General features: G+C 35.5%; 6 protein-coding genes and 1 pseudogene across 11 annotated transcripts; 4 read left to right on the plus strand and 3 right to left on the minus strand.

The window, feature by feature from the left end:
• LOC111378317 overlaps window positions 1-1,757 on the plus strand; it is a 4,921-nt pseudogene extending 3,164 nt beyond the window's left edge.
• Window positions 1,758-6,171: 4,414 nt separating this feature from the next.
• LOC111378316 (C-terminal binding protein AN-like) lies at window positions 6,172-11,280 on the plus strand. Its single transcript, XM_023001486.1, has 7 exons — window positions 6,172-6,998; window positions 7,269-7,437; window positions 7,524-7,654; window positions 8,539-9,339; window positions 9,528-9,575; window positions 10,282-10,395; window positions 10,968-11,280. The coding sequence occupies exons 1-7, from the start codon at window positions 6,426-6,428 to the stop codon at window positions 11,037-11,039; spliced, it is 1,908 nt and encodes a 635-aa protein (XP_022857254.1). The 5' UTR covers window positions 6,172-6,425; the 3' UTR covers window positions 11,040-11,280.
• Window positions 11,281-14,522: 3,242 nt separating this feature from the next.
• Window positions 14,523-24,923, plus strand: LOC111378319 (protein REVEILLE 6-like). 4 transcript variants are annotated; one of them, XM_023001491.1, is made up of 8 exons: window positions 14,523-14,911; window positions 15,619-15,676; window positions 20,047-20,170; window positions 20,238-20,408; window positions 20,505-20,636; window positions 21,933-22,042; window positions 22,995-23,054; window positions 24,404-24,923. In XM_023001491.1, the coding sequence occupies exons 1-8, from the start codon at window positions 14,655-14,657 to the stop codon at window positions 24,503-24,505; spliced, it is 1,014 nt and encodes a 337-aa protein (XP_022857259.1). In that variant the 5' UTR covers window positions 14,523-14,654; the 3' UTR covers window positions 24,506-24,923. The 4 variants fall into 4 exon arrangements, with proteins under 4 accessions (XP_022857259.1, XP_022857258.1, XP_022857261.1 ...); XM_023001490.1 differs by having other exon boundaries at window positions 14,524-14,911; window positions 24,398-24,923; XM_023001493.1 differs by having other exon boundaries at window positions 14,524-14,911; window positions 20,250-20,408.
• Window positions 24,924-25,388: 465 nt separating this feature from the next.
• LOC111378318 lies at window positions 25,389-33,513 on the minus strand. 2 transcript variants are annotated; one of them, XM_023001489.1, is made up of 11 exons: window positions 33,325-33,513; window positions 32,888-32,955; window positions 32,693-32,791; window positions 32,335-32,546; window positions 30,581-30,774; window positions 30,249-30,354; window positions 29,813-30,129; window positions 28,671-29,084; window positions 27,948-28,023; window positions 26,290-27,852; window positions 25,389-25,748 (listed from the first exon to the last, which is right to left on the minus strand). In XM_023001489.1, the coding sequence occupies exons 2-11, from the start codon at window positions 32,953-32,955 to the stop codon at window positions 25,594-25,596; spliced, it is 3,204 nt and encodes a 1,067-aa protein (XP_022857257.1). In that variant the 5' UTR covers window positions 33,325-33,513; the 3' UTR covers window positions 25,389-25,593. The 2 variants fall into 2 exon arrangements, with proteins under 2 accessions (XP_022857257.1, XP_022857256.1); XM_023001488.1 differs by having other exon boundaries at window positions 32,888-33,513.
• A 6,597-nt stretch (window positions 33,514-40,110) lies between these two features.
• Window positions 40,111-42,739, plus strand: LOC111378321 (50S ribosomal protein L5, chloroplastic-like). The gene is made up of 3 exons (XM_023001495.1): window positions 40,111-40,420; window positions 40,767-40,967; window positions 42,225-42,739. The coding sequence occupies exons 1-3, from the start codon at window positions 40,172-40,174 to the stop codon at window positions 42,579-42,581; spliced, it is 807 nt and encodes a 268-aa protein (XP_022857263.1). The 5' UTR covers window positions 40,111-40,171; the 3' UTR covers window positions 42,582-42,739.
• A 495-nt stretch (window positions 42,740-43,234) lies between these two features.
• LOC111378320 (mitogen-activated protein kinase homolog MMK2-like) lies at window positions 43,235-48,775 on the minus strand. The gene is made up of 6 exons (XM_023001494.1): window positions 48,299-48,775; window positions 46,969-47,098; window positions 46,008-46,145; window positions 44,876-45,208; window positions 44,072-44,255; window positions 43,235-43,700 (listed from the first exon to the last, which is right to left on the minus strand). The coding sequence occupies exons 1-6, from the start codon at window positions 48,475-48,477 to the stop codon at window positions 43,528-43,530; spliced, it is 1,137 nt and encodes a 378-aa protein (XP_022857262.1). The 5' UTR covers window positions 48,478-48,775; the 3' UTR covers window positions 43,235-43,527.
• Window positions 48,776-50,644: 1,869 nt separating this feature from the next.
• On the minus strand, window positions 50,645-53,373 carry LOC111378322 (protein BPS1, chloroplastic-like). Of its 2 annotated transcripts, none has more exons than XM_023001496.1 (2): window positions 53,233-53,373; window positions 50,645-51,934 (listed from the first exon to the last, which is right to left on the minus strand). In XM_023001496.1, exon 2 carries the CDS (start codon window positions 51,920-51,922, stop codon window positions 50,867-50,869), a length of 1,056 nt encoding a protein of 351 aa, XP_022857264.1. In that variant the 5' UTR covers window positions 51,923-51,934; window positions 53,233-53,373; the 3' UTR covers window positions 50,645-50,866. The 2 variants fall into 2 exon arrangements, with proteins under 2 accessions (XP_022857264.1, XP_022857265.1); XM_023001497.1 differs by lacking the exon at window positions 53,233-53,373 and adding an exon at window positions 53,029-53,226.
• Between the last annotated feature and the right edge of the window lie 3,890 nt (window positions 53,374-57,263).

A 57,263-nucleotide genomic window follows, 5' to 3' on the forward strand; every position in this document is an offset into this window, starting at 1 on the left:
TTCAGAGGTTTGGGTGGTTTTAGGCGACGTAGTGGCCAATCCATTCTCCTTCCTTTCCGGATCATGTCCCTCCATTTTTTTTTATCATGAAAACCAATTTCTCCATCATCCTAGCCATCGCCCTCTTCATTTCAGATTGCAGCATGTCCAGGCCTTTCTGTACTTCCATCTGTACTCCATCAGTTCTCATCTCCAAGGCTACAACTCGATCTGTAAGAAACATTTTCCTGGATCTCAACGGCTCTGATACCATTTCGATAGGATCCCCAGTTTCTGCTGCTCAATTGGTGGCTACTTCTGTTGAAAATCTGCAAACCAGCTACATAGAAGAGATGTTATTGCTGATGTGGTGAACTTCTGCTATAAATGCGTGGCTGTGGAACTAGGATTTGATGTGTTAGCGAAGTTGTGTGATGTGTAATAATTGTTGAAGTGATATGTAATATAAATGGATTGATGCAATTATTTGTTCACAAAGAACAATTGCATTAAAATTTGTATTGATATTTTCACTGAATGTAAATGAATAATTTCCAGCATACGAGAGGCCGGATTCTCTTATGAATGGCTCAACCAATTACTCAATATTTGCCTAACCATTCTACTTGCCTAACCTTCTGCTCACTCTCCTATTGCATTTATACTACTACTTCTCCCCTTATTTTCCAAACTACCCCTGATAACTAATTGGAATTGGTACGCTCTAGAATATGGCATAACAAATTTAAATAAATAACTTGAGGGTCTGTTAGATATTTACAAATAGCAGAAGAGCTTGACTGGTCCTGTGGAAACAGACTTCTTCATCCATTTAGCTATTAAAATCAGCTATTGAAATCTCATTCTAAAGGTATGCTTGGAGCAAATTTCCAACCCCTTCTTTTTGGTGTTCACTAAGGATATGGAATCTTTTTCGTACAGTGGTTACTTTCTTGAATCTACTCATTTTGCTGCATCAATGTTTTTTTTCTTTAATAAATGCACATTGAATAATTTTGTCACCCGTCTGCCACGTGTTACTCATTGATTCCTTAGTTTTTATCTGCAGTTTATCGAGGCAGATGTGGATGAGTATGAAACGGATGGAAATGCTGAATGCAGCTATTACTCGGAAGACATGTACCCCAGAGAAGATGGGCAACTTAGATGGTTCAATGCTGGTGTAAGGGTTGGCGTAGGAATAGGCCTCGGAATGGGTCTTGGAGTGGGAATTGGTGTTGGCCTGCTCATGCGTTCATATCAAGCTACGACTAGGAATTTCCGGAGGAGTTTCTTTTAGTTCTCGTATTTTTAATGATATGGATTAATGATTGAAATGGCAATATGTTTTTTCCTTTGGGAATATTAATTGAGCATAATCATTCGAGATTGCAACCGAGGAAGCGGGTAGAACATAATGCAGCTAGTTAATTTCGATACACCTGGTGGATGTTGATTGCATTCTTGGATCCTTGCAGTTTTAGCCTGAGAATGTGTTCTGTGAAATTGCTTTGGCTTCTGTCCTAAAGTGTCACTAGGGAATACTGCATCTTGTGTGAATCTGCATGTAGTCCTTAGTTGCACGTAGATATTTTCTCTTTGTATGAAGTTCACGAAAGGTTTTTTCAATCGAGTAAACTTGCCTTTTGTACTTTTCCCGAGTTTTTTTATTCAAATTTGATTGTCGAAATAAGTAGTTTCGGATGACTACATGAAATGCAGCCACCACCAATTATGTTTCTATAGAGTCAATTGGATAATGGAAGATTGTTGTTTGAGAAACTGAGATTTTGTCTAGTTCTGCATCAATTCAGTTCTATTCTTGAATTTATAATTAGGGGCTGTCTGGTAGAGATTATCCCAAAATTTTCATTATAATTCCGAACGTTATACAGGAAAAGGGGCCCCATTGTAGCAGCATTTTTTGACTGCCTTTGTATCATTCAATTAAATTATTTGGTGAAAAGACGAGAGTGCCCCTCAATAAATGCATTAAATATTATTAAATGAGTGCATTTTTGGCAATTGAAATAATGAGATGATGGCTGCCAGTACTTATTGTCAATTATTGTGGTTGAAATCTGTGTAGCAGACCTTTACAACGGTAGGATTTTCGATAATAATTTTGAGAGAATTTCTACCAGACAGCCCCTTAATTTATTGATATTTGCTATCGTTTAACTATATCTTCTTTAGATTTTATTTCAGAGTTCTATTAGGATAAAAGTTAACTTTTAGGAAAAATAAGTAACTAAAAAGTAATTTGAACAATGGGTATACCATTACCTTATATCTGCTATCCAAACGTATTGCGGCTATTCATTCAATTTACGAGTACAACTCATTTAAGAAACCATGCATCAAGAAGTTATTGTTATCTTTTCACAGTTCTTATATTTAAGAAACAATGCAGGAGCTCACACCTATGCAAAGCCGAGTCATTTATCTATGTATAGCTCATTCGAGATCTCGTCATCATTTGGCACAATGAAATCTTGACAACGAATCAATCAAATGCTGGACTTGTGTGTAATATATATGCATGTTTGACAAGGCTTACATTATAATATAAGCTAGTCAATATATAATTTTTATTCATAATTTTATAAGATACACAATTATATTCTTGGGAAGTTAGCATAAAACATCCCTATCATTTACATTCATTGTGCAAATCATCCCTATCATTTTAAATTTGGCATTTGCAACCTTATTTCAACCTTTTTTTTGCAGAGTTTGCCCTTTCCGTCTATCTCGCCAGTTCATTCCATTAAATATACATGTGGATTGCATTTAGATCATATTAATTTCGTCAAGCCATTACTTTTAGAAAAAGTGAATGAAGTCTTATTCAGCCAAACAATTAGTTCTCTCAAATAACCATTATGAATTGTACTATTTTCACTATGTATTGATCATTTCCATTGTTATTCAGCCAAAAGATTAGTTCTCTCTAATAACCATTATGAATTGTACTATTTTCACTATGTATTGATCATTTCCATTGCACATATTTAACTATCACATAATCCAAAATCATTCATTTAAAAATTCATAGACGTTCCCAAGCAAACACATGACAAAAATACATATTGAAAATGTCCTTTTGCATAATCAATGTCCAAGTAAATAGCATCGAAAGCCTTCTTCAAATCCCGCCAGCTCTTTTCACCAAATCAATCAATAACTTTGTAAAATATCACAAATATTTAACTGTTGTTGATGTACATTGCATTGAGCTTCTACACATTAAAAGGATAAGTTTTCCACAAAATAGATTGTAGCAATTTCAATTTTAAAAAGTTATTAACTCAAACATCTTCAAGTAGCATTAGGTGGTGGCAAGCCACTGTAAGGTTCTCTTGTTGTAGCCTGCTTATCCACACTTCTTACACTTCATCTTCAACCCTACACTGTTTGCATTCCCTACTGATGCCCTCGCACTGCTTGAAGATGCCTCTACATTTCTTGATGAACCCTTGCCTTCACATTCATTAACTTCCTTTCGTCTACCCTTCTCTTGTCTTCCCACCTTTATGGAGTAGAAAGGTGGTTTCAAGGGGTCGAGACCTGGGTTAGGCCATAAATCTAGACTTGTCGGAGGTGAGATAGACGGTGTATATGTTCTAATGTATGTCTCTTACATAGTCAATAACACCCATTCCCCTTAAAGTTAGATATGCAATAACATGGCAACAAGAGATTCCAATCAATTTCCAATATTGTGCCTAACTTGAAACTTTCGATTTTCTAGAATAATCAGCATTCTCACTCTTTGAAAATCTACCATTCTTATTCAAAATCTTTTGAATTCTAGGCCTAACTTCTCCATTCCATTTTTCAGAAGGTTCTCTTCAGATCACAATCATTTTCATCAAATATACCCTAATTTATTCTAGGATTGTCAATAATGGCTGCTCTCTTACATTGAGGATTCACATAGGTTGTTCAACAACATATATCATTTATTCCTTTCCTGAAAGTGTGATTTGGACCATTGAGAAGTTGGTTTTAGCTCAAGCCACCTATATGCCGTTGGATCCAATCCAACATCTTTTGTATGTGTTTTAGCCACTTTGGAACTGTTGTTGCTCTTGCAGCACCCCATAGATAAATTTTTAAAGCTAAACTCTTATGAGTAGCACTAAAATTATTGTATAAGTGACGAACGCATATTCTATGTTCTACATGTTCGGAGTGATCTAATTGCATTCACCAGTTCTTTCTACTTGTTTGAAATAGGTGTGCATCCATAGGAGTTATGAATCCCCAACTTGTCTCGCTACAAAGCTAAAAAAACAACTCCAATTCTCTCTATTCTCGGTCTACACCATTGCATATGCAACTGGATACATTTCGTTATTGCCATCAATTCCAACCATAGTTAATAATGTCCACCTATATTCTGTTTTGAGAAACACGACCATCAACCTAATCACCTTCCTACATCCATTAAGGAAACCTTCCTTCAATCTCCCTAAACATACGTAAAGCCTCTTGAATTTATTCAAGAACAGGAACATAGCATCGTTCTTTAATTGGATCAGACCTCCCAACATGCTCATTTAGAGGTGGGTTTGAATTGTCACATGAAAGTACTTGTTTTTGTTTTGGAGGTACAAGATATCTCCACAACCCTTGCTTACCCCTCAGCATATTTTCTACATCTTGCTCATTGTTAATTCTATATAAGCCTTTTCCCAATGATACTTCTAGCTTCCTATAGAATATTTCTCCATTTGCTTATTAGATCCACATGCTTTTATAAATTTGTTCTGCATTTAACATTTAACTTGTCAAAAAAGTTGGATGAACAAAATCCATATATAGCACCAAACCATGCTTATTTGTGATATTGTTTTGGCTTATCAAAGAAACTCCTACCATGGTGGACCTCCATTGTAAAATAATATGTATTTGGACCTATATGAACATGGTAATGACATTCAGCCCTTGTTTGACCCCATTAAATTAAAATTTATTTTTTATTTCTTTTTATCAATCACACATTTTCCAATAAAATAATATTATACGTAACTCTAAAAACTTTTCCTTCCTTTTTAACCACACATATTTTACAAAATTACTATTCCTCTCATTATAATTCTAAATAATGGAGCCCCAACGAGGGCTCAATTACGAGTGCATTTTTCGCACTATAATTACGTGCATGCAGATTACAAGCTCCCTATCAAAAGGGAGAAAAAAACAACCGTATTCAGGTGTCTTTTTCTTGATAAAGTCTTAATCTTAAATGTTGCATTTCTATATGGATAAGATATTAACGAAAGGTCAATAAAGAAGTACAAAAACTTTTGAATAAACAAAAAAATGCAAAAACAATAAATGAAAGCACGAATTTTAGTTGTTGTTATTATTATTATTATTATTATTATTATGAGATGTTGAGTAGATTACATGGTCACCATAATATTAGAGAAATTCTTATTAAGTGGTAATCTTGAAACACCACAAACTAATCAACTTGAGCAAAGATCTTCAAAACCACAAGTATTCTGGTAAAATGGAATAATTTTGACTAAAATACTTATCATTCTATATGAATTCAAGCATAAATCTCAAAAAACTCCATAGAAAATATGTAAAATCACTAGTATTGCATATTTTTAACTTAATTGGAGGAGTAGAATGGAAAGCAGATAGGTAGTGGACTATGGTTATTCTTTGCTAGGAAAATGAAGAAATTCGGGATTTGTCTCAATTTACCTTTTTTTGTAGTAGGACTCGGTTTGCCAGTCATGTTTACTCAGTAGGAAAAATAGTGGTTTGACAAAATTACCATTTTGATATGATCTAAATGCAATTAATGTGTATTTTTAACGGATGGAACAAACAGAATAAATAGTAAGGTCCATCTCCACCTTAAAAAGAAAAAAAGGGGGTTGAAATAAGTTGGTAGATGCCAAATTTAAAATGATGGGGATGATTTGCACAATGAATGCAAATGATATGAACGTTTTGTACTAATTACGCATTTTATTCACTTGTTATTTATATATTCTATATACTTATAATCATTTAAAAGTACATTTCAAAACCTCTTCTAAGCTTTAGCAACACAGGAGAATGTGTGATTAAAAAGTAGAAAAAAATAATAATTTAAAACAACAAATATACATAAGTCCAATATAATGAAAAATGTTGTGAAAATCAACGCAAAAAAAATGGCGAGAATGTCAAATGTACATAGCTAGATTGAAAAGCATATTCCTACAAGATTTGGGATTTGACTGGTTAGTACAAAGCCTATGTAAAGGTCGAAAATTAGGGTTCTTTTACTCATCTCTCCAAAACCACAGGAAGTTTAATGCTTCAACTTCACTCAATTGAAATTATTCTTTTTATTATTCTGTACTTATATAACCAACCATAAGTTGTTTATGTATATATAGCGAGTGTATTGATTTTTGAGATCTGCTGCGGCAATGTCTCGAAGAAACAATTCCACAAATCAGTCGCAGTCTTTGCCGTTGGTAGTGACGCTGAATTGCATTGAGGATACGGTTTTGGAACAGCAATGCTTGACAGGAGTGGCGCGTGTGGAGCACGTCCCTCTAAGCCGATTAGCCGAGGCGAAGATTGAGTCTGCGACGGCGGTGCTGCTCCATTCGCTGTCTTTCCTCCCACGCGCAGCCCAGAGACGTCTACGCCCTGGACAGCTTATTCTTTGCCTCGGATCCTCCGACCGGGCTGTAGATTCTGCCCTCGCTACTGATCTGGGTCTTGGCGGGCTTATCCATGTTGATGTTTGCCGCGCTGAGGAGGTTGCTGATACAGTCATGGCGCTGATTCTTGGCTTACTCCGGCGTACTCACCTCCTCTCGCGGCATGCACTCTCGGCTTCAGGGTGGCTCGGCTCTGTTCAGCCACTATGCCGTGGAATGCGGCGATGCCGCGGCCTCGTGTTGGGGATTGTAGGCAGATCTGCCTCCGCAAGGTCTCTGGCTACTAGGAGCTTGGCCTTTAAAATGAGTGTGCTTTATTTTGATGTTCATGAGGTATGAATCAAAACTATGCTACTCTATTTCATTTGCATGTATCAAAGGTCAAAACATGTGTACTTCATTTGCTATTTTTATATAATTACTGTTCCAATTGGAGGTTTTTTATAGCTGCGCACGTTCAGTAGTTATTTTTTTGTGAATTTTGAATCAATTGGGAAATTTTCTTTGGCCGACTCAAAAGAAGGTTATATCATACACTTATATGACTTGCTTAGATTTTGCTGCGCTTTATTGAAGTTTTTCGTTCCTCATGCCTGTACATAGGGAAGTGGAAAAGTAAGTAGATCTTCCATTACATTCCCTCCTGCTGCCAGAAGAATGGAGACTCTGAACGACTTGCTTGCTGCAAGTGACCTTATATCTCTACACTGTGCACTTACTAATGAAACCATTCAGATTATCAATGCAGATTGTTTGCAGCATATGAAGCCTGGTAATTATACTTCGCAATTGTGTGCGATATTTCAGCATTTGATATTTATATGCTAAGTCCTCTAATGTAATAAAACTTTTATGCAGGGGCATTTCTTGTGAATACTGGTAGCTGCCAGCTATTGGATGATTGTGCTGTGAAACAACTTCTGATTGATGGCACCCTTGCAGGCTGTGCTCTGGATGGTGCTGAAGGGCCACAGTGGATGGAAGCATGGGTATGATGAGTAGTTTTAGGGTATGAGTGCATTGTAGGAATGGTTCTTACAGAGTTTGTTTGCTGCAAGACATGTTATGCGTTTTTTCTTGAAGTTGAAATGACTTTTTTGCATTTTCTTTCTTGAATCCATCATTGCCTAATGTCTAGAAGAATTGAAATAACTGTTTCAATGTCAATCAGTTGTATCAGCTCCTGCTCCCAGTTACTAATTATACATAAAGTTGCATTAATGAATCTACGCGGCTATGCCTCCCTGCTGAGACTTGTATTGGGAGATATGGAGCAGATGAGAACTGTACAGATGTGAACATAAATTTTGCTCCGATTAAACTCAATATTATTGAAAATCATTTCCTTCTAAGTGGTGTGATAACTATTATCATTTAAAAATTATCCTGATGCAAAATACAAAAGAGGAGTGAATGCTCTGATTCTTGAATAATCAAATGAATTTTCTTGACCAATTTAGTAATTCAGTTCATTTCTTTGGTTGATTTAATTATCAGACTAAGTAAAATGTGACTCATAAGAACTATTTCTTGAATGGAATTCAAGAATGGTACTTTTTAGCTTTTTTGATGTTTTTGCAACAGACTGATATATGGCTGCAATTATTGTGAAGACACTTGAAAAGACCAGATAACTTAAATATCCTGGTGTGGCTGAAGTGAAGAACTTTTACTTTTTTGCATTAATATCTAGGAAGTAAACACTCTGCAAGAAGCGTAGATCAGAAAATGGATTCTGTTGTAAACTAATTAGACATCATTGATTCTTCTGCATGTAATAAATGCACTACGTATCACATCTTTTTGGGTCTTCAGATTTTCCCTCTTTTACCTGCCGACCCTTATTATATTGTATATGATGACTTGACTTCAGGTGCGGGAGATGCCCAATGTTTTGATTCTTCCTCGGAGTGCTGACTATAGTGAAGAAGTATGGATGGAAATAAGGGAAAAGGCAATTTCCATACTTCAGACATTCTTCGTGGATAATGTGATTCCAAAGAGTGCAGTATCTGATGATGAAGAAGAAGAGGAGGAAAGTGAGGTGGGCAATGAGAATCAATTGCATCAAGATAACGAGAGTTCCTTCCAAGATACTGTTGGTGAGCGAGTACCTGGAGATATTCACTTAACTGCAGATAGTTCCCAGAAAAAGCTAGTAAATCAATCAAAAGATACTTCAACTCAAAATGAAGGTTCTGTTTTGTCTCAAAGTACTTCCAGTAGATCTGAAGTAAAGCGAAGCAGATCGAGTAAGAAGGCTAAAAAGAGGCATTCCCACCAAAAATCCAAGCACAAAGCAGATGATGCTTTTACTTTTGGAAAAGAGGGCACGTCATATCAAGAAGATGATGCTAATATGAGTGGCACAGATCAAGTTTTGAGTTCTAGTTCACGTTTTGCTTCTCCTGAAGATTCAAGAAACAGGAAGACGGCAATTGACTCAATTCAAGAATTACCTTCCGAGCAGCTTTTAAAATCAAGCATTGAAATCAGTAGAAAATCTGTTGAACTGCTGAAAGATGGTTATGTTATTGCTTTACATGCAAGAGATCGCTCTGCACTTCATGTCTCAAAACAGAGAGTTAAAGGTGGTGGTTGGTTCCTTGACACAATGTCGAATGTAACAAAAAGAGATCCAGCATCCCAATTCCTTGTTGTGTTTCAGAACAAGGTTTGTTGATAAGAACTTTAGTATTGTGTATTTGGTCTATAGGCAACATTTTTTTATTCTTGTTGGCTGTTGGATATAATTTAAAGAATTTTCCAGACATTAGACACTGACACATCGAGACTGAAAGGCAAGAAAAACGTAAAAAAGAAATTACAAAAGCTTATTCTATTTGATTTCTGTTTTTGCAGGATACAATTGGTTTGAGATCATTTACTGCTGGAGGAAAGTTATTGCAGGTACAACTTACTGTCTCAGTTTTGCAATATTAGCCCTATGCTATTGATGTGGTTATAAATTCTGGAGGGGAAGGATCAGGGGAATGTAAATAACAGTTGCTGAAAATTTAATTTTGGCTTCTGCATGGCTGCAGTCTGATCTAAGATGGTTTATTAATGAAGCCTGAACGACTTTGTCTTTTATGGCATGTTCTTATTGCTAAACCAGTAATGATGTTGGAATTTGATTGGTGGAGCATTGGAAATTTTTTCATTATTTATTGTATGATTCTTTCGAGAGTAGTGGAGAAGTGTGCCACTATGCCCTCCACTTCTTTGGTCTTCAGTGAGGATTGTGTAGATTATTATGTAGCTGAGAATAGGGTAGTTTTGTTTAACGATTCACTCTTACATAAATGATTACTCGTTTTAAAATTGTTAGTTGAAGTGGCTTTTATGAAACTGATATGTAATATTAGTTTAAATAGTAAAGAAATAAGTTGTATTTTTGAGATTTAATTTATTTTGAAGTACTTATAACAGTTTATTAAAAATTTAAGGTCACAAATTAACTTTTTCAATTGAACTAAGTCTAAACAGACATAGAATCGTGTTGAATTATTTTATCATGTTTTCTGACAAACTAAATACCATATGACATCATTCCTGAGCTATATCTTTTCGTCAAAAAATTTTGTTGTCTAAACATCTCACTTTAGCATTGCAGATAAACAGGAGGATGGAATTCGTATTTGCTAGTCATAGCTTTGATGTCTGGGAGAGCTGGACATTTGAAGGTTCTTTGGATGAGTGTAGACTGGTAAATTGCAGAAATCCTCTGGTAAGTTTCTTATTCACTCTGTAATTTGTAATTGGTTGCAAGCTTTAACGCAGACTTTTTAAGATATATTTATCAATTCTTGAAACAAAAAAATGTGAAGTTGAAATTTCAAAGGCTTGCTTGCAGCCTGACAAAATGGAGTTGTTATTTACTTGTGCCACTGCAGCCAAGGACACGCACAATCAGTTTCATTAGCCTACCTGTGTCATACTGTAAAATTTTTGGCCATTTTGTTACTTAACAAAATATTATTCATTTTCTTTGGAAGATTTTGAGTTAAAGTAGTTAACTTTTTGTTGCATCTGAAATCATTTTTTTGTTCGTAAGAATGCATCACAACCAATGTAGTATCACACATCTTTTCCTCTACTTCTGTTGAATGGAGGTTAGGGCTGGCTCTTTGCCGCTTGCTTGCTAAATATAAATGTTCCATTAGCAGATGGGAACAATACCCTCTCTCTCTCTCTCAGACATTGACACTCCTCTCTCTCTCTCTCTCTCTCTCTCTCTCTCACACACACACACACGCACACCCACTTATTATAATAATCAAAAGTCTTCCAAATTTACAGGCTGTGTTGGACGTACGTGTAGAAATTGTTGCATCTGTGGGTGAAGATGGTATTACTCGCTGGCTTGATTAAGGTGTTGAATGTTCAAAACTAATAGCTCACAACACGTCTAGCACAATTTGTTTATGCTTAAGATTTATGATTGAGGAGACATAGCGAGTCAAAAAGCATTCCATTTTTCACATTCGAATCAGGGTTGTAAGCTTGTTTTGTATTGCTTATTGATCTCTTAACATGATAAATTTGTTGTAGGTTATGGGAGATATTTGTAGTTTTATTCAAATATTTAGGTAATTTGCTTGTTTTTCACTTCCACTTCGTCGATCCCTACTCATGCAGAGGCTTTCGAGCCAAGTGAAAAATGTATGAAGTAGTTACATCTTTCTTTTAGTTTTCTCTTTGCCACAATTCTGTCATACTTGAACCAGAAACCTCGCCTATGAAGTAAAGAATGTTCCTCTGCCAATGTATTTATAAATCTCATAGCTTCTCCATATGATTGCCCCTCAAATCTCTTGATAAGGAAGTAATTACACAATCATTGCCTCGTATAGACTTCAAATATTCATGATTTTCAATCTGGAGTTCGTGGACATATCATTTTCCTTGAAGGGAGGCTCTATAATCGTTACACTGGGTGTGTAATTTGAGTAATGATGTATAGCGTCATTGATGTCAAAATACTAGTTTAGGTGACATTATTGTGACATTAAATGAGAAGCACAATTAAATGATTTACTTAATTGCATCTCTCATTGAGCTTAATGACATCATGTCATTTAGATTGGTGATGTAACATTCTAGTACTAGACAGCATTATCTGTGTAATTTTGGTTAAAATATGATATTATCTATTGGTTATTAGTTCTCATGATACGCAATAAAATGAATAATGACTAGTAACAAAGAGTGAAGTAAACTTCTGGATTTCGCTCGTTAGAAAAGAGATATATTATTCTCATTGGATATGAATTCAATAAAATGTGACTTGAGTCGAACTACTTTATGCTCTCTCTCTCTCTCTCCAAATAAAAAAAATTCGTCCCTCGAGGCATAGCCTAGTGGTGCAAAGGACAAGAGTGAGGTTATCTCACGCCTTGCTGGCAGCCGCAGTGTGAGGGTTCGATTTCTGAAATATGGAATTGGACACCTTGTAGTTGCAGTGTACAGACAGTTCTTGTTTCCTGACTTATTATGGCACATCCCGCGATTTACCTCCTTCTCAAAGCTCTAGGGCCGGGGCAGTGGGGGCCTTCAAGGTTGGGAGTTAACCTTTTTTTTTTTTTTTTTAAAAAAAAAAAAGAAGAAACAAAATCAACTTGAGAAAATTGCATAGCTATCAAAGTTGTCTTCTCAATGAGCAAATCTTAACAAAGACTTGTGTTTAGATAGTTGAATGTCTAGAACGTACGCAATGTGTTATTCTATTAGTCAAGAATAATTCATCTGGTACTGTATATTACTTTACAATCCTCCACCGCCCAAAATTAATTATAACTCCAAAATTTTATATATGAATTTTATTTTCCGTGTGAATCTAATGATTATTTTGTTAAGTTCATTTATGAAAATAAACATATACTTATTCTAAAAATCAAATAGCATAAGATGATTTGATCAAGTAAAACTAGGAAAATAAATTGCATAATCAGAATATCAAACGAAATAATATTTTAATCGTGCATTCCATTTAAAAATCTTCCCAAACACACTATTCATAGTAGATAGCTCATCAACTAGAAACATTAAAAAAGAGGTACCAAAATGAAAGATAAGTTCCAATTAGACGTTAATTAGAAATACGAAAGTAATAATATAAAAATAATTTAGCAAGAAATTATTAATAAATAATTAGGGTCCCCTCTTAAAAAAATTGGGAAATTGGTACATGGGGGTCCCTAAACATTAGCTAGAGTATCGCTTGAGTCCCTATTCTTAATTTTTGACATTCACATCCCCAAACTTACATACACTGTCACCCTTTTAAATGGTCTTGTCCAGAATTTTAAATGGAATAATTTAGTGGGGATAGCAAAAAAATTCGCCAAACTCAATATTTGCGGCCCTAGCTCGAGCTCGGCATAAATCACCCGCTTAATCGAGTATTAGGGTCGGGTATGGGTTACAAGGGCCCCGCCCCGTTTAACTTTTTTTTAAATAAAGAATTTAATACTTTAAATATAAAATTCCAAAAATTTTCATTAATTCTACTAAAAGATGACAATTGAGATTATTTAAGGAATATAATAAACAATAAAAACTTTAATTTACCAAATATAGTTGAATAATTTAACTTTTAAAAATAAATAAATCAATTTTAAAAAAATTAATAATTACATTATTGTCTCATTTTATTATTTTAATTAATGTGAGCAATAAAATGAATCATAAAAAACTTTTTTAAAAAAATTTAAAGTATTAAAGGGGACAAGGGTCCCGCCCCATCCCGCCTTACCTTAAAAGGGTAACGGGATGGGAGGCAAGAGAGGTGGCCCCAATTTGAACATGCCGTATTGCCATCCTAATAATTTTGTTTCACTTTGAGTTGCTCGTGATGAGGATTTTGGAATTAGCTTATGGCAAATCGATGAAGATGACAATTATTTTTGTTATTTTCTTTTTCATCTAAAGATAGTTGTATTGATATCACAATTTTTATTTATTGGACCACATTTAATTTAATTATATAAAAGATCTTCCACCTTTATTCCTTATCATATTTATACTTTTTTAACCTTTTTTGGTTAAACCACAGCATTATCGGGCCACCCACCAAATTGAGGGAAATCTACAATTTTAGTTAAAAGAAAAAAAAGAAAAAGCAGAAGAAAAAATATGGTGTCTTGTAAGTAGGCTCCCTTGCCCGATCAAAGGGTACGCGAACTGAGCAACTTAGCTTGACCCATTTAACAGCTCTACATCAACTTTTGATTAATTAGTATATTGTGTCCTCAATAACAATTTTTGTCCACAAAATCGGTTATGTACACATAAAAGGATTTATTTAAGAATCACATATTTAAATAAAAAAAACTAAAGACAAAGTATGACAAAATTTCTGGATATATATTGTCATGAAAGAAAATTATGTTAATTAATAAATATTTGGGAATAAGAATGTAACACAAAAAAAAATATAATAAATATAAAAAAATAAAAATTGAAACATAAGTACGACAATAATCAAAAGTTGAAAATGTTAAGTGAAATTAAATATGATGAAATAAACAAAAATTGTTGGATCAATATAATTATCATTCATTTAATTGTCTTTCTTAAATAGATCATGTGCCTTGCATAGTATTTTCAACAAATTTTTGGACGGAAATGTACTCATTATGTAAGTTTGGGATGTGATCACCAAAACATCAAGAATGGGACTACTAGAGTAAATATTTGGGGACTCCACGTAAAAATATTCCAAAGTACTGTTTCCTTGCATATCCTCCAAACAAATTATGACACACTCTAAAGGTAACTATCCACCTCTCGTCACGTGTATGGTCCAGATTTCACCCTTCCACTGCCGTACAAAGACAGTTGCGTCCCATTTAAACCTTCACGGCTCCACTCCCATTTGTCTCACAGCAAAAACCTCTGAAACGAAAAATTCATCTGAGGAAAACATATATAATTTGAGAAAGAACCTTTTATTTGGAGGATTTGAAGTTGAATTTGGTGTTATATATGGTGTCAGTGTGCCGGAATCCAGTGCCGGGTCATGATTTTTATTCCTACAATTACATGGATCGGAATTCGACGAAGATGGGTCTGACGGCGATGAATAATGCTGTTAACAATTTATCGATACCGGCGGCAAGTGGGAATGCGGGTCCGGGTGTGGAGGACCAGAATAAGAAGGTCCGGAAGCCGTATACTATAACCAAGTCTAGAGAGAGCTGGACAGAGCAGGAACATGACAAATTCCTCGAAGCCCTTCAACTGTAAGTATATGTGTGAAGAGATTTATTTATTTTATTTTTTGGTTAAATATATAAGGAATTAAGATTATTTTAGCTATTTGATATGTTTGATTTTGGAATTAAATAATGGTAAAGAAAACGTTATGAAATTTATGTAAAAAAAGGAGCGGGGGGGGGGGGGGAACGTGTGTCCACTTTATTTTATTTGAAGGATATGAGCAGTTTCTGTTTGTTAAAATCATGAGGATTTGGTATTATATGGTTAGGAGAAGTTTGCATATTATTATTGCCTCCCTCTTCCCTTAAAAGGAAAACAATATGTCTTGATTTCGTGGATATTAATTTTTCAGATTCTTTACTCAGTACGTGCAATGCTAACATAAACGAACTGGGTTACAAGTTACAACCTTGCATTGTCGAAGTCTAGGAATGTGGAATCTATCTGATTAGAAAACATTATTTACTGCAGTGGTCTAATCTTGTATATTAAGGCATTAGGTGATTGTAGAAGTTTGTATGTTCCATAATTATGGGACTTACAAGGAAGCCTGAGTTGCTAACTTAGTGGTTGCTTGAAGCCTATTTGAATATGACTTTCAGGGAAGTGATGATTTTTGTTTTTCTCATTTGAAAAGATGAACGGAAATTTAAATCTGATATCAGGTTCTTTTTATCGTGTTGGACCTGTGTTTATTTTATTTGGCTTTCTTTTACTTGTCAACTTTCAGATTTGATCGTGACTGGAAAAAGATTGAAGCATTTGTGGGGTCAAAGACAGTTATTCAGGTAATGAAGTTGTTTCACATTTTGATATAATTTTAATTTTCTTCTTTAAATGAGTCTAATAGGTAGCAAATTGTTGAAATCTTTTAGAGCTTTATGCCGTGAGGTCATGATATGTGATAATCAATATTACCCTTTTTTTGAGCTTTTTGGGAGTTTCACGGTCAAGAGTCAAAAGTCACTTTCAAGTACTATTTTGAGAGTTGCTAAATCACTCAATGGTAGATCTTTTTACCGTCTGGAAATTTTTTACTTCATTATCCATTGTTCCAATTATTCAAGTAGTTAATCTATTCGAAAATCAGGAAAATAAAATGTAAGGTGTGTGTTGAAGAAGTCAAAATGGGTTTTCTAAAAATTAAGGAGTGAAAATAGGTTTTCTAAAAATTTCCTTTCAAAATTTGAATCTGCACGAACTTTGAGGAATAGCTCAGTGGTCAGGCCTTGTGTTTGCTCCCAATGGTCATCGATTCGAGTCCCCTCAGAACCACTGAGATGAGTACCCTGCTGTAAATTTAAGGGTCTCGTGGGATTAATCGAGAGGCGCGTGAGCTAGCTCGGACACCCACAATCATTAAAAAAAAGAAATTGAATCTGCACAAAAAAGGCAAAAAATGATTTCTGAAGAGAATGTGATCTGAGTTGTTCTATTGTGCAAGAGTTGAAGGTAAAAAAATTTTTTTTTAGAAAATATGTACTCTTAAAATATAAAATAAATTCATTTGTATACTAAAATAAGTTTTAATAAAATGTAATCTACTTGCAAAAATGAATTATTTCAAATAATCCTAACTTCTTCATCTTCGTCTTGTTTTGCTAAGTAAGTTGGGTGATAGCTCATATGTAGGACTCTATAGTTTATCAAACAAACAACCATTTTCTTGCAAGCCAGCGACATGATATCTACCAAATGTAGAAAATAAAGGACCACATGATGTTTTTGTGTGAATTGTATTTTTATTCATCTCTATATTCCAATATTTATATACAAATGAATGGGAGTAAATATGGAAAAATAATCTCCTAAATTAGGAGAGCTAATAATCCTACCTAATTATGGAAATAATTAAATAAGGTACATCAATCGTTCTAAAATCATCCATAATCACCTACAATCAATCAACCGGTTTCCTACACCCCTCTCAAGTTAGATGGTAGATGTTGACCATATTACACTTGCAAATGAATTCATTAAAACTTTATCAGGGTAGTTCTTAGTTGAAGATAGCTGCTATTTGCTTCTTTTTTTTAGGGACGTAGGTCGTACAAATTACTCCATCTTCAACTTTTTCTGTAATAAAGCGTTTGTCTATTTCTACATGTTTGGATCGATCATATTACACTAGATTAAGTGAGATATTAATCATTGCCTTATTATTGCTATACAGTTTGATTGGAAGTTTTTGACTAACATGTAATTCTTCCAAAAGCTTCTTTAATCATAGTCCTTCGCAAATTCCTTGTGCCACTGCTCTAAATTTAGTTTTTGTACTGCTTCTTGCTACGACATTTTTTTACTTCTCCAAGTTACGAAGTTTTCCAATGCATGGGTACAATAACCTGGCTTTTGTAGAACTAGGCAAGTCAACATCGATGAACACTTCTATTTCCTTCCTCTAATTTTTCTTGAGGAATAATCCCTTTCCCGAGGAACCTTTTAGATAACCGAGAATTTTAAATGCTGCTTGCATATGAGCTTCCTTTGGTAAGTGCAATTGTTAACTTACCACAGATACTGCGAATGCAATATCTTGCCTAGAATGAGGCAGATAGATTAACTTCCCAACTATTCGTCGATATCTCTCTCTCAATTGACTTTCTAGTTTCTAGTATTTTTTTCATTTTTTCCTGCGTCAATTGGTGTGTCGCTTGGCAATGAAACACTGATATCCTTTCTTGACGTTGTAAATTTCATTCCCAGGAAATATCGCATCTGTTATAGGTCTTTTACCTCGAATTCAGTTGCCAGGTGTTTCTTCAATCTTTCTATTGCCATTGTGTCGTCTCCAGTTAGAATTATGTCGTCAATGTATACAAATTGTTTTAATTCTACTTTTCGATTGTTGGAAGAATATGGTGTGATCAGACTATCCTTGCTAATGTCCTTGTTCAACACTTTACCAAATCGATCAAACCATACTTTTGGTGACTGTTTAAGATCATATTGTATTTTTTGGATATATAAACTCGATTTTCTTCTTGTAAGTAGAAGCCTAGTGATGGTGTCATGAACACTTTTTCCAATTTTCCATTTAGATATGCATTTTTGATGTCAAATTGACGAATTGACCACTCCAAATTAGTTGCCAAAGATAGAAGAACATGTATTATAATAAGCTAGGCAACTAGTGCAAATGTTTTCATATAATCTATGTCGCAGGTCTGAGTGTATCCTTTTACCACCGAGCGAGCTTTGTAGCTTTTTATTGTTCTATCGACTTTATATTTTACATTGAGCACCCATTTGCATCTCACGAGTCTTTTTTTCTTTCGGTAGGTCCACCACTATTCAAGTTTCATTTTTTTGTAAGGCGTGCATTTCTTCTATAACTGTTTTTTTCCATTCAGGGATTCCCAAGGCTTCTTGAATGTTTATTGGGATTGTTGTACCATCAAGTTTAGCTGTAAAAGTACGAAATTTTGTAGGTAAAGTATTTTATGATATGAACTTTGAGATGGGGTAAGGAGTACATGATTGAGTTTGTTTTCTGAGTGCCATGGATTGGTTGATATTAGAATATTCGAGATCACGAGGGTTTGGAGCTATGATGGATTCCAACTCTCTTGGTGCTTCAGATACGGGGTTCTCCTTTGTTTTTGGCTTCCTCGAGTACATTTGTATCTCCTTGTCTTTCTGTTTTCTTGCATCTCCCCCGAGTTCAAGTTTTGTTCTGTATGTGGTATATTGAAAATTGTTGGTGTGATAGAGTTTGAATTTAAGTTCAAGGTATGTTTTGGAGGAGAGAGATCAAAATCTATGAATCGATCTTCATACAAATTATCCCCTTGAAGAGAGAGCTCTTGAAGGTAAGGTGTTTCCTTAGAATGTCACATCAAGGCTTACAAATGTCTTTTTCTGTAAATGGATCATAGCATTTGTAGCCTTTTTAAGTGGTGGAGTACCCAATGAATACACTTTTAACTGCATGAAGGTCTAGTTTATTCTGATTGTGAGCATGGCAAATGTAGTATAACCAAATACCCCGAGAGATAAGATTAGATTATAAGCATAAGGTAGGAAAGAGTTTTTGAAATTTTTGAAGGGGTGATTCAAAGTCAAGTGTGCGGCGAGGTATCCTATTGATAAGGTAGGTAGACATTAGAATGATATCTCCCCAACATATTTTTGGCATTCTTGTAGGGAACATTAAAGCACGGACAATTTCAAGGAGGTGTTTATTTTTTCGTTCGGTAATCCCATTTTGTTGGAGTGTCGGTGCAAGAGTTCTAATGGACTATCCCATGTTTTAGTAGGTAGTCTCGTAAAATGGAATTGAAGTATTCGATGACATTATTTGTGCTGAGGATTTGGTTTTTGGAACATAAAGTACCAAGTTTAGTGTTATAGATCCTGAGATTTGGGTATTCCCTTTTTCTGCAACAGTTGAGAGCGACCCATCTGCAATCTTGGCTTTAATATTAGTAACACATGATATATATGTGGAGAAAAGGTGGTAGGAGTCCATCATGTGATCGGATGCACCTGAATCAATAATAAATGGGTTTTTGTATTTTGAGGAGGTAGTCAAAGCATTTAGGTGATTACCTTTGTAAGCAAGTGAATTTAACGAACCGTATGAGGAATGATGACTCGAATTTTAATGACCGGAGAAAATTTGATACAGCTGTTCCAATTATTCAAGATTAAATGCACCTTTTGTAGTAGAAATATATTCCTTGGAATTTTCAGCAAGATCAATTGATGCGTGATAGACTCGATATTTTGGATTTTGTTTTGGCTTCCATCTGCGGGCTTCCCTTGTAAAATCTCAACATGTATCTTCCTTGTGCTCTAGTTTACGACATTGTTATCTGGTAGTTGGATTATGGCCTCTTACCATAAAAATGGCCGCATGTGCTGCAGCACCAACTATTCACACCAAGGACGCCCGCTGATGGAATAATCCTACCTAACTATGAAATAATTAAATAAGGCACATTAGTCATTCCAAAATCATCCCTAATGACATACAATCAACCAACCGGTTTTCTACACTAACGCTTTTGTACTTTTGCTGAAAAAGACTTTGAGTGCTAACTCAGGTATAACAAAAGAATATTTGCTGTAAGTTGATCAATAGGAATCATAGGTAATGAAAAAAATGCTTGCATGTTTCGTCGATTCTGCAGTTTCTGAAGAGTTTTCTTCGCAGATTCGTAGCCATGCTCAGAAATATTTTCTGAAGGTCCAGAAGAATGGAACAAGTGAACGTGTACCTCCTCCACGTCCTAAGAAAAAAGCAGCGCATCCTTATCCACAAAAAGCTCCCAAAAAAGGTTAGAACTGTAGCTATTCTTCTGTATTTCCTCCATATTTTTTTCCTGCTCTCTCTCAAATTAACAGTTGTGTCTCAAGTCACTGGAGCATTGCGGTCTTCAGCTGCTATGCTAGAAACTGGATATGTTGTGAGGCCGGATTCATTGTCAGCACCTGGAAATGCAATTAGTGGTGCAGCTTTATCGCCTTGGACTTGTAAAGTTCCTCCAGCAGGCAATGTTTCACACATGTCAAGAGGTATGTTTCTAATGTTTAGCATGCTTGTATTTAACCTTTTTTAGAGAAGTCAGTGGTGTCATCCTGCCTAAACAATGTCCTGTACCGGTGTTTCAGATGATATGAGAACAGCCAATTTTACAGTGACACATAATTATAGCAGTAGCAGTAATGAAAGCACTACTCGGCTGTGGCCCAAAAATGAATCAAATCCCCAAGTAAAGGAGAAACAAAACCCGCCAACAAAAGGTAATTTTCTTTCGTTTTCTGTTTTATAATCTGTGGATTTATTAAAGCCAGAGTAATTAGGGACTCTGTAAGCTCATTATACTCGTTATATGTTAGGGCAAAATATATCAGAGCAACTTCTGATCTACAGGTGAATTTGTGAAAGCCCTTCGATAATGTCCCATACTCCCATTTGTTACTTGCAGACTTCTAAATGGGCTGAAAGATATCTCTTCGAGGCATGATGAGCAATTTAGATTAGACAACTGAAAGACATGTTAGTTCATAGGATTTGTAGTGGGACCGAGGTATGGGAGTCAGCAAATTAGATTAAGACAACTGAAAGACGTTATTTCATAGGATTTGTGTTGGGAATTAGATGTGAAGTTGCCATTGGACTTTCTTTAGATAAATTTTTTTTTAATTGAACTTAGGCCCCTTAATTAGCAAGAGCACTCTTTAGATGATCATACGAGTGTAGGAAGTTGTTACCTTTTCAAGTTCATTTGTACCTCACTGCTAGCACAACATCTAGCTATTTGTTGATTTTCATTATTTTCAAAATAAATTTTTCTCTGTCTTCTTTTGAATCACACATTATTTAATAAAATAATATTATATGCAGTCTAAAACTTTTCCTTATTTTTTAACAACATATTCTCTATCAATCTACTATTTCAAAATGCATTCTTGGGGAAAAATGGGGCTGAAACGGACTCGTAGTATTGTTTTAGGGTGAGAAAGAGATAAGTGGATGACCCTTTCGAATGATGGGGAAAATGGTCAGAATAGATTGTTTGTCCACTTGCCCTTGTGTACTGGAAAGCTGTTGGTGATACAATCAGGATGTGTCTCATAATATGTGCAAGTAATTATGTTTATCGATAATATGTAATTACTGTTGTATATCTACTGAGTCGTGTTCATGAGTGGGTATGTTTGTATATAGTTGTACTTCAAACAGCAGTCAAAGCCATACTGAGAATCTTCAGATTAAATATGATTACAAGGCATCATTTTCATTGATATCTTACATTTATTTGTGTATGCATATGTTTACATTAGCAATGTAATTAGCTGTTTGGGTTATTTCAGGTTGATTATTTGTTTAATGACTTCATTTGTTAGATTTGTTGATTGAGCAGAACTGTGACTCTGAAAGTCAATATATTTGTATTTATTTAACTGAAGCTGTTTGGTCCATATATGATATACAACTATATATGGGAAGAGCATTGCATTCTACATTTGAAGAGTTTGTTTGGGATTAACAAGTGATGTATTTCCTATTTATGCACATATTCTTCGTTGATGCAGTTATGCCTGATTTTGCTGAAGTCTACCGCTTTATTGGTAGTGTCTTTGACCCTAATGCAAGTGATCACATGGAAAGACTGAAGAAGATGGACCGCATAAATGTTGAAACGGTAAAGTCAGAATTCATAGCATCATTATTTGGGCAAAAAAAAAAAATTTGAATAGTGATATTTCGGAGAATTTGTGGTTAAAAAGTAGGGAAAAGTTTTGGTTTACATTTGGAATATTTTAGTGTATGCATGTGTGGTTAAAAATGAGTGTGTAGAAAAAGGAGTTTCCAAATAATGGTTGTCAAACGGAGGCTAAGTTTATGTGGCAGTAGTGCTGGGGGCTGCTCAATTATACTGGATTTGGGTGTGAATAATACAAGATGATGTTAGTTTTCTTATGAAGACGATCAACTACGGCTAAATTTTGTATCCATATAACATCTTTCTCCTGTAACTGGATGTATAGTAAGCGCCAAACAGTGCCTTTGGCTTCTCCCGCAAGTGGAACTTTCTTATTCTAACCTAAGATAGAGATTGTAAAATTATTTAATTTTGTCTGCTCTTGTAATCTGCCTGACAGAAGCTAGTTATCGTGAAGTCATCCATTCATGATCTCTCACATCTGGGAGAGACTCAGATGAGAATAAAATATAAGACTACCGAATAACGATATTTCAAGTTAGAAGTGTGGGAAGCCCTTCTTGCATAGAAAGTATTGTGAACCATTTAGATCAGTCCGTCACAAGATCGGCAGGCAGAATTCATTTAGTTTTTCATGTTTGCTGAAACAAGCTTGGGACCAGCTCCTCTCACAAGACAAAATTGATCCTTTGGCTCTAAGATATTCTTCATTAAGTCACTATACTGGGAAGTCCAAACTTAATAAGAAATAAAATGCTTCTCTGAAGCCAGTATGTGCAATATAGATAATTTACCGACATTCTTACACTGTTTTTGCCTGTGTTTTAGTCGCTTCTCATAATCAATGTTGGATTCGTCAGTTATGTTTCTTGGAGTTCTCGGTCAAGCATTTGATTGATTATGAATATTATTATTGGTATTTCTTCTCCAGGCGGTGATGTTGATGAAGAATCTATCTGCAAATTTGATGAGCCCTGAATTTGAGGATCATGTAAGATTTCATTATCCCAGTTTCCCTTTCCATTGTCCTTCCACCTGTTGCCCACTGCATGCTAAGGTTAATGTTTTGTTACTCGGTGTTTGAGCTTTAGACGCTTTAAATCACTGATTTCAATGTCTTGGCCTTTTGGATATAAGATATGATTAACCTGTCCATGATTGAAGCCAATGCACAATTCATTTCTACCAATGCATAGATCCAACCTTAAGCCACAAATGTAAGGCAGGGGAGCTATTGAAAGTGACACGAATAATCAATTTCTCTTCTCGACCATGGAATGTTAAAGAAAGTGATGATCCCTGAACATTGAACTTCTAAATTATTGGATGCATTAATTCTAACACTATGATTTACTTTTCGCCTTCTTACATTCTATATGACATTGCTGCATTTTTCAATTCTCAGCCATGTTTTTGTGGCTATCGTAATTATCTTTGATCTTTAATTTTGTACCCCCACAATTATAGGATCTTGTCTCATTTTTCTGTTGCCTGCTGCCGAAGGCCTTTTCTATAGTCATCAAATCTGTGTATCCTGGAACATTGATCAACATCAAGTTTTCCTGGGTTTCGGAGTCTTTAGCCAAGACACCCAACACAATATTCAGCTGAGGTCATCTTTTGAACCCTTTGGGGTTTGAATATGAATGAAAACTGGGATATTACTGGTGGTTTCTTCAAATAAGCCTATGTTCGGAAAAGATTATTAGCAACATTTTTGGAACATTTTAGGAGGAATATTGAAGGGGACTACAAAATGTGTGGAAATAATTAGTTAGTAATTTTGAATACGTGGTTGAAATTTGATTTTGACTGGGTAGTAGAAGTAACTTTTAATTTACGAAAAATGTTCCTCAAACAGAGGCTAAAAATTGAACTTTTGACCTGTCTTGAAATTTTCGGCCGCATTTATTAAAGATATTTTTTAGGCTGCTGATAGTGATTATGTGCTGCATTTCAAGTCTTTTTATTATGCATTGCCTAGTAACTATAGGCATAATTGGGCTAAGCATCTTTTAAGCTTAAGCCAAAATGTAGTCATAGGACAATTTGGTTGAGGTATAAGGGACTTTATTCTTGATCATCCTGATATGATTTATTCCCATATAATTTTAGTTGTGTCGCTTCATAGTAGTAAAATCTCTATTTTGAGTATAAGCTGTTCATGTAACAGATTAATATCAGAAAAATTTACTTAGAATCTGTTCCTTTTTAAGGTCCTTGGTGAAGCCTAATTATGCACTTAATTTGATTGATATAAATGACTGCTTGCCTGCAAAAATATTTTATCTAATCACTTGCCTCAATCTTGTTTATTTTTTATTGTTGATACAGAGGAGGATGTTTTCATCATACGGTGTTGGCATCGAGAAAGATAACTTTGATAGCCCTTTGAAAAATCTTCAAGTTGACAAAGTTGGGAAAGCAATTCCAACCGCATAGAAAGGGAGGTGAAGGTTCATTCGCAGTTTCATAAGGTTTCCATTTTCCACTGCTTATTTCAGGTCTACTGAAGAATATGGAAGGTGAAGATCCGGGCTCGTATTGCTATGTACCTGTCATGTATATCCGCAGTTTTTCTGCTCCATGTCCTGTTGTATACATGTAAAAACAGTGAAAAGGAATGGTCTGTTCTTGTGGGTCCCCTGAGACAAATTTATAGAAACTAGTATGTACAGAAATTTTAGGCAGTTTCGATCTCGTGTGTATATGTTAGAATTCTTGTTTTGCTCACTAATAGGTGTTGTGGAGATGTACAAGGGTGTTTTCTTGAGGTTTTGTTGAACTAGTCGAGATCAACTGGCTTTTGACAGTTTTGTAAGCGTGTGAGTTACATAAGAAGTTGGTTTGTTACACGATCTCTCACGCTGTTAATTTGCAGGACTGTTACATGGGATTTTAACAAGAACTTTGTGTATGTCAATCATGCTCGCCTATAATTATCTTGGCTGGCTCGATTTGTTTCACTTCTATATATAAAATACATATCATAGCTGTACAGCCCATTTAAGCAATTTTTATCAATTTGGGAAATGGTAAGCGTGGCAAGAACGGTAACTAAATTGAAGTTTATCAACTCAGTTGAGACGAATAATGTTTTAGTGACCGAGTTCAAATTAACAGTGACTGCAGATGAAATATACCTAATCAACTTTTGAGATGCAGAAATCAGATGCCTACATGCAAGCGGGGGAGATACTATGATGATGCACCAGAACTAACCTGTACTAATAGCATATCAGTTGGCAGAATCTTCATAGCAAAGCATTTGAATTGATAATTTAAACGAAGAAAATCAGAAAGAGAACAAAAGCGTCATAATTCGTCATAATTATGCACAAACATCATCCCGTTTAGAAAGTCTTTTATTCCCCATTTTCATTAGGTTCGCAAATTCCAGTGCTACACCAGTCATTCACAGATATGTACACATACAGAAAACCCGAGAGGATTGTTTCTGGGATAAGCATGCTCGACAACTAACGACAGATAAACCTTATAGCCATGTTTTAACTCCTTATCACACTTGACTATCTATGTCGGAAACCCATGTCTAACTCATGACGATGAGTTCCTTGGTTACGACCAGCAGCGAGGGGGTGGATTTGCTTTGACCTTGCCTGAATTTCCATTTCAATTAGCCTTTGAAATGACTCGGGGTTGGCTCTGGAATTGATATCAGGAGCTGATAAAATCATGAGAATAATATTCATTAATTTTCATACGAAGACAATGAAATATTAGAATATAAGTTTTATATTCAAATCTAGATATTACAAGGCATGCCTAGAAGAATATGCTTGTCAACTGCAAGTTACTGAGAAAATAAGCAAAATTTGCACGAGATTTAGTGCATATTAGGTAAGCTTAAATGTCAAACATACATTTTATCAACCAATTTTGTATGACCCACTACTACCCACATAATAACTCATTTCATAGAACCCATAACTTATAATCACCCCCCAAGCGTGTTCTATGAACTTTAGATGATGATGTCAAACATACATTTTATCAACCAATTTTGTATGACCCACTACTACCCACATAATAACACATTTCATAGAACCCATAACTTATAATCACCCCCCAAGCGTGTTCTATGAACTTTAGATGATGTGCATATTTTTGCTCATAATTAAACTTTTCAGTTCAAAAATAAGCAAGATAAATATGCAGCTCTTAGCAATATAATTAGAGACTCTGTAAATTTGGAACTTTCTTACATGGAATGGGCATCCCAAGACTGCCAATGTTGGGTTGGTCAGGTCCAAAACGATAGCCTAGAATTGGATTCATTTCCTGAATAAAACCAGTTGGTTGATTGCCAGGACGAGACACTGGACTGCCCCTGGTGAACTCTGGTAATAGATGAGGCGGATTGCCTGACATCTGCATTTGATGTAGCATTGAAGGGTGGTGAGCAGGTATGTCAAACCCAGCAACCCCCGCATTAGAGTGATGAAAAGGCGGTTGGATCATATTTCCAAGAAACTGGTGATTGGCCGAAGATTCCTGATTAAGTACAACGCCTTGATCCATAAACTTCAACTGGGAAGTTGTGTGAGCACGATGAGAATCCATGGGATGATATAATGGTCTCTCAGGAGTCATTTGTGGAGGCTGAAACTGGGACGATGATTGCTGGGTCATAAAATGATGATAGGGAATATTGGAATCCATTTGTTCACGAGGACCATGTATAAAGGGCAGACTTTCTGAACCAAGCATAATTTGTTTGTCTTTGATGATGGCATTGGTAGCTGCCAGTTTTTCCGGTATGTCAAGAGGTGCATTTGAATTACCAGTTGGAATAAATGTTGAAATCTGATGATTCTGTTCACCTACAGAAATTAAGCTCTCCTCTTCAGGCAGCTGAAACTCAACTGCCCCGTCAAAGCCACCATGTTTAGAGACTGCTTCAGTACGATGATTTGAATCAATTTGGGAGTCGTCATATTCCACCCAGTTCTCACTCTTGCCTGTTTTGGTTTGCTTTCGCTGGTTTGAAGTTGAATTACTATTATCATGATTTGTCCTTTCAAATCCAGCTTGATCAACTCCCAAGGCAAAATTGTATTTATCCACTATTGGAAAGGACATTCCATGCGGCTCCAGGGCATCAATTCGTTTATACTCAACTGGTTCCCTTTGGACGGAAACAGGTGCATCAACTGATTGCAGCTCCTTCATGAAAGCAGAACCAAAGAGAGATTCCATCGTAAGAGACTTCCCCAAATTACCAATATTTATGGAACCCACTTCGCCTTTAGGTTCATTTACAGTATTGCCCTTATCATGTTCTTTAGAGACTAGTAGTTTGCCTGCAAAGCCCAGATCCATACTAGAGTTCGGGATCAAATTACTCGTGTCTATTTCCTTCTGTAATAATGAAAGCAGGTGTCCAGATGCATGATCATCAACATGATCTCTTGGCTGCTCAGTATTCGCACTAGTAGTGTTCCAGCCTTGTAACATTGGCTGCACATTTGATGTCTTTGCACTGTATTCCGACAAAATCGATTGTTCAAGGTCTTCGCAGGTAAGGACAGCAGGAACAATCTCATTTTTGTTACTAATGCACACCTGCTCAGAGACCTCATTAGCTGCAGAAGGCACACCAAATCTTAACTTATTACTATGCTCAGAGCTCTTGTAGGAAAAATCACGTGGAAGGTTGTCATCTGTTTTCAAGCCAGAAACTTGATATCTGCCCTTATCGCCACTGACAATTAATGATAGCAAATCATTGGGCCTTCCAGATGTGATATCATCCGTTGGCTTTGCATCTGCAGTGCGATAAAAGGAAAAATAATAAAAACATAGAGAGAAAAGCCTTTAGAATTTCTTACAACATATGATGCAAAATATTTTAGGACTGTACCTTCCTCGAAAAACGATTGGGAAAACTTCGATGACTGGACAGAGCTCCACTTATCATCGAGTTTACTATCTTGACACTAGAAGAGTTGCGCAAATAAAGAAGTATTAGTAATATAGAACCATACAGTGCATATTAAGGGAAGAATAAGTGACATGAAAAGCTTGTTAGATTGGACACAAAATATAAGGGAAGAACCTCTTTTTCACACCAGAAATCATCAATTGCCCCACAACTTAACAAACTAAATCTACCACAGGGCGTCTCAAACAAACAAATCATCAAAAAGAATGGAAAAGTGCCGCATGGTGAAATAATATTTCTCAAGTTATAGGCACAAACAAGAACATGCCAAGCACAAGTAGCCTAACTAAAAATAAATATTTCAGAGTCTACACGATAAACATTCGCATCCATGGCATCGAGTCAAGCTTTGTAAATTTTCAGGGATGATTTAAAAGGTATCCGTATCATTTTATTTATAGAAGGCATCCATATTTCTGAATGTGGTCAAGGACCAGGTAAATGAAAGCAATAAGGCCCCAGCATAATAATTGAGATTGGATTATAACTTATGAATGTTCTAATTGCTCAATTTGAGAACAGAAAAACATCCCTGACAATCTATGACATTATTACCCTGCTCATTCCCATCAGCCTTACATCTCAATTTGTTGAAGGACCTGGACAAGGAACATTTAGAAGCATATTTAGAGCAGTAATTACCTCGGCCTTACAGGATCCGCCTCCATTCATTGACAATGTACTGCTAAAATTCTTTTCCAAATTTGGCGTTGGATAACTTCCCCTGGACTCACCTACAATTTTGTCCTCCAGTACCTTGGCATCAAGTTCAAGGATTTCGGAACCACCCAAGGTTTGATGAGCATCTAAAGGTTTAGAATTCTGGTGTAACTCATTTTTCATTCCAAGTTTATTGCTTGCTGAATTTGAAGTTGAGTGAATTTTTATGTTTTCCCCTTTGTTCAAGTGCAGTGCATGGTTAGTCTTATCTTTAGGCTGTACATTAATTAAACTACTTTCCTGTGATAACTGCCTCTCTAAACTATTGCGGGTACCATTTTGGATGGGGTTGGCTCCAGCATGAAAGAGGCTTTCCCCTGTTATAGTTTTTTCAACCTGTACAAGTAAAAGATGTTATCAGCACTTATGAATGAAGATTAAATCATCAACGATGCCATCAAAAAAGGGATTCTTATGAAGAAATCAATCAGGCACAGTTTTTAAAATTGGGCTGCACAATAATGGAAATCGCGTAGAAAAAATGAACCACATAAAATTGAGAAGACTAATTAAAACAAACCCCTAGGCAAATTTATAGCACTGAGCACCAGTAAACAGGATATCACTTACACCTTGTCAATTCAGTCCTGTCCCAGAACTGGGGAAACATTCGTTAGATATAAAAGCAGATTACGAAGTCACCTGCTAGTCAACTAGACAAAAACATGCATGAAGGTGTGTCAACAACAGAAAGATACTTCAAAAGAGAATGTTTATGGCAGGCCCGGGCATACTATAGTCTATTATATGAAATCAGTTCAGACAAGATGGCCAGCCAGTAATGGGAATGCCTCTGTCAGCCATAATCGTGTTGCTAATAAGCACAGCTTAGCAAAAACTAGCAAGTCATTCATGAGAACGAAAAAGGACTTGAAAAGAAGGAAAACTCAAAATACTTTTAAAAGATGCCAGAGGTTACTCATTGCATATTATGTACCTGTCATTAGCGCCTCTGATTAACAGACATGTAAAGCTTTGAATCCCCAACCAAGGAAATTATGTGCGCGCACACACAAAAAAAAAAAAGAAAAAGAAAAAAACGAGTAAAGAGGAAAACAACATACCTCTGACGAAGGAGGATGCATCAAAGATTTCAAGCCGAAACTCTTATCCAGAATGTTGTTTGTAAAACCTGGAGGAACAAGTGGCCTAGACGCAGGTGAGTGTGAAGCAAAAGAAGGTTTTTCAGAACCATTTAAGACAGGAGATGCGGAGGAAGAGTCCAATTCATTGTTCCTGTCCAAAACCCTCGGTTTTTCTTTGCTATCCTCCAACAATTCACCAAGGTCTGAAATCCAATCAGCTTTATGCTTCTCCAGGTTTAATTTTTGCTTATCCTGAAGAGCCTTTTGTTGTTCCTTCCTCATCAACTCAAAAGAGGCTGAAAAGTACGTTTAGTAGAACCGGGAACATAACCAAAACAATGAATAATAAACTAGCAAAACCAATAAAATTATTAGAGATACCAACTACACAATTGTGAGCAGAAAGGAATGATACCTCTTCTCCTCCTCTCCTCCTCTGCTCTATCCTCATTAGTCGATTCCGTTGAACCAAATGTTTCATCATTGTAAGAGTCGGTGTCTCTCCGTGGATAAGGTACTGCCTGAAATTATTATGAATTGTACGAGATAATGTTTAGTACAGTGCTTGTACATTTCTTTGCCACATGGATTCACAAAGTTATCTAGAGGTGAATAGACAGAGCAAAAAAAAAAAGAAAAGAAAAAGAAAAAGAAAAAACAAATGAAATAACATGGTAGCTCGCTAAACCGAACTAATGAAACTGAGGTGCCAGCATTTTAAATAGAATTTACAAAGGATGACTTAACCTTGTAAGGTCGTGGAGGATGATACGGTTCATTGCTTTTCTTGAGTTGATAGTGGTCATTTCCTTGTGCCTTTGAGCTGGAGATCCCAGCTGCATATCCAGATGGTTTTGGAAATGAACCACTCCCTAGAAGCCCATCATGCTCATGAGTCTGCCAAGGCCTCCTTGACTGATGGCCATAATGCCTTCCAGAATCTATAATGGAAAGTGGTCAAGTCATCAGATCTGAAGACAACATATTATGTTTCATGATGACAACGGTAGCAGTAGATAAAAGAAGCAAGGTAGGAGAGCTCATAGTGCACAGGAAAAAGAAGTCTTATTTACATTAGAATATCAAAATTTGTGTGCATTATCTTTTTAAGCAGGCAAGTGCTAGACCAAGAAAAAGAGCCCAGGGTAAATGTGCAGGTGTGTAGTTAAGTACAAAATAAAGGACAGGTGCAAGATTTGTAAGAGTTGGTTCCCCATTTCTCAGAACCAAAGTTTCAATCTCCTAAGAAAATTTACGAGGAAAGACAGAAATGGATTTTTAATTTATTTTTTATGAACGTGGGTGTCCGGACCAATTTAGCGCACCTTAACTAATTCCACGGGACCCTGAAATTTACAGCCGGGTACTCACTTCAGTATCCCTGAGGGGACTCGAACTGGTAACCATTGGGAAGCAAACCCAAAATTTGACCACTGAATTACCCCTCAGGGTTAAAGATAGAAAAGGAATAGGGACAAGAAGTCACCATAAATACAAACTCATTTTGTTTAAAGAATAAGCTGAAATTCGGCATCTGACAAACATAAGAGAATGAGAATAAAACATTTTAAATAGGTCATGCCCTAGAATTTGTTCTACAAAATATTCTAACTAAAGCATTTATATTTACATAATCTAATATTTTAAAGCTACTCATTTAAATGTAATTTAATTTTTTTACATTTTAGTCAATGGGATAATCTCAAGATTCTTAACATTTAAAATGGAAATTTGCATAGTCATAGTATGTTAAGAAATGGCAAATCACATTCTATAAAATCAAAGATATGGTTTTCGCATGACTTGAGAAGCCAAATTAAAACTATAACGAGCACCTTCCTTTTCCTTGGAGAAATGTGAAAGAGGAAAGTGATCACAAAGATAACAATTCAAGCATTTCAAATATGCCTTGCAAACAAGCTTCCCTCTCACAGACACCAAAAAATTCTGACAGAAGCTAAGAAGCATGGACACCAACACGGATTCGTAACTTAGGTACAACATACACGGACACTCCGAAAGAGTAATTTTTCGAAAAGTAGCAAGCTGGGGACACAATGATTTTAATTTTTTGAAGTTGTACATTTTATGTAGTATATCTTTATTTTTGTACTTATTATTTGAATAAAATCAATAACTTTTTTAGTTTTAAGCGAAATTTTTTAAATCAGAGAAATAGTAAAATAATATTGAAATAAATCATACATCACAACGGCCAAAGAAAGAGAAGAAATATAGTAGTGTCCAATGAGTGTCAGTTTCTGACACAACATGACACATGTTGGACATAGACACGTCAACCTCATAAAAGTATCCGTTCTTCATAGAAGTGTGGCCATAGTATAATGTGGCTCTACCTCTCCCCTTCAACTACACATACCAGGCACGCAGCATGCTCCACAGTTACACTTGCTGATTTCCTCTATTTTAATAACCCTCACAGAACCGACATTATCAACACATAACAAGAACTGAGCATACAGGCGAATCTTAAAAGAAACCTGAATCCCTGTTGGCTTTTGTGTCGCTATCTTGATCGCCCTGCCCAGAAAGTTGGCTTCCTCGCCTTCCGTAAATGCCTCGAGAGTAATTATCAGAATCTGCTCCAGTATTCTGTGATGAGCCATGCTCGTGGTGTCTGAAACCCTGCGATGACAGGCTCCCAGGCATTCTGGGTCGATCTTGTATGCTTTGCAAGCCATCCTCAAATTCACTGCCTCAATTTCAACAAAAATATATTTTTTAAACACACCACTATGCTTTCAAGTACCAAAAAAAAATGCCAAATTAACAATTGACAGAAATTGAAGACAATAACATTCCAGTAACTAGTATTCATAATTCTCAGAGGTACTTTACCTCAGCAGTGATTCATCAAACCCACTTGGTAGCTTCTTGCAAATATCCAAATCACTGAAGGACAAGAGGAACTCTCTTGTGTATGAAATTTTCAGCTCCCTAAACAATCAAAACAACTTTGTAATTTTCACCCAAATTATGATAATCAAAATTTAAGATAAACAAACTCATTGGAACAAAAGCAAATCAAATTACTTTTCAACTTCATGAATCGTTTCAGACGCCTCGTAGGGAGACTCCTGATCTTCATTTCTCAAGCTCATCTGTTATTCCCGAATCAAATAATAAGCTAAAAATTGCTGTCTCGGTCACGAATGACACCAATTCATCAAATCTGAACCGACCATACAGAAACAAATCCTCTAAACCCAGCTACTCAATTAAAACCAACCCCGAAATTTTTCAAACTCCAAAATATTTCACCCGATTCAATAAATTCGTATTCAAGTTAATGATAATTGATCCAGAAAATGCCTGGACAATGCATCCAGCTCACTCACAATAACATCCTAATTCAATAAAATCCGTTTCTTGAACAGAATTTAATTCCCTTTTTTTGTTTTGCCCTAAGCCAGATTAACCAAACCCCAAATTCATCTATAATACCACCCTAATCTAAAACAACTTCTCGCCTATAAATTCCGCTTCCACCTGGATCAGAGAAAGAAACAAAATTAGGGTTTAAACTTCTCGGTCTAGTTTCTATTTCGGACAGAGAAATGATATAGATAGAGAAATGCACAAATACAAATATTGATTTTTGTATTTTTTGAGATTGATTGTAGAGAGAAAATGGAACAGGGTAGAGAGAGAAAGGGAGGGGTCGATTATTTTGAAAACTGACCGGAATATGACGTAATAAAAAGATTAAAATAATATGATTATTCACTACGCGCTGATTATTGTCGTTCATTACACGCTATTCTAGGAATGGTAGATGTGGAATACTTGGATTTTGTTAATTGGAAAGTGTTGATGAACTACTGTTGATGAGACTGTGGATGGGGATTGCGTATGGAACCAAGAAAAAAAATCTTCAAAACTTTTAGATAATTATCAAAATCCCCTACAAAAGTTTGATAATTTAATTTCTAGTCCAATATTTTGCAATATTTATAAACTAGGCATAAATACCACAATAGGTCCACAAAATTCTCATGTTTTGATAGATCAAGAAGGATTAGATACAAGCATTGCCATTCAAAACACCTCAAATCGTGCTCTCTATCGAGCCCCAAGCCATAATTTTTTTATAACATGTCTAGTTAGTATTATTTCATTTAAACTTGTACGATATCATTTGTGTTCTTATAAACATTTTATTATGAAGGAACAAGTCAGTTGAAGTGGAGAGACAAATGTGGGAGGAACACCAGGAAGAAGACAAGCAACCATTGATTTTTGAAATCAAGTGACAGTGTCGTGTTGAATAAAGGAAATGGTGTTGTTTTGAGTCAATAGTGCTGAATGTAATAGGAATGTGTTTTATATATTGCATTTTCATAAATGCGTTCCTTATTTCTATTTTGCTTATAACTGATGGGAAGAGGAAAAATAAGAGCGCGAAAGAGATCAGGAATAGTGTGAACTTTCCCTCTCAAGATTCTCTTCTTCTCTCTTTCACTTCTCTGTTTTGTAGTTCTCGTTCTTTCTGTGGAGCTCAATACAACTAATAGATTTCCAGCTTGGGTTGTTAATATCATCTTATTTGATTGTTTTATTGTGTTGATTGGAATTATATTTTACCTGGTTTGGTCGAAGCTGAGTCCAATCATTACATTTGGTATCAGAGTAGCTACGTGAACCAGGATGGCTGAGACTCGAAGTAAGTCGAATGAGGATCATTTGAAACATCTGGATAAGGAGGTCACTAATATGGGGACAGCCCTTAAATCCCCAAACCAGATGCTGAAGGTAGTGAGTACCAAGCATGATAGAATGGAGCAATTAATGGGTGAGATGAACCAAAAGATGAATCTATTGTCGCGATGTTAGCCCAGATGAATGGAGGTAAAACTGATCGTAAGGAGAAACAAATTGAAGGAAGTGCGGTACCATTCCAAATCATTAGTGATAGCAATAGTGAAAGTGAGTACCGTTCAGGTAACGCCGGTGGAAATAGCTAATCTAAAATGAATTTCAAATTACCCAAAATAGACTTTCCTTATTTTAGAGGAGATGGGCCTAGGGAGTGGTTGCGAAAGGCGAAGAAGTATTTCCAGATTCATCAAATAGAAGACAAGTTGAGGATAGGAATTGCTGAAATGTACCTCAAGGGGAAAGTTGACATATGGTTCCATGGATTTATTTCCAACTAACCCCGAGCTGATTGTGACGTGTTATCGAGGGAAATTTGCAAGAGGTTTGCTAAGAACACAGCAGAGGAAATAGTAGAAGTCTTCAGCAAGCTAAGACAGAAGGGTTCTATAATTGAATACCAGGAACAATTTGAAGAATTGAAATCCTAGATGATGGTTTCCTTGCCACACTTGCTAGAGTCCTACTATATTTTTGTCTTCACTAGTGGCCTGAAAGATGAGATCAAACCAATGGTTAAAATCATTCAACCCCAAACACTATCTAAAGCCTTCAAAGTTGTCCTCCTACAAGAAAATACCATTACAGCCCTCAGTAAGGGATCTAAAACCTTCAAACCTTACCCAACGAATAAATGGATCATCCTAACCTCTAAACCAAATGAAACCTATCCCAAATCCACACACTACACTGAATAAAAAAACTCCACTAATTCCCTTAAATTCAAAGATATCACCCCGTCTGACTTTCAAGCAAAAACTGGGATTATGTTATAAGTGTGATAAGAAGTACACTAGAGACCACATTTGTAAAAACAGGATGCTCAATTTCATCCTAATAGATGAAGAGAATGATGAGGTGGTAGAGGAACCGCCTAGAAATAAAGGGAAACAAATAGATAAAGGAGGCGTGGATGAACTAATGAAAATTTCGCTATATGCATTGGTAGGTAGCAACAGGGGTAAAACTATCAGGTTGCTAGGGTTGATTAAATGAAAAAAGGGTATCCATTTGATAGATAATGGAAGCACTCATAGCTTCATTGATGAGCAATTGGTCAGTAGCATTAATTGCAGCCTATAGGCAGCCAAACCTACCTCAGTGACTGTAGCAGGAAGAGGGAAACTAGTTAGCAAAGTTATTTGGAACCCCGCTAACTTAGAAGACGCAAATTTGGAGTTTCAATACAAATTGAGGGTTCTCAAATTAGGGGGCAGTGGTGTGGTACTAGGGATGGATTGGCTAAGTCAATTCGGCCCTGTATTGTTTGATTTCATAAAGGGAAGCATCACCTTCAGCTATGAAGGAATCAAAATGGAACTTCGAGATGAAACTATTAGGGAAGAATTTCAAGTGTTGATTGACAATAAAAAAAAGGTTGGTGTAGGCGTCAAACTTATGGAGTAATGGCGTAGATTGTTGCCATGACTGAAGAAGAATAGAAATCTACTCTTGCAAAATTAAAAGTTGTGGTGAAGCAGTTTCCCATGGTGTTTTTGGAGCCAAAAGGCTTACCCCCACCCAAATTCAACAATCACCATATACCTCTAAAGGAGGGGGCACAACCATTTAGGATGAGACCATACAGGTGTCCGTACATACAAAAGACAGAAATAGAGAGGATGGTTAAAGAAATGAGAGAAAATGGCATCATACAACCGAGTAACAGTCCCTTCACTTCACCTGTGTTGTTGGTAAAGAAGAAAGATGGTACTTGGCGATTCTGTGTAGATTATAGACAGCTTAAAAATCTCACAATCAAGGACAAATATCCTATGCCATTGATAGATGAATTGTTGGAGAAGATTGATTTGAGGGCTGGCTATCATCAAATTAGAGTAGCTACAGAAGATGTCCATAAAACAGCCTTAAAAACTCATAAAGGTCTTTTTGAATTCAGAGTAATGCCATTTGGATTGATAAATGTGCCAACCACATTTCAATGCCTAATGAATGAGGTATTTAAGCAACATCTCAAAAAGTTCATCTTAGGGGGCTTTTTTTTCCATTTTTGTAAAAATGAAAATGAAAAATGTAGTCATTATAGGACCTACAAAAGAGATTGAAATTCAAATTGGTGGCTTGATGTGATGGATAACAGTCATATTTTTCATTTTAATAGGGAAAGAATGGGAAACAAACAGGGGCTTAGTGTTTTTTGATGATATTTTGGTGTATAGTGTCGGCTTAAAATCTCACTGTGAGCATGTTACTATGGTATTGGAGACCCTAAAAAAGCATCAACTTTATGCTAAGGATAGAATGTGTTCCTTTGGACAATCTCAGATTGAATACTTAGGCCATATTATTTCGACAGAAGGAGTATTAGCTGACCCTTCTAAAATTATTGCAATGCAAATGTGGCCTATCCCAGTCAATGTTAAGCAACTTAGGAGGTTCCTTAGCCTAACGGGGTACTATAGAAAGTTTTTAAGAGGGCATGGAACTATTGCCAGGCCATTTACTGACCTACTTAAGAAAGATAGCTTCCATTGGAATGAAAGCGCTGAATTAGCATTCCAAAAATTGAAGAAGGCCATGAGTACTACACCAGTTCTAGCATTGTCAGATTTCTCTATACCCTTCGTCATAGAAACTGATGCTTGTTATGGTGGATTAGGGGATGTCGTGATGAAAAATCGAAGACCTATAGCCTACCCGAGTAAGGGCATTTATAGCAAGAATTTGGGATTATCAGTCATGAAAAGGAGCTCCTAGCACAAGTAACTGTCATTCGAAAGGGGAGGCACTTTCTAGAGGGTCATCACTTCATCATTAAAACTGACCATCAGTTACTTAAGTATCTGTTGGAGCAAAAAATCACAACCTTATTGCAACAAAAGTGGTTATCTAAGCTGTTGGGACTCAGCTATGAGATTCGGTACAAGAAGGGTTTAGATAATGAGGTAGCGGATGCCCTATCCAGTAGAGAGATAGAATGCCTAGTCGTTACTGTAGTGACACCCCAATGGATAGAAAAAGTGATAGCCAATTATGAAAGGGATGGAGTTGCAAAAAGATAAAATTAATGCCCTGTTACTCAATGGCCAGGCTGATCCAAATTATCAATAATTAAATGGACTACTTAAATACAAATCCAGAATCTATATTGCGACTGATGGAGGGGTGAGGAAGAAGCTGATTGCAGCCATTCATGCTTCACAAGAATGAGGGCATTCTGGTGTTTAAGCTAGCATTCACAGAGCGAAACATTACTTCTTCTAGCCAGGAATGAGTAAAGAGATTAAGCAAGAAGTTATAAAATGTGATACATGTCAAAGGTGTAAAAATGAACATGTGCTATATCCCGGGCTCTTACAACCCTTACTTGAACCACAATATGTGTGGAGTCATATCTCCATGGATTTCATTGAGGGTCTACCTACTTCTAATGCTAAAAATGTGATATTAGTGATGGCAGACAGGTTTACTAAGTATGCACATTTTATCACCCTAGCTCATCCATTCTCAGCTTCATCTATTGCGAAGTTGTTTTTGAATTACATCTACAAATTGCATGGCATGCCACAGAGCATTGTAACGAATAGAGATAGAATATTTACTAGTGGGTTTTGGCAAGAACTATTCAAGCATTTAGGGGTCAAACTACAGTTAAGTACAGCTTATCACCCAAAATCGACGGGCAAACGGAGAGGCTAAATCAGTGTTTGGAAATGTATCTTTGATGCATGGTCCATAGACAGCCTAAGCAATGGAGTAAATGGGATAGTTTAGCCGAATGGTGGTATAATACCACTTTGCACACAGCTATTAAAATGACCCCATTTGAGGCATTATATGGTCTTAAACCATCCCAATTAGCTTTGGGTCCATACCAACAGAGCAACATTACGACAGTAGAGGAAATACTTCATGAAAGACACTGAATGGATCAGCTACTGAAAGAGAATCTGGCACAAGCTAGAGCTAGGATGAAACATTATGCGGATAAACACATGAGTGAAAGAGAATTTCAAGTGGGAGATTGGGTTTATATTAAGTTACATCCCTATGCTCAACAAACAATGGCTAGAAAAACCAACAACAAACTTCCTACAAGATATTATGGTCCATATCAAATAATTCAGAGAATTGGATCAGTAGCTTACAAGCTGGAACTACTTGCTACAGCCGTAATTCATCCAGTCTTCCACATTTCATTACTTAAGAAGAAGATTAGGGAGAAAGAGTTCTTATTCATACACTTCCAAATCAGAATCAGGGATATGGAGACTATACTGAGCCTCCAAGTGTGTTGTCCACACGACAGGACAATCAAAATGGGCTAGCTATAAAACAATGGCTAGTCCATTAGAAAGGCTCCAATCTAAATGAGGCGACCTGGGAGAATGCTGAGAAAATGTAGGCATCTTTTCCATCCTTTCAACCTTAGGGACAAAGTGTAGTTGCGAGAGGATGTTATGAAGGAGCAAATCAGCTGAAGTGGAGAGATAAAGGTAGGAGAAACACCAAGAAGAAGAGAAGCAACCGCTGATTTTTGAAATCAAGTGGCGACATCGTTTTGAATAAAAGAAACGGCGTCGTTTTGAGTCAAATAGGGCTGAATGTAATAGGAATGCGTTTTATATATTGCATTTTCATAAATGCGTTCCTTCCTTCTATTTTGCTTATAACTAATGAGGAGAGGAGAAATAAGGGCGTGAAAAAGATCAGGAACAATGTGAACTTTCCCTCTTAAGATTCTCTTCTTCTCTCCTCCTTTCTTTCCCTTCTCCGATTTGTAGTTCTCGTTCTTTTTGTGGAGTTCAGTTCAACTAATAGATTTCCAGCTTGGGTTGTTGATATCATCTGATTTGATTTTTTTATTGATTGGAATTATATTTTACCTAGTTTGGTCGAAGCTGAGTCCAACCATTACACATTTATTTTCTCTTAGGGATCGAAACGGTGCACGAAGGGGAATGGAAGTATTATAGGGAGGTTGGACGATGATTAAGATAACTCTTCTTTCACGTTCATTTTCCTACTTTCTCGACCAACAATCGCGATCCCTACTCATTGGGAATGGACAAGGGTATTTGTCGTGACTATATTCTTTTTAAACCTAAAAAAATATAATATTACATTTATATGTCGATTTTAAGTTGAGCAAAGTGTAGAGATGTCAAATGAATTGAATAGTTTGAGGATTCTAACTTGTTCACGCTCAACTCATACTAAGTCTAGCTGAGCCGAGCTGAATCGAACCAAACCGTCTCATGAGTCAAGCCAATGAGTTGACTCGTCTTGAGCTCATGGGTTGGTTTGGGCTAGACTCTTCAAATGAACCAAAGGATTGAGCATAGCCTTATTTGGGGACATGAGCCGAGTGGCACGCTAGTAATTTCTCGAAAATGGAGTCCCATTATCAAATCGATTCTTATCATCTGCCTGTGCTGAAAAGCCATACCCAAAATCCCGAAGCACCACTGTACAACTCCAATGGCGTTATCTCTGGCGCTTTTACACTCAGCTGCGTCCGTATTCAACGGCAAGTTCCCGCCACCGTCCATGCGGTTTCCGGCCGTCGTACTCCGCTCTCGCCCCGGTGGATTGTCGGTTACCGCCATGTCATCTGTGGTCCTGGTAGAGAAAAGCGAAGCTGAGAAGGTCAATCGGCTCAAAACCACTTACATCGAGAAAATCGTCCCCTTGCTCAAAGAAGAGTTCGAATACACCAATATTCACCAGGTGTATAGCATGTTGCTCGGATTTTTTTTTTTTTTTTTTTTTTTTTTGTTTTTTTTTTTTTTTCTATTTGTTGACAATAATATAGATAGATTTTTGTCGATTGTTTGTTTTTTTCCCTTCGAATTATTGATAAATAAAAACTGAAACTGAAAAATGGAAACAAATTTTCGGAATGTATGTTAACATTTAGATATCTAGAAATATTTAGTAAGAAATGGTAAATGTGTAGTCGTGGTTGTTACACTAATTTTGTATTAGGGTGTACATGTAACATAGTTCACATATGTTATTCAGTAAATTTGGGATTTGTTGTTAACCTGCCTAACTTGCATTGGATTTATGATAGGTTCCAAAAGTTGAAAAGATTGTGGTGAATTGCGGTATTGGAGATGCTGCGCAGAATGCGAAGGGGTTGGAAGCGGCTATGAACGATTTGGCGCTCATTACGGGTCAAAGGCCGATAAAGACGAGAGCAAAGAATGCTATTGCCACCTTTAAGATAAGAGAAGGCCAACCGCTTGGAATTGCAGTTACTCTGAGAGGAAATGTGAGCTATCTACATTGACTGCTGCATGATGTCTTTTGTATGTTGTGCATTAGATGAATGTTTTTGGCATAGAAATGATGAGATTTGCATAGTTTACAATGCTAGTTTACCTTTAGCTAAGGGGGATATACTCAGACTGAGTTGCATTCACTCTAACCTCAGGAAATCTTAGGCTACTTTTGGCACACTGGATTAGACCTTACAAGAAATTATGCATAAATTAGAGGAGATAATAATAGGGGTGGACTAAAGTTGACATCTATAAATTTTTCATTCGAAAGAATATTATTTGCATTTTGCACTATCTTTCTTATCCGGCCTAAGCCCACCTCACTCATATTATCCAGTAACTTAAGAAAGATGGTGCAGAGAACATTCTTTTGAATAAAAAACTAAAACTTACTATCTGCCTCAACCCAACCCCAAATAGTTCCTGCATAGTATATCTACTCATTTTTATACGTAATTCCTTATAAAGTCCAATTCGGTGTGCCAAATGCAACCTTTGTCTTTGGTAATACCAGTAAACTGATGGTTTCTCATGTATTATAATGGAAAGGGAGGAGTGATAACGGCACTTCATGTGAGATGACATAGAGGAGTGCCAAAATCATTTACCTAACCAAGAGAAATCTTCAAGATTCATGGTTTGTAGCTTTGTGAAAATGACAGATCTGAGCATTAAATTTATATGGATATTTGCACAACCATATTGGGATTGAAGCTGCAATATTCCTTTTTTGTTCAGAGTGTTTGTGGATTTCAGGATTCCATTGCTCCTCATGAACGCACCCATTCGGAGAGTGTGATATTTAGCCCCTGTTTGGTGGGGATTAAAATCAGATTTTTATTATTTTGATAGAAGTTGAAAAAAAATGTATGGTTAAAAAGTTGTGAGTCCCATGAAATATATGGTCAAAATTAATTGTTGGCTTTAACTTACCAAACAGGGGCATAATGTGTACTGCCGGCTGATCATGCCACTGGGCTATAAATTTTTGGTTTGGCTTTGCATGAGAGTCACGCATCATCTATCACGCAATATATCTTTTCTGGTTTCTTGTTCCTCAAACGATTTAGAATATATGTGAGCCCTGTGTTCCAAATCATGCACAGTTTGGTAGCTAATAAAATGTTAAAAGTGAACTCATGCACCATCCAATACTTGAATTTTCATGCCATGACCACGTCAAATGTAAGTCTTTGGGCACGGAGACAGCCTTATGCTTTGTGCTCTTCTTGATCTATTTACGACAGGTGATGTACTATTTTCTTGATCGACTCATTAATCTAGGACTTCCTAGGACGAGGGATTTTCAAGGTGTGAGCTCGAATAGCTTTGATGGGCATGGAAACTACAGCATTGGCTTCCGTGAGCAGAGCGTTTTCCCGGAGATAAGTTATGATATACTTGGTAAGCCACGGGGAATGGATGTTTGCATAACCACAACAGCTAATACAGATAAAGAAGCCCATAAATTACTTGCTCTTATGGGAATGCCATTTAGAGAAGGTGGTGGTGGTGGCCCCACAACCGTGGTACGGAAGAAGAAGCTTAAATCTCACCATTTTGACTCAAAGTCGAAATCAAAGCAAAGAACCAAGAAGAGGTAAACCTCGTTCTTTGTCAAGGAATTAAGAGCCCGTTTAGGTTAATTGCAACATGATATTTTGTTAGTTTTTGAAGGTACTGTTATCTGTATTTTTCTGTATTTAGCTTGTTTTTCCCTAAATTTTCTTTCTATAATTTTGAAATTTATGCGATTTGATCATTGAGAGGCTCTTTAATGAAAATCATTCCCCCTTCGCATTTACGCTGAGGACACCCTCAATTCAACATTAGGTCAGACTTAGCATCCTTTGCTTATCTGATTTTGTTACGGATTAAACAAGTAATCTATATTATCAAAAGGAATTAATAACACGAAATAGGAGAAATGTAAGGAAGAATCACACTTGATATAACGTGCTTTATCATCTATTAAGAGCTATTATACCAGGTGTCAGTGTCGAATTGTGCTAAATCTACTATGATACACGAAAAATGGAGGCTCAGCTTAATGCCTTTTATCTAAAATACCCTTATGATATTAGGTCAAATTTCTGTCGAGGAAAAATGTACAATATATTAAAATACACATGCCAAATAATTTTAACACCAACGACATTATCCACAAGTAATTTGCGTTATACCACCTAAAATCTAGTGGCAAGTCCAATGGTGGACTCTCAACACAATACGAAGAGAAAAAGAAAAGAAGAAGAAGAAGAGAAGAAGCTAAAGTCCCGTTTTTTATTTTGTCTAGTTCAGCATATCAAACATACACTGAGAAGCCCATTTTTAGCCGAGTCCGGACAATAAAGATGTAAAAGAATTACTAACACAAGCTTCCAACAATCATAAATCTAAAATCTGCAACTGACTTCAACTCCTTTTTACAACAATCACTACAAAGATAATATGTCAATAACAATGTTCTCTTCCTTCTAGGGAATTTTATGTGATCAATACAGATTCCTCGGGGTATTCTTTTTGTCTAACATCATACAATGACATTCCTCAATGAAGCGGGTCTGGGTTTAGTTTGACAGATTCCATCCAGATGAGCTCCTTGATATTCTCTTCAGTGAACGACGGCTGCTCAAAATTGAACACAAAAGTCTGATGGCAAACAGGCTCCTCGTTGATTTTATGAAGAGGCGCCAAGTATGGATGACAAAGAGCCTCATCAACTGCAATGGGACAAATAAAGCATTGAACATCAGTTGAACGGATAAGCCAAAATAATAATAATAATAATAAATCAGTAAATAGACTTGGATTCTCCTGACTGGTTCCCATAACATTGAAGAAATTCATTGCAAGATTTTGAGCATGCGTAAGTAAGCTTAGAAAGCTTCCTTATAAGTCTGTTCCAAAATTATTAATTCTTTTGATCGATCAAAGTTAGAAGTTACTTATATTTTGACATAAGAATAAGTAACTTTTTTCACTAGAAATTAAGAAAGAGTAAAATATTTTAACATGTTTGGAAACAAGAGTTGCTTAAAACATGCTTCTTCAATTCAAAGCAATCAAGATTTGACCGAAATCAATAGTATACCGGAAATGCGTTTGCTTGGGTCAAAGACGAGCATTTTCTCAAGTAAATCCAGAGCTCCAGGAGAAGTGTTCGGAAATCTGGCAGAGAATTGTTGCCTTGGATACTGCGGAAGCTGCCTAACATATCTTCGGGCATTATCACTTCTTAGAAACCCGAGACTGGCATCATCAGGTGATCCTATAAGCTTTTAAAACCAAAGGAAAAAATCAATGTCAGGATTAAAACAGAAAGTAAACAAAACCAAAAAAGAGGCTTTACTATCTGCATATATAAAGGAAATTTAATTGAGAACATGCCTAATGATTTCATATCCACAGAACCTCAAATTTGAGACAGCCAACACCATTGGGGACACCACACTCTTGAAGAAGTCGACCACGGGAACCAATTTCTCAAGCGATTATTTTAGATATAAGATCTAAAGATTCAGATTAAATTTTTACGACCCAAATAACATATTAGGCTTTTCTAAGTGAACAATTAATCAACATGTCGACCCCATAGAACACAGATATTTAACAAATAACCACAGTATGCATAAGATTCAGATTAGTAGAACAGATGAAGCAGTCAAGAAGACAAGGGCAGAGATACGTTCTCAAGAAGACAAGGACAACCATCAAAAACAGAAGCTTAAACCAGATAAATGAAAACAAGGGAAGATCTAAATTTTTCCTCCACGTATATTTTGTAAAAACATCAGTTTCATTGATTTCTTGAAATGAATACGACTTCCCGTAGGGTTTTAATAGTCAACTGCGCAAGATGCTCAATCTACGTCTGGTATCACTCTGTAGAACATACCTCTGTGATAAGTCTCAACTGATGAACATAATCTTTACCAGGAAATAGTGGCTGTCTTGTCATGATTTCACCAAGTATGCACGCAACTGACCAGATATCAATTGCTGCAGTGTACTCTGAACAATTTAGGAGCAGTTCTGGTGCTCGATACCAGCGAGTGACAACATACTCTGTCATGAAATCAGTCTCAGATGTTGTCCTTGCAAGCCCAAAATCTCCAATTTTCAAATCGCAATTTGCATTGAGAAGCAAATTGCTGGGTTTAAGATCACGGTGCAAGACATTTGCAGAATGAACATATTTAAGTCCTCGCAGAATTTGATAAAGGAAGTACTGCATCATTAGAATGAAAATTCACTTGAGCTATCCCAGTTTTACAACCCAACATGGAAATGGGACCAATTTACTTGTCCACTGATACACATAAAAGCTATCATGCATGGAAGTAAAAAAAGGGCTCGATGCATAAGAACAGTGCAAATCCATGAAACCTAGTTAAGACGCACAGGGAAGTTGCTTTTCAAACATGGTTTTTCTACCATTAAGCAAGCGAATTTGAGCATTGTTGATGAATACAAAAACCAAGGAAAAATATTAGATTAAGTATAGGATAAAAGCATATTTATCTTAACATAGATTTTGTATACAAGTTCCTAAAAACTTACACACACAGTGTCATGTACTCAAGAATGCAAGGGGCAAAAATGTGGAACCTGTCTGGCAAAATCAAGCATAGTTATGAAAGGCATAACTTATTTCAAAACAAAAGAGAGTAATTAATTAGCATAATTTCTTAAGCTTATGAAGGGCATCATACAACCAGGGTTTCTTCGAGTTAGTAGAAGGTGATGTTTCGAACTGCCTTCTTTTCCTTCTTACTTTTTACTTGGTGTCCCTTCTTACTTTTTACTTGGGACACCAGAAATGGGCATGAAGGGAGATGAAAAAAAGTATAAAATCATGCCACATCAGACAAAGTAATGCAGAAGCACCTCCAACGAGTTTACAGATATCAGATCATTCTTTTCCAGTGCACCACAAAATACAAATACTAAACCATTGGTCTCAATTATCTGTTATTATAATGCAGTAAACAAAATCTTCTATTTGTTATGAGAAAATGAGGCCAAACCCGACAATGATCATCAGCTAATGGTTGGTTGGATCGGATAATCTGGTAAAGATCAGTGTCCATTAGTTCATAAACAATGTAGACATCATTGAAGTTTTCCTTATGTGGAGGCCGAATAATGTCTTTAATTGCAATTACCTGTCCAAAAAAGTGAAAAATAAGGAGCCATAAGACAACGACTTGACCAATGGAACCTTCTTGAGAAAATGTTAGGCTCCACCAACAATGAATATTTGAAACCAAGATTTTAACCAACTACCACAAATTAAGGCACTGACAGAAATTGTAAATTGACTGAAAAATCCTAATAGGCAGGCCATGAAATGCCATTAGAATTTTAAAATCTATTTGTGAACATGCTTATCTAATTCAATAGAAGAGTCAGTCTAATTGTCAGTAAATGTAATGCTATAGAGGCGGTGGAAATGTTGAAGGTTTTAAATTTCAAATGAACATTTTTCCTTCTCTTATACATAAAATCAGCAACTAATTATTCAGGTGAATGTACATTTCTGCCAGGTAACCTAATTCAATCTTCAGTTAGCTATTTCCAAGTCCATGCGCTTTTCTTATATCAGTAATCATGGATTTTAATGAAATGAAACACTCATCTCGAAGTTAAAAAAAAAAAACTGCAATAAACTTAATAAAGCAGATAATCAAACATGAGTAAGCAGAGGAAGATTAAATAGCACTGGACGACAACGACAAAATAAATAAATAAATAAAATAAAATGGAGCTCAAATCTTGTTCATAATACTGTCTTATTATATCTAGTACTATGTGCCAAACATGCACTAAGGGTCCATCATCACCAAAGAGATACATCAACATTATGTAAACCAATTTACTATATGTTAAGGTAGAAGATAATAAATATCATCCAACTGTGAGCAAGATAATAAGCTGAATCAAGATTTAGTAATTACTAATTACAAACTGATAACTAGCAATACTTACATTATCATGGTCCATGTGGCGTAGAAGTTTTATTTCACGTAACGTCCTCTTGGCATCTATTATATTGTCAAACGCATTCCCAATCTTCTTAATAGCAACTTCCTCACGAGTCTCTGAATTTACAGCAGCACTGAATCCAATGAAAAAAAATAATAATTAAAAAAAAAACCACATTTTCCTTCAGTGTTAATGAATCAGAGGGAAGAAAAGCTCATACAAAAAAAATTCTAACATACTTATCATCTGCATTCCAAGAAACAACATAGTACTCAAAACTTTTTACAAACATCCAATATGTCAGCGTCCTGTCCGAAATCCCCATTTCTACCACATACGATTATATATGATGTATAATTATATTTGAAAGAAAAGAGGACACTCCCTCGACCGCATATATTTTTCAAATAAGCAGTTCCATCTGTCCCTATGGAGGGTTATATCCACGAAGACACTTCATGTTAGTCAATTAACTTAATGTAAAATCTACTGATGTTTAACCTTGAATTCTATAATTATACTGCAACGTTCCCCTAGTCTCAAAAAGTAATAATGAATATGGCTAACCAAGTACTAGATAAGGCACCTGCCACCCCCTGGAACTTTCTCAAGTGGAGATTCTCTACAAATGGGATCTTTCCCGAAAGGTTTACAAGTGGGGCAAGGATGAGCATTGAAATTGCTTGTTCAGACATAGATGCATGTCCAAAAAGTCCCAAATATAAACTTCAAACAAACTGACTATAGAGTTTAAGGTGCAAAATAAACCAGAGGTACAATGACAGGAGCCACGTGATCACAAAGTCCAGCAAGGAATACAAAATGCATTAAGAAAACCATAGGTAGCCTTTAATTAACTACAGTTTCATCCTCACATACCTTACAGTCATCGTTCACCATAAAATTTCAGAATGCATGTCACTCTTTAAAGAATTATCATCTTTAATGACTTAAGTTGAAAACTACTAGCAACGAAAGCCTCAAATCTGATGCTAAACAAATATGTACTTCACAGTGAATTTAACATTTTTAAACTTTTCTTTACATAAAAACAAATCAATTATTACACTTTTGATGGTTCTGAATAAAAACATTAATATTTCTATTAAGTTGCCAACAACTTATCAAAAGAATCCATAACTAATTGATAAACCTTTAAAACAACAACAACAACAAAAATTCCTTAAATCCCACCAAAAATTTCAATTCTTTTATCATCAATAAACACCAAAATTAACAAATTTCATTTCAACAACCAAAAAAATAAAGTTAAAACAAATAATATCAATGAGCTTAAATTCAAGAAAGTAACAAAGATTTTCTTGAATCTCACCAAACAATCCCATAAGCCCCACGTCCCACAGGCCTGATAGGAACATACTTTCTGGGCACCTGAAAAAGATACCCATAAACATCATACTGCACATATCTTCCACCATGAGTGGGCACTCCTTTGATGTTATGGCTCCCATGGCCATGATCACCTGAACCAGAGCTTGATTCCACAGACATACTATCCCCAAAAAAGTCTTTATTTTCCCCACTTTAACAAACCAAGAAAATGAAAATAAAAATAAAAATCAAGAACCCAATTCAAAAACTTGAGTTTTGCTCGAGAATTTATGAGTGTCGGCGTCTAGGAAAGAAAAATGAGGGGGTCTTGACATTTCTTTGTGATTTCCTCGTAATTACTAATTTATGGAGTTAGAAAGTTGAGAGAGAGAGTGAACTTTTGAACTGGGATGACTTGAGACTACCCGTGAAGTTAATTAACTTTTCTGTGAGGTTGGTGTCTACGAATCTCCAACCATACACCTGGGTAAAGGTTAACTGTATATTTGTGTGTGTGTATATTTATACATACAGTGGCTCCAATGGAGGGTAAATTTACGTTATTGTAACTTGTTTTATGTAATTTATATTAGTTAGTTAAGAAGATCGACTGAATATCTTTATAACATGTCTGATTACATTAGATCACTCACTATCATTGATAAAAAATGATTTATTTAACCGATTTTAATTTATTTAAAATAAAGCTTAATTTCTAGTCAATGATTCTTGCATTTAACTGTCTGACATGTGTGTATATGTTGTACTTTTTATTATATAGAAATACATTGGTTCAGATGGAAGATAAATTAATGGATTAACCGTTTAAGTGGTTGAAAGTTGAAACACATTTTCATGTATGTATAATCGTTTAAAAGAACTGATGGGGTGCCAATATAATGAGTCTATAAGGAGTTTAATGATGTTAGACTATTCGTTATTTAGCAACGAATCAAGCATAGAAACAAAAGAAAAAAAAAATTACGTAACTCTCGTTCTAATTTTCTTCTTTTTCCTTAATTATAGTTAATGTTTCTCAAACAGTGTTCTTGTGTGTGTATATGTTTTCGCGTAGACTTAAAAGAGTAACAATGTCAATGTAATCAGTCTAAGAAAAATGGTTTTCAGTAATCCAGTATACATTCATTAGAAATAAAGTTTAGGTTGGCCTCGTTTATGTGTGTTTTTTCTATATTTCTTTATTTTTATTTTTTATTTCTGATCATAAGTCTTAAATTGAGTAGTGGAATTTTTTAGGTAATGACTAATTTTCATTGGACCAAACAAAAAATTGCAATGTCCTTCGGAGTATTAGGAATAAAAAGATGGAAACTATTCATTTTGAATCAACAAATAACTTAGCAAGAAGAGACGTTGTCAAGATCTTGTCTTAAGTTGGACTCAATCCAACATTTTGTGTGTACTTGATAATTTCATTGTTGTACCTGTAATACGAGGGTCTGATTACATTTATATGGTGAGAAAATTTTGCCCATTACTGAATTCGGATAATTGGCTAAGTTTAGAAGAATCAATTTTAATTTTCACCTAAATTTTGATATATATTAATTCTTTAATTAATGACTTCTTTCTACCATTGCAATTATCATTTCCTCAATTATTGCTTGGTGACCTAAATCAAGATTCAATGTTTACAATATTATCACAATTTTTCCGAAGTTATTCACTATAGCCTTTTTTAAAGGTGATGGAGCCACTTTTATTTTGTAGCATGCTTTTGTTCATTTCAGATCATACTCAAGCACGATTAGTAAATATGTGGGTACATCAAGAAAAGAGGGGATTGAAGATCATCATAAATCTTAATTGTTGAGAACAGAGAGGTAGATACAATATGTGAAAGAGAAGAAAAATGGCGTAATTTTTAACAATTTTTATATGTGAAAGGGAGAAATTTAACCTATCCAAACGAAGCTCTCCACGAGTTTTTAAATCGCAACACCACTTTCAAAAAGTTGAAACCAAGTCTAACGTACCCTGAATGGCCCCCTTTCTTTACTCAATACATAACTTGCCATGTGAACTAGCTGCCAACTTGTAGCCAAATACATTTTAAGTTATAGGAACTTAATCCCAAGTATTTCCTTCTCTGTACAACATATTGCAGATTCCTTGAAGTTCAAAAATAAGTCAAGCCTCAAGTCTTAACTCGGCTTAGAATTTTCACGATCATAATACTACAACAAGGATCCAGCTTTGGACATGGCTTTCCCCTTAATAAACCCATAAAAGGGGCTATAAAACACAAGACAGTGCAAACATGAAGATTCGGGCAAACAACATGCAGATAAAATGACATATACAAACATGAGTTGAAAAAAGAAAATGGGAGAAAGAACTCATTAGCGCAAGCGGTACAAATTATATATATCATTAGCATTACATAAAAGTTCATACATATAACGACATTAAAATTGACAAACCACAACTCACAAGATTCACGGTAACTAGAGCCACATATCTTAAAATTTAGTATATCCATAACCTCAAAAAGTTGAAGTCCATAGCTGCACACTTGTGTATACAAGAGAGAGCCTATATTTAGCATTCACTTCACAGTCAGGCCTCCTACTTTGTCAGTTTTTACTGATTCAGATGCATTACCACCAATTCTAAGGTTACCAAGCAAAGCATCTCGTCCTGTTAGAACAATTTTGAAGAAAACATCAACTTCCTTTGAAAGTAGATCTAGTCCATGTGAAAGTTTCTCTTCCGACTTCCCTAAAACTGATCTCTGGTTCTGCAACATCTCGGCTTCAATAGGGTCGACCTCATTTTGTACAATGGGGTATAATTTTTTGACACTTGCATCAACTGCTTCTAGCTCTTTCAAAACAGTGACCCTTCCGCTCAAGTATATGCTTCTTATTTCAATATTTACAAAAGTCTGCAGACCAGAGAAAGCCTCTGCCCACAGGCATGTATCAGGAACCTGTAGATCAATTAATTTCTTTGCTGAACCGGAGAATGCAGCAGCAAATATACTGCATACAAAAACTGTTACAGCTTTGACTCCATACATAGCGCGCATCAAAACCTTTCCTTTTGCAGAGTTTTTAATCTTCGGTAGGTCTAGCGTTTTGACAAGACCATCCATGATGGAAAAACAATTCTCAAGTCTTGGATTCTTTGAACTAATATGCTGCCTCCATCCGTCCAGTGATGCGAGTGCCCGCACAGAATTCATTGAGTCACCGCTCAAGTTATGCAAGACACATTGAAGAAAAAGGTGGCCTTGGTTGAGTCGAGAGATCTCAGAGGTGAAAGCATTGCAAATATCCAGCAACTTCACACTATTATCAAAGTATACATCAATCCATTTATCATCCCAATCACTGACAGGCAATTCAAGGGCCGTGATAAGCATCTTTATATCAGTATGAATTCCACAAAGGGACTCGATGGCAAATCTCATCCACGATAAGCTTAGGACATCTTCCCTGTCCCTTGGCTTAAGCTTTTTAAGCCTCTCTGCCAATGACTCCTCAAAAGTATTCAACAGAGCGAGAAGCTTTGGGGACAGGTAAGAGCCCTTAGGTAATATATTTCGGAAGGGATTTCCAAATGGGAGAAATGGCCTGTGGGGATCCTGTGGACGACTCATTGAATGTAAAAGCTGCAACAATATATGAAAGACAACCACATTAGATGTAAGAAACAAAAGAATGCATGACACATTAAAATATAGATATTCAAAGGAGGGAGGCTGGTTGGGGAAAGGAAACTTTGCAACCAAGCATTTCAAAGTATTCCAAAATCTTATCTCAAGGAAAGTGCTTGGAAGCTTACCAAAAGATGTCCTGACTAAGTCTAATAAAATGAAAATTAATTCAAAAGTATTCCAAAATCTTATCTCAAGGAAAGTGCTTGGAAGCTTACCAAAAGATGTCCTGACTAAGTCTAATAAAATGAAAATTAATTCAAAAGACACAACTTTTCACTTCTATAAATAATTATCTTTGATTTTGTTTGCATAATGTTTTCCCAGTTATATATTAACAAGATACTATAACATCTACCTGTCCCCTTGATCCTTATCACATGTAAATAACAGATGAATAGGTTAAGTTTTTTTTAAACAATCTGAAATTTCTAATAGTTTTAATTTATACAAGATACTGCAGCCCAAAAATTTTGAGTTTCGAGAACTTTGAATTTCAGGAGATATCACAGTCCAAAAGTGCTGTATGTCACTTTTTCTTTTCATTCAAGAAGTGTGAAATCCGAAGAGAATTCATTTCCTTTCTTATCAAAAAATTTTCTTATGCTGATTTTTTAACCCAACTAAGCCCAAGAACCCTAAATCAAGAAACTTTACAGCTGAAACTGAACTCCCTCTTATCATATGTCCAAAATTATGCCGGTATGTATTGGATCCACCAAGACTTCCCTTCCAGGAAGACAAAAAAAACTAAAACCACAAGAAGAAATGAAAAATGCAATCAAATCTAATTCAAAGCACATGGCTGTACCACATGTCATAATTTAGAAAGAACATAAAATAATAGTTAACAACAAAAACCACCCAAAAATAAAAATAAAAATCCTTATTTTTAATTTTTAATCAAAAGTTCATATCTTCCCTACAAATAAATCTTTGTCACAGATCTAACATAAAGCACATATTATCCAACAAAAATTCAATTCAATCAAGAAAAAAAAAATAATAACAAGATTTAAAATTAAACAATAATCTTCAAAAATACTCACCAAATATCAGATCTTCACCGATTCAAAAGGTTAACGCCCAAAGTTCGATCCGATAATAAAAATTAAAGTCGGAAATCGAAAGTCAAATCCTATGTTCTAACAAGAATATTACACGAACGGAGAAAATACATACACAGCTGCACGTATATATTCATAGAGATAAAAATAATAATAATAATTGGAGGTTGAGGTTGTGGGTCGTACCTGGAAAAGTACTCACTCGCAGACGCGTATAGAAGAGGCGACTTTCCTGGAAAGTGTACGCAAATTAGGGTTTACTCTGGGGAACAAGAAGAAAGAAGGAAAGAGTTGATAAATTGACATTTGCATTTTCGGGATAAAAGTTATAGGTTTACTTTATGTCAGTTAATCAATTTTAATTTCTTTCACTTTGGTCATCTACTTTATATTTTTATTTCAATTCAATTATTCAAGTTTATATTTGATATTTTTATTTTACTATTCTCTCTCAATTTCTACCAAATTTTGTGGACAAATTTGTGGCCTTAGCGAGTGGGGATTGAAATCTCTTCCTAATTGAGGAGGGGTGAAGTGGGGCATTTTTGTTGAAAAAGTAATATATTAAATTAATACATCAAAGTTAATATATATTATAAGAATATATTCAAGTTGAATGGAATTGTAACAACGGTCATAAGTTTCAAGTCTAGTCAATTTTATAGTTAATTTATATTTAAATTTGTTCAATTCCATAATTAATTTATGGTTACAAATTCATTCATGGTTATTGTAACATTATTTATATTAAATATAAAATTAACTAAGAATTTGAAACTTCCCTCATCCTAATACTACTATATAAGGATGTGTTCTCCTCCTTATTCTTCACACCAAAAAAATTGAGATTTCTTTCCTCACTCTATTTTTCTCTCTTCTCTTTGTTACAAGAGTTTAGTTTTTAGTAATGTAGATAACATAATTCTTTGTCCTAGCTTTGTGATAGAATTGTAAAAATTCTTAGTTCTTTTAAAGTAGTAATAAGGTGTTAGTCAATAGCTTTCAACTGTTGTATTTTGAAAAACAGGCGCCATCAAACTTCTTGTACCACAATGGAGACGAATCTATTTTAAAGAAATTATGTACAAGAGTTTAGTTTTTAGTAATGTAGATAATATAATTCTTTTTCCTAACTCTGTGATATAATTGTGAGAATTCTTAGTTCGTCTAAAGTAATAACAAGTTGCTAGTTAGTTGCTTTCAACTGTTGTATTTTGGAAAACAAACGCTATCAACCCTCTTGCACCACGGTGAGAACAAATTTATTTTAAGGAAGCTATGTACAACGAAGGTCTTGGTTCCTTTTAATATCGTTACTACCTCAACAACCATTTCTTATAATTTTATTGTTACTCTGTTTATTGTAATATTTTCTTCCATTATTTTATTTATACAATTCTAACAGTATTTTTAACTTCCATTTTGTATTTTTCCTAACAATTTTATCATCCATAAAAATCGAGACTTGACAAGATGCTAGTCAGTTGCTTTTAATTGTTTTATTTTGAAAAACAGACGCCATCAACCTTCTTGCACCACCGTGAGAACAAATTTATTTTAAGGAAAATATGTACAACGAAGGCCTTGGTTCCTTTTAATACCGTTCTACCTCAACAACCATTTCTTATAATTTTATTGTTACTCTGTTTATTGTAATATTTTCTTCAATTATTTTATTTATACAATTCTAGCAGTACTTTTAATTTCCATTTTGTATTTTTCCCAACAATTTTATCATCCGTAAAAATCGAGACTTGCCATTTTAGGAGAAATAGGAATGTGTATTGTTTTAGCAGACGGAAAAATAAAAATGTGTTACCGTGAAAAACAAAAATACAAGTTGGGTGATGAAATTGAAACTACAATTAAAAATTGATGATCAAATGTGAAAATGGTCAGCCAAATCAGACATTTTCGATTTGATGAGATCCGATTAAGGCGTGTTTGTTGGGAAAATAACAACCCCATATTTATGTCTGTTTATTTGTTATATACATTTTTTTTTTTATTTAAAGTACGGATTTCAAAAAAATATTTTGCCTCGTTCAGCACTCTATAGTTCCATTACGTTTTTTTTTTTTTAAACCAAAATAAATTATTAATTGTATTTATAAGCAAACTATGTACAAAACAAAAATGTCATTTAATTTGAACACATCAAATCTCATCAATAGCATAGTCGGCACGAATACTTCATATACAAAACAATACTTGTTTGATTCTCATTATTTGTCAATTAAAATAAAAAATATGACTGTTATTTATCAAATCAAGCCACCATATTTGACTTTTTATTTTTTGTATGGAACTAGTAATGACTATATTTTTTATTCTCATTTTTATATTGACGTGTATCAAACGGGACCCTAACGTATTTTCTATAGTAAAAGAAAAAAGCTTTGAATTTTCTTGCCCACTAATAGACGTAAAGGACATTTGGTTTTGGTCAAAAAGCATCGTATGGCTGACAAAAGCTATGCCCGATCTAAGGGTTAAGAAGCCTCTAGACCAATCTTTATAATGTTTGGACACAAAGTAACTGTTTCTTGTGCATTAGATTCCTTAACTTTTGCCTTTCACTAGGATAAATTGCATATTTGGTACCCAACTTTTGCTTAAAGTAGTAATCTTGATCTTAACCTTTTTTTCATTTCAATCTCGTCATAATCTTCCATAAACTTGTAGAATCCGTCCCTAAAGGCGGTTTCTGTCAAGTTTCACCGTTAAACTCGATCGCGTAAAATGCACCATCCATTTTCGAAAATGCAAAAATTGTAAAGTACTTAAAATCAATAGTGAACCTAGAAATTCAACGATGAAGAGATTTTGAGGGACAAAATATGCATGTGTATTTAAGAATTTTAAAAATTCCTAAGGGGATTTTCGATTGGTCATTCATCATAAATGTGCCCAACTAATTTAATAATTTTCCATATTGGCAAGAGAAGTACGATGAATGATCAGTCCAAAATTTTATATTGAGGGTCGGTAAAACTTGAATTCACAACCTTTGTTGAACACCACCATGCTTCGTTTGACAATCATTCTATCACATTCTACTACACTATTTTTTCTTTCAGTACTTCTTTTCAATCACATTATTTATTAAAATAATATTAAATGTAAATCAAAAACTTTTCATTATCTTTTAACTACACATTATTTATCAATCACTATTCCATAATGCATTATTCACAAATAATGGGGTTCAAACACTCCTAAATATAAAAATTGCGTTATAAGAACCGGACTTTATTGGGAAGTTCAATTTCGATGTCCCATCTGGATACATGTAAAAAATCAAAATAAAATTTGGAATTGGCAAGATCACTCGAAAAGTAAGGAGAATCAAATTGGGTTTGCCTTCAGTTCAATTTGACCCTTGATCCTTATCTTGTACTGGTCAAAGATCGAGCATGTTATTAAAACATCAATAGTGAGGAGGATAATTTATTTATTGCCTAATACATTCATTTGCCAGCTGAATACAAATAGAGCTTTCACTAATAAATCCAACTGCCAGCTTGTTTTTGCCTCAATCAAATCCAATGTCCCTACAGTAAACCAAAGATAAACTACTGTCCTGGCATTGATAGTGACATAAATGAATACCATTTCCCAGTTCCAATCGGGAAAAGGACTGGATGCTTAGCTTAACATAAAGCAACCAAAGACGAGAATTATCAACACAGAGATAAACAACCTTATATATGAACAATTTGTCAAAAGGGACCACTAACATAAACCTCCAAGCCTCCAAATGTCAGTTATGCTAATAAATTCCCTGTACTTCTACAGTAACACGTTAGTTGGGGATAACTCGAATCCTATCCTGCGCACGCCCAGTGTCATTTATACACTGGGTCGTAAGATGCACGATTGGAACCCTGTACCAAGCGATGCTAAATAGCAAATACATTCTGTAAATGTCTATCTTAGCACGTTAGTCCTACGCCCAGTGTAGATACACACACAGCCATAAGATGCACGATGGAGACACTTGAAACCAAGTGATGCTAAATACCTTCCGTGCGAATATATCTTAACATGTTACTGAGGGTATAACTCTAATTCTATCTCACAACCAATGTTTATAAATTGGGACCTAACTAAGATGCACGAGTGGGAAGTGAGTGCAACACACATCAAAGGTGTGTAAGAATACTTGCCGCACATACCATCCAACGGGACGATGTATAAATACTGGACATAGGATT

Source organism: Olea europaea, unplaced genomic scaffold, assembly GCF_002742605.1.
Source record: "Olea europaea var. sylvestris unplaced genomic scaffold, O_europaea_v1 scaffold1800, whole genome shotgun sequence".
NCBI classification, from domain to species: Eukaryota; Viridiplantae; Streptophyta; class Magnoliopsida; order Lamiales; family Oleaceae; genus Olea; species Olea europaea.

Coding starts and splice junctions, on each gene's coding strand:
- LOC111378319 (XM_023001490.1), top strand. CDS start 14,655: ATGGTGTCAGTGTGCCGGAATCCAGTGCCGGGTCATGATTTTTATTCC. Junction 20,171..20,237: donor ACAAAAAGCTCCCAAAAAAG/GTTAGAACTGTA, acceptor TCAAATTAACAG/TTGTGTCTCAAGTCACTGGA. Junction 22,043..22,994: donor ACCGCATAAATGTTGAAACG/GTAAAGTCAGAA, acceptor TTTCTTCTCCAG/GCGGTGATGTTGATGAAGAA.
- LOC111378316 (XM_023001486.1), top strand. CDS start 6,426: ATGTCTCGAAGAAACAATTCCACAAATCAGTCGCAGTCTTTGCCGTTG. Junction 9,576..10,281: donor CTGGAGGAAAGTTATTGCAG/GTACAACTTACT, acceptor TTAGCATTGCAG/ATAAACAGGAGGATGGAATT. Junction 10,396..10,967: donor TAAATTGCAGAAATCCTCTG/GTAAGTTTCTTA, acceptor CCAAATTTACAG/GCTGTGTTGGACGTACGTGT.
- LOC111378321 (XM_023001495.1), top strand. CDS start 40,172: ATGGCGTTATCTCTGGCGCTTTTACACTCAGCTGCGTCCGTATTCAAC. Junction 40,421..40,766: donor AATACACCAATATTCACCAG/GTGTATAGCATG, acceptor GATTTATGATAG/GTTCCAAAAGTTGAAAAGAT. Junction 40,968..42,224: donor CAGTTACTCTGAGAGGAAAT/GTGAGCTATCTA, acceptor TATTTACGACAG/GTGATGTACTATTTTCTTGA.
- LOC111378322 (XM_023001496.1), bottom strand. CDS start 51,922: ATGAGTCGTCCACAGGATCCCCACAGGCCATTTCTCCCATTTGGAAAT.
- LOC111378318 (XM_023001489.1), bottom strand. CDS start 32,955: ATGAGCTTGAGAAATGAAGATCAGGAGTCTCCCTACGAGGCGTCTGAA. Junction 30,775..32,334: donor AAAAGCCAACAGGGATTCAG/GTTTCTTTTAAG, acceptor TTTCCATTATAG/ATTCTGGAAGGCATTATGGC. Junction 30,355..30,580: donor ATCCTCCACGACCTTACAAG/GTTAAGTCATCC, acceptor TAATAATTTCAG/GCAGTACCTTATCCACGGAG.
- LOC111378320 (XM_023001494.1), bottom strand. CDS start 48,477: ATGTCTGTGGAATCAAGCTCTGGTTCAGGTGATCATGGCCATGGGAGC. Junction 45,209..46,007: donor TAGCTGATGATCATTGTCGG/GTTTGGCCTCAT, acceptor CTAATGATGCAG/TACTTCCTTTATCAAATTCT. Junction 43,701..44,071: donor CCCAAGCAAACGCATTTCCG/GTATACTATTGA, acceptor GTCCCATTGCAG/TTGATGAGGCTCTTTGTCAT.